At 52.1% G+C, this 68278-nt stretch overlaps 5 protein-coding genes across 5 annotated transcripts; all 5 read right to left on the minus strand.

Annotated features, from left to right (window-relative positions):
* Positions 1 to 7272: 7272 nt before the first annotated feature.
* On the minus strand, positions 7273 to 9696 carry LOC147525815 (acrosin-like). The gene is made up of 5 exons (XM_086630964.1): positions 9626 to 9696; positions 9118 to 9315; positions 8513 to 8778; positions 8088 to 8233; positions 7273 to 7620 (listed from the first exon to the last, which is right to left on the minus strand). The coding sequence occupies exons 1-5, from the start codon at positions 9694 to 9696 to the stop codon at positions 7273 to 7275; spliced, it is 1029 nt and encodes a 342-aa protein (XP_086487090.1).
* Positions 9697 to 12617: 2921 nt separating this feature from the next.
* Positions 12618 to 15171, minus strand: LOC147525816 (acrosin-like). Its single transcript, XM_086630962.1, has 5 exons — positions 15101 to 15171; positions 14593 to 14790; positions 13988 to 14253; positions 13563 to 13708; positions 12618 to 13094 (listed from the first exon to the last, which is right to left on the minus strand). The coding sequence occupies exons 1-5, from the start codon at positions 15169 to 15171 to the stop codon at positions 12618 to 12620; spliced, it is 1158 nt and encodes a 385-aa protein (XP_086487088.1).
* A 3048-nt stretch (positions 15172 to 18219) lies between these two features.
* Positions 18220 to 20642, minus strand: LOC147525817 (acrosin-like). Its single transcript, XM_086630966.1, has 6 exons — positions 20572 to 20642; positions 20064 to 20261; positions 19459 to 19724; positions 19034 to 19179; positions 18351 to 18566; positions 18220 to 18306 (listed from the first exon to the last, which is right to left on the minus strand). The coding sequence occupies exons 1-6, from the start codon at positions 20640 to 20642 to the stop codon at positions 18220 to 18222; spliced, it is 984 nt and encodes a 327-aa protein (XP_086487092.1).
* Positions 20643 to 23691: 3049 nt separating this feature from the next.
* Positions 23692 to 26115, minus strand: LOC147525818 (acrosin-like). The gene is made up of 5 exons (XM_086630960.1): positions 26045 to 26115; positions 25537 to 25734; positions 24932 to 25197; positions 24507 to 24652; positions 23692 to 24039 (listed from the first exon to the last, which is right to left on the minus strand). The coding sequence occupies exons 1-5, from the start codon at positions 26113 to 26115 to the stop codon at positions 23692 to 23694; spliced, it is 1029 nt and encodes a 342-aa protein (XP_086487086.1).
* Positions 26116 to 26489: 374 nt separating this feature from the next.
* On the minus strand, positions 26490 to 31590 carry LOC147525819 (acrosin-like). Its single transcript, XM_086630963.1, has 6 exons — positions 31520 to 31590; positions 31012 to 31209; positions 30407 to 30672; positions 29982 to 30127; positions 29130 to 29514; positions 26490 to 26629 (listed from the first exon to the last, which is right to left on the minus strand). The coding sequence occupies exons 1-6, from the start codon at positions 31588 to 31590 to the stop codon at positions 26490 to 26492; spliced, it is 1206 nt and encodes a 401-aa protein (XP_086487089.1).
* Positions 31591 to 68278: the final 36688 nt, after the last annotated feature.

Genomic DNA, 68278 nt, shown 5'->3' on the forward strand with positions numbered 1-68278 from the left:
GCTAGTGAGAACCAGCCAAGAATTCTCTCCAGACACCTTTGCTTTGGGAAAAATCACTAGTCGTTTGGGAAGACAGAGCTTGGCCTTTGCACTAATAAGAAGGTTACAAGTATGCTTTTGTTTCTTCGGAAAGTGCAGAGGCCAGAGCCCCTGTTCTCTTGGTGCATTCACTAGAGAGAAAAGGGCTAGTGAGAACCAAGCAAGGTTTCCCTCCTGGCATCTTTAGTGTTGGAGAAATCACTGGATGTTTAGGAATCAAGAGCTTGGCCTTTGCGCTAAAGTTAAAAGAATGTTACAAGCATTGTTTTGGTGGCCAAAGAAAGTGCATAGGCCAGAGCCTCAGTTCTCTTTGTCCATTCACTAGATGGGAAGTGGAGTGGAACCAGGCAAGGTTTTCCCCCAGCAACTTTGGTTTGGAGCACATCTTTTGCGTGACTGAGGAAGGGAAGTGTGCATTTGGTGACTAAGGAAAGTGCAGAGGCCAGAGCCTCTGTTCTCTTCGTGCATTCACTAGAGAGCAAAGGGCTAGTGAGAACCAAGCAAGGTTTTCCCTCCTGGCACCCTATGGTTTGGGAGGAATCACTGGATGTTTAAGAATTTGGAGGTGGTCTTTTGCACGAATGAGAAAGAAAATGGTACTTTAGGTGACATAAGATAGAACAGATGCCAGACCCCCTGTTCTCTTGGTGCACTCAGAAGAGGGCAAAGTGCTAATGAAGATCCAGACAATATTGCTCTCCTGGCACCTCTGGTTTGGGAAAAATCACTGGCCGTATAAGATTCAGAGCTGGGCTTTTCTGCAAAAGAGAAACTGAAAAGTTGTCTTTCAGAGACGAAGGACACTTTGGAGGCCAGAGCCCCAGTTCTCTTGGTGCATTCACTACAGGGCAAAGGGCGAGTGAGAACCAGCCAAGGTTTTCCCTTGTCACGAACTGAAGGTATCCTGTTGCACGATTCGCAACAAAGGGTCGTTGCTATCGCAATGTATCTCAATCAGAAGGCTTTTGGATATCTCAAGAGAGCCTCAGGTCACTGCTCTCCAGAGGCTCACACCTCTCCAACATCCAGGAGGAAAAAGCCCCACTTCTGGGAGGAAACGCCTCACTTTTAATCATCCACAAGTCACATGGCTTCCGGCTTCCCAGAGTAACTCACAGCACCTGTTTTAACGAGCCACAGGTGCTTCTCATTTAACTTGCACAGCAGCCAGAGAACTTCTCCATACTTACCCACTTTTTTTGAAAAAAAACTAATAGCCTTAGGGGTTACTCCATTCCGACTCCATGTTCAATCGCCGTTTGTCGAATACCTTAGAGACAGAATCATGGGGGAGTCTTTCTTATTTCTGATTGTACCACGTCGGCAGTGGATATATCCATTCCTCTGGTGGCGATGGATACATCCACCCCGGTCGTTCTGGCTGCTTTTCTTGATGATTTATTGCCGGACTAGTCTGCGGCTGCGGCAATGCTCCCACAAAGGGTTTGTCGGGACTGTAAGACATGCGTCTCCTCATTCTTCTTTTGCCATTTCCTGACATTGGCCAACCATTAGTACAACACTTTCACCTGCATTGTTTAGCAAAGTGGCCTATCTTTCCACATCTGTAACACCTTTTCTTCTTAATACGTGAGGTAGTCAGGGTGGTGGCCAGTGCAGTCATTTCATGTTCTACAGACTCGACTTTAGCACACGCAATGACCGTTTCTTCTAAAGAGGAAACCCCCAGCAATGTTTCAATAATTCTCTGGCAATCAAGGTTGGCACTATCTCTCACCAACTGCTTTGTTAACAGGCCCCGCAATCGGCAGTCAAGTACTTGTTTTTCTATGGCCCCTTGTAATCTTTCCACAAATCGCAGGAAAGGTTCTCTGACCCCTTGTTTAATTGCAGAGTACTTTGCGTTGGGCTCCGCCATTTCTGCTATGCACATCAATGCCTGCATCCCTATTTGCTTAACCTGCTCAAGAATTTGGGGATGCCATTGCGCTTGAATTGCCGGGTTATTAAATACCTGACCTTGTTACCGAAAATCCGGAATAAGAAACTTATCAACACCAATGGGATGTAGGTAAGCAGACACTTCTTTATTGCGGCGCTGGGTGCACAGGGGATATCTCCTCCTAGCGTGCGCACCTTGCACTGAAATCAAACTTCTTATATAGAGCTTACATACGCAAATCCATTAGGTAATCATACATAAACATATAATTTCCCGAAAATCATTAGCATATTCTCCTCCCATTTCTGATTCTGCGCAATAAAAGTTAGAATCAGCGAGCAATGAGTCTGGGGTGTGATATGGGTAGGTGGTCTGTGAGTCGGTGGTCGAAGTCTCCCCCTGCCGGAATTACCTTTTGCTTAAGTTCACAGTGCCTGGCAGGTACCAATAGACCATTACGAAACCGTTACGGTAGGTTTTCTTCATCTCCATTAATCTAAACCTTGATAGCTACATGCATTCTTCTAATTCTATGTAGGTATCATAAATCGGTTTACAAATCAACTTGTGCTTTGTACTACACGTTCCTACTAAATGATTCTGACCTATCGCTTTGGTCCTGGCACAGTGCTATACAGGAGTTCTATAGCAGCATCTGGTTATTGTACGAACCTATTTTTCATTAAAATATTTCTTAAAACTCTATATTATTAAAATCAACTCCTAACTATTAATTACAAGCTATTGATTAAATTTTAATTACCAAAAATTCTAAGTATCAGCAACGACTTGTCCCCATTAATACATCTGTACCTATGGCATAGCATGGGTCGCCTTGGGGCAATTGCATGTCCTGCAGTGCCTGATGATCAGCCAACTGCCTCCAGATGTTCATAAAGACGGAGCGTTGCACTGGCTGGAACATAACCTGAGCCAGATGTTGAAAGTCATATGGTACCAGCACTTCTAAATTCAATAATCGTTAACAGTAGTGTTACTGCTGGGGAATTTGGTCCATAACGAGCCACCGCTTTCTGCATATCTTGTATTACTTTCCATGACCAGCCCAAATGTTGATTGGGCTGGTTAGAGCCCAGGAGGGCCAGTTCTACGGGGAATGCACTCAGCCCTCCCCCCATTTCTGTTACAGATGAATTTTTATTGACCGGTGTCCCCAGTGCCTAAGTTAAGTTCCAGTCCCTGGCCTCCATTGCCTTCATCCTAACCTCATCCCAGAAACAAACTGCATCAAGCGGTTGAACTGTATACGGCAGCCCCCCCTGTTTTCTCACCCCCTTAGAAACAGAGGGTGTCTCAGCAAAATCTGATTTTTTTCGCCACTTTTAACCATGCTGCGGGGGACGCATACGCTCTCAGGGAGTCCGGCTCTACTAAGCAACAGATTTCAGTAGCCTTTTTCCTGGCTTAGGCACAGACGGTAACTTTCCAGCTAAACTGTCATTCACTTTAGAAGTCTTTCCCACAACCTCTCTTACTGCAGAGGGGGTTATAGCCTGCTGCAACATTTGCATTACTACTGCCAGTTGCTGGGACACTCCTTGCAGAATTGTCATCAACCTGTTGTACCATTATTGGCTGCGCTATCTGTACCTGTACAGGATAACCGGACACTGCAGGATACGAAGTTGCCGGGAATATTTGCTCGAGTGGCAGAGCCGTAGGCGAGAAGGAGGAAGGGGGAGGGGGGGGCTGTTGGGGCAGAGGGTGGGGGACGCTCCAACACTTCCTGCAGGGAGGGACAGAGTCCCTGCACAGTCCCCACAACTTTCTCAATCTCTAAGCACAGCAAGGATACGACAGATACACTGTCCACACTATCTGGGGTCAGTCCTCCTTCAGATAGCTCACTATCTCCTTCATAGCCTTCACCCACAGATACATAGTCTGATAATTCATTTTCTTCTGCCACCCCTTTTTGTATTATATCATCCAGGGCCCCCCATGTACACAGCAGGTCAGTGAAGTCCTTATGCTCAAATACAGCCTCAAGAAGTAACTGGTCCCCTAGCTTTTTCCAGGTCTCAAGGCAATACGAAGATCAGCTAGGCCTTCATGCTCTGCCATCCAGTTCAGTAATTTATAGAGGGCCTCATCACTTATATTGGCTCCCGCAGCCATTATTACAGACTTCAGGGTGGCATAGGTCTGGCTTTCTTTTACAAGGTTTTGTCCCATTATTCCTGTTCCCAGCAGCTGACCTGTTCCAGGTGCCAAAGGCCTAAGTTGATCTGTTCACAGCTTCCCCGCCACTCTCAGCTACACGGGCTTCATTTCTATCGCACCTCACCCTGCGGTCCAGAAGTTCGTGTCCCAGTGAATCACATTGGGGTCACCAGATGTCACAAACTGAAGGTATCGAGTCGCAACAAAGGGTTGTTGCTATCTCAATAAGAAGGCTTTTGGATATCTCCAGAGAGCCTCAGATCACCACTCTCCAGAGGCTCACACCTCCCCAAAATCCAGGACAAAAAAAAAAGCCCCACTTCTGGGAGGAAACACCTCACTTTTAATCATCCACAAGTCACGTGGCTTCCGGATTCCAAGAGTAACCCACAGCACCTGTTTTAACAAGCCGCAGCTGCTTCTCATTTAACTTGCATAGCAGCCACAGAAATTCTCCATATTCCCTCATGGCATTTTTGGTTTTGGGGGAATCACTGGATGTTTTCAATCCTGACCTGGGCCTTTGCACAATTGAAAAGGGAAAAGTTTTCTTTCGGTGACTACGGAAAATGCAGAGGCCAGAGACCCTGTTCTCTTGGTGCATTCACAAGAGGTTAAATGGCTATTGAGAAGCAACCAAGGTTTTCCCTCCTGGCACCTTTAGTGCGGGAGAAATCACTGGATGTTTAGGAATCCAGAGCTTGGCCTTTGCGCTAAAGTTAAAAGAAGGTTACAAGCATTGTTTTGGTGACTAAGGAATGTGCATAGCCCAGAGGCCCAGTTCTCTTTGTCCGTTCACTAGATGGGAAGTGAAGTGGAACCAGGCAAGGTTTTCCCTCCTGGCACCTTTGGTTTGGAGCAGGTCTTTCACGTGACTGAGGAAGGGAAGTGTGCATTAAGCGACTAAGGAAAGTACAGAGGCCAGAGCCTCTGTTCTCTTCGTGCATTCACTAGAGAGCAAAGGGCTAGTGAGAACCAGCCAAGAATTCTCTCCAGGCACCTTTGCTTTGGGAAAAATCACTAGTCGTTTGGGAAGCAAGAGTTTGGCTTTTGCACTAATAACAAGATTACAAGTATTCTCTTGTTTCTTCGGGAAGTGCAGAGGCCAGAGCCCCAGTTCTCATGGTGCATTCACTAGAGAGGAAAGGGCTAGTGAGAACAAGCCAAGGTTTTTCCCCTCCTGGCACCCAATGATTTGGGAGTAATCCCTGGACGTTTAAGATCTTGGAGGTGGTCTTCCGCGTGAATGAGAAAGAAAATGGTACTTTAGGTAACATAAGATAGAACAGATGCCAGACCTCCTGTTCTCTTGGTGCACTCAGAAGAGGGCAAAGTGCTAACGAAGCTTCAGAAGATATTGCTCTCCTCGCACCTCTGGTTTGGGAAAAATCACTGGCTGTATAAGATTTCAGAGCTGGGCTTTTCTAAGTAGTTCATCATAACCTTCTATGATGAGGTTACGGCATTGATGGATAGGGGAAGAGCAACTGACATTGTCTCCCTGGACTTATCCAAAGCATTTGATACTGTCTCACACGACATCCTTACCTCTAAACTGGAAAGACGTGGTTTTGATGGATGGATAAGGAATTGGCTGGATGGTCGCACTCAAAGGGTTGTGGTCAACGGTTCAATGTCCACGTGGAGGCCGGTGCCAAGTGGTGTTCCTCAGGGGTCGGTACTGGGACCAGTGCTATTTAACATCTTTGCTGGAGGCATGGACAGTGGGATTGAGTGCACCCTCAGCAAGTTTGCAGGTGACACCAAGTCGTGTGGTGTTGTGGACATGCTGGAAGGAAGGGATGCCATCCAGAGGGACCTGGACAGGCTGGAGAGATGGGCCTGTGAGAACCTCATGAAGTTCAACAAGGCCAAGTGCAAGGTCCTGCACGTGGGTCAGGGCAATCCCATGCACAAGTACAGGCTGGGCGGAGAATGGATTGGGAGCAGCCCTGAGGAAAAGGACTTGGGAGTGCTGGTGGATGAGAAGCTCAACAGGAGCCGGCAATGTGCGCTGGCAGCCCAGAAAGCCAACCGTGTCCTGGGCTGTATCAAAAGGAGCGTGGCCAGCAGGTTGAGGGAAGTGATTCTGCCCCTCTACTCAGCTCTTGTGAGACCCCACCTGGAATACTGTGTTCAGCTCTGGAGTCCCCAACACAAGAAGGACATGGACCTACTGGAACGAGTCCAGAGGAGGCCACGAAGATGATCAGAGGGCTGGAGCACCTCTGCTATGAAGACAGGCTGAGAGAGTTGGGGCTGTTCAGCCTGGAGAAGAGAGGGCTCCGGGGTGATCTTATAGCAGCTTTCCAGTACCTAAAGGGGTCCTACAGGAAAGCTGGAGAGGGACTTTTTACAAGGGCGTGTAGTGATAGGACAAGGGGCAATGGATTTAAACTGAAAGAGGGCAGATTTCGGTTAGATATAAGAAAGAAATTTTTCCCTCAGAGGGTGGTGAGGCACTGGAACGGGTTGCCCAGAGAAGTTGTGGCTGCCCCATCCCTGGAAGCGTTCAAGGCCAGGTTGGATGAGGCTTTGGGCAACCTGGTGTAGTGGAGGGTTTCCCTGCCCATGGCAGGGGGCTTGGAACTAGATGATCTTTAAGGTCCCTTCCAACCCTAACCATTCATGGTTCTATGGTTCTAGTCGTGCTCGGGAGTTTCGCACAGTCTGTTCCGTGAGCTCAGCCGTACGCCCGGCCCTCATCATCAGCTCATCTGCCTTAGTGCGTACCCCCATGTCCGCATGTCACATCGTTTTTCCCATCCTCGTCCTAGCCTCCACGTGCCAGTCTGCCCCATCCCATGGTGGCTCTGAGCACCGTCCTCTCTGACCAGGCGCTTTCAGCCCTTTGGAGTGACTCTTCCCCTTTGTGCCCACCTGCAGCCTCATCCTGCAGGTGCCGGCCGTGGCAGTCCCTGCCTCGCCCAGGAGACTGAACTGGACGGAAGGGTGGTTTGCTGTGAAAAGTGGCAACTTTATTTCAAGAACAAAGTCCCCTTCAGCATTTGTGTGCCCTGAGAGGAGAGAGGGCAGCACAGAGCAGGGCTTTGCCACCAAGGCTGCCTTTGGATCAGCAGGCATTGCCCAGAACCAAGTGGTCGTGGTACCCTGCAGCCCGCGGTGGATCCTCTTCATCCTGCTGCTCAAGCCTTTTTTCCCCTTAGGAACTGCAGGAGCTCCTGCAGCAGGTTAAAGAATTGCAGCAGCTTCTGGCGTGGGAACGGACAGGGCCTAAACCCGCCCGATTGTGTTGGAATTGGCTGCGGCCTCTGCACGGGGGTGGAGCTGAAGACTGGCTGTGGCGTTGGAGCAGCCGTTACTGCCGGGCGCAGCCCCATCTGTGCCAGGATCCAGTCGTAAAAGTGCTGGGTGGAGGTGTAGACTCCGGGCCGTCTGGCTCTCGCACAGCCCTTCCCCCAGCTGGTCACGCCAACGAGCCAGAAGTAGTCGGCACTGCTGTCTTTGCAGACGAGAGGACCACCGCTGTCACCCTGCAGCGGAGGAGAGAGGAGTGAGGTGGTGTTGGTGGCCACCGTCAGCACTAGGGTTGGCCGTCTTCTCTCCACAGCACCTGCCAGCGCTGCGTTCAGTGTCCAGAAAGGCTCTGCTCGGGCGCTGGAGCCTACGGAACCTTGTCTGGGAGGGGGTGGTGGGTCTGTAAGGTAGGGCTCTCTCCCCTCTCTGCAGGGCGATCCGGGATGTGTGGAAGAGGGATGTTCCAGGCTTGGGATCTGGAGCCGTGGACTGCCCCGAGCAGCAGCTGGGCTTTCTGGGCCTCTGGGACAAGGGGGGCACTGGGCAAGGACCTGCAGCTGGGGAAGGGGAGGTGAGCCGCAGAGCCATGGGGACCCCGCGGTGGGAGGGTGACTTGCTGGGCAGAGCACGTGCCGGGGTACGTGTGGGCTGGGACAGGGCTGCCGGTGCTGCTGCTGGGGCTGGGCTTGTGGCACGCTCCTACCTGGCAGGTGTCGATGCCGCCCTGCGCGTAGCCAGCGCACAGGTTGTGGCTGTGGACGGCCCCTCTGTACCACTGGCTGCTGTTACAGAGCCTGGCGTCGATGAGGCCGACCTTGGCCTCCTGCAGGACATCAGGTGATCCTCCAGCTGTGAGCACAGAAAGCAATTAGCACCCAGCAGCTCCTTGCCACTTCTCCTCCCCGGTCTGGGCGAACCCCTTCCCCAGGGCTTGGCTTTGCATCCTGAAGGCACTGTCCCGGGGTTTCCCTTCCGTCTGGCTTTGGGGAATGGCTCAGGCCCATCTCTCCAGAGGCGTACGTCCCCCCCAGCCTGACTCTGGCTTTCACCTCCATGGTCAGGAAGCCCAACCCGTCTGCCCAGCGTGCCAAGCTGGTGCTCAGGACATGGCGCTTTTGGGGAACTCACATCTCGCGGTCGTGGCACCCCAACCACTGACGTAGCAGGTGCCCAGCTGGGACAGTCTCAGCGAGGCGTCGGGCACACAGGCGAGCTGGACGTAGTAGCCGCACTGCACGGGCTGGTCCAGCTCCAGCAGCGCGATGTCGTTGACCTCCGTGATGTTGCTGTAGTGTTCGTGCACCAGCAGCCGCTTGATGTGGCGCACTTGGGTCTCGGGGCCCGGCTGAGTCAAGCGGGTGGCCCCAACCACCACGCGCCAAGTCGCGATGTGGCTGGAAGGCGGATGGAGAGAGGGGTCAGAGGGAGCGGGGCCACGTGCTGCAGCAGCCCAGCAGTTCCCTGCCTTCTGCTTCCCGCGGGAGAGAGGAAAGCAGCGCACGGAGGCTGCGACTGCCCTCGCACGCCTGAGGCACAAGGGCTGCGGAGCTGGAGGCATCTAGGAAGCAGTGGCAAGAGCCCAGCCTTCTCCTGAGCCGTCTCTCAGGCGGGCTCAGGAGTGCCCAGGCACCGGGTGGACCGCAAGGAACAGGGATGAGAGGAGCACATGGTGCTGCGGACAGGGCACCTACTCTACTGTGGTGGGGCTATGCCCGTTCCCTGGTCCTCCTTACCTGGCCTTGACGAAGCAGTGGGCTGCCGTGAGGACCCACTGTGAGCTGATGAGGGACCCTCCACATACGTGCGCCATGCCTATTTTCGAAGGGACCTGGATGCTGACGATCCAGGGCCAAGCCCCCGGCTGGGCATCTCTGCCACCCACCACGCGCGACGTCCCATAGTAATAGTCCATGGGTCGGAGCCCGCAGGTCCTTCTGTAACAGAAGCTCGTTACTGCCCTGCTCCACGGCTTGCTGCTGCTCAGGCTGAAGGTCGGCCATCTCCCTCCCCACCAGGTGTTGCAGGGACAGCAGGAACCCCGTGGGACGTGCGTCCGTCCGCCCCTGTTCCTGCTTTAGCCCCACAGAGGAGCTGTGCCAGCAGCCTGAGTGCCGGCAAGGAGCCGAGGCTCCCAGGCGGGGCTCGGCAAGCCGTGGCGTGGCCACGGGGGACACGCGGGCCCCCTCCAGTGAGCCCCAGAAGGGTTGCCCAAGCTCCCTGCCAGAGCCTCGGGTCACTTACCCGCAGGTTTCCCACGCGCCGTGCGTGGGCCAGCACAGGGCCAGCAGGACGAGGACAAGGAGCACTTTCATGCTGCCAGCACCACGTGTCAGCTGCAAGAACTGAGGGCAAGTCACCGCCAGTGCTGCCGTGCTCCCCTTGCCCAGGGTGCCCTTGGCCCTGGGGCTGTGATGTCACAGAGCCGCTGGTTCCGGCGTCAGAACCAGCACGGTGGGCTCCTGGGGGGAGGGGCAGGAGGGCAACACGGGGGTTCCAAGCAGGATGGGAAGCAGAATCCGGATCAGACACCCCATGAACGTGCTGTGCTCGCGGCTCTCGGCAGTGACGTGTGTGTGTGTACGTTTCACTCCTGAACATCAGTCCCCATCAGCTGGAGAGGAAGACACGGACCGAGTGGTGCTTTCTGCGTGCAGTGGGTGCTGGTGACGGTGCTGCTCCACCTGCGTTATTCTGGTTTGCCATTCGTGCCAGCCAAGGCCGTGCGCACGTTCGGGAAGGTGATCGGCTCTTTGGAAAACAGACTGAGCCTCTTGTACCTGTCCGTGGGAACGGCCATCACATCCGTTGGACTGAGACGGGAGAAACCTGGAAGTGACAGTTCTCCCAGTTCAGCTCCAGCTCTTCTGCACGGAGACATTCTCTGGGAGGAACAGGGGCTGGATCGAGCGTGCTCAGAGCCGCGCACATGCACATGCACATGCACACACGCGTGCACAGAGGACACGCACAAACACGCTGTGCACGCGCACACGGCGTTCACACACGGGGTGCACGTGCACACACACTCACGCAGTGGAGACACATGTGGGGTACAAAGAGAAGGTGCGATGCACACCCAGAGTGCGGGCACAGCCCTGCTCCAAAACACACGTCTGGAACACGGAGCGCAACGCCCAGCGTTCACATACACACGGAGCGCACATGTATGATCAGGGGATGGAGCACCTCTGCTACGGAGACAGGCTGAGAAAGTTGGGGCTGCTCAGCCTGGAGAAGAGAAGGCTCCGGGGAGACCTTCCAGTACTTCAAGGGGGCCTAGGAGCAAGCTGGGGAGGGATTTTAGACAAGGGCATGTGGTGATAGGACAAGGGGTAATGGCTTGAAAGTGAAAGAGGGGAGATTTTGATGAGATTAGCTGGAAGGAAGAAATTCTTCTCTTGGAGGGCGCGGAGGCAGTGGAAGAGGCTGCCCAGAGAAGTTGTGGATGCCCCATCTCTGGAAGTGTTCAAGGGCAGGCTTTATGGGTCTTGGTGCTACCTGGCCTGGTGGAAGGCGTCCCCGTCGACAGCAGGGGGGCTGTAACTTAGATAATTTCATAGATTTCATAGATTTCTAGGTTGGAAAAGACCTTAGAGATCATCCAGTCCAACCGTCCCTAATCCCCCATTAAGCCATATCCCTAAGTAGTTCATCATAACCTTCTATGATGAGGTTACGGCATTGATGGATAGGGGAAGAGCAACTGACATTGTCTCCCTGGACTTATCCAAAGCATTTGATACTGTCTCACACGACATCCTTACCTCTAAACTGGAAAGACGTGGTTTTGATGGATGGATAAGGAATTGGCTGGATGGTCGCACTCAAAGGGTTGTGGTCAACGGTTCAATGTCCATGTGGAGGCCGGTGCCAAGTGGTGTTCCTCAGGGGTCGGTACTGGGACCAGTGCTATTTAACATCTTTGCTGGAGGCATGGACAGTGGGATTGAGTGCACCCTCAGCAAGTTTGCAGGTGACACCAAGTCGTGTGGTGTTGTGGACATGCTGGAGGGAAGGGATGCCATCCAGAGGGACCTGGACAGGCTGGAGAGATGGGCCTGTGAGAACCTCATGAAGTTCAACAAGGCCAAGTGCAAGGTCCTGCACGTGGGTCAGGGCAATCCCATGCACAAGTACAGGCTGGGCGGAGAATGGATTGGGAGCAGCCCTGAGGAAAAGGACTTGGGAGTGCTGGTGGATGAGAAGCTCAACAGGAGCCGGCAATGTGCGCTGGCAGCCCAGAAAGCCAACCGTGTCCTGGGCTGTATCAAAAGGAGCGTGGCCAGCAGGTTGAGGGAAGTGATTCTGCCCCTCTACTCAGCTCTTGTGAGACCCCACCTGGAATACTGTGTTCAGCTCTGGAGTCCCCAACACAAGAAGGACATGGACCTACTGGAACGAGTCCAGAGGAGGCCACGAAGATGATCAGGGGATGGAGCACCTCTGCTATGGAGACAGGCTGAGAGAGTTGGGGCTGCTCAGCCTGGAGAAGAGAGGGCTCCGGGGTGATCTTATAGCAGCTTTCCAGTACCTAAAGGGGTCCTACAGGAAAGCTGGAGAGGGACTTTTTACAAGGGCGTGTAGTGATAGGACAAGGGGCAATGGATTTAAAGTGAAAGAGGGCAGATTTAGGTTAGATATAAGAAAGAAATTTTTCCCTCTGAGGGTGGTGAGGCACTGGAACGGGTTGCCCAGAGAAGTTGTGGCTGCCCCATCCCTGGAAGTGTTCAAGGCCAGGCTGGATGAGGCTTTGGGCAACCTGGTGTAGTGGAGGGTTTCCCTGCCCATGGCAGGGGGGTTGGAACTAGATGATCTTTAAGGTCCCTTCCAACCCTAACCATTCATGGTCCTATGGTTCTAGTCGTGCTCGGGAGTTTCGCACAGTCTGTTCCGTGAGCTCAGCCGTACGCCCGGCCCTCATCATCAGCTCATCTGCCTTAGTGCGTACCCCCATGTCCGCATGTCACATCGTTTTTCCCATCCTCGTCCTAGCCTCCACGTGCCAGTCTGCCCCATCCCATGGTGGCTCTGAGCACCGTCCTCTCTGACCAGGCGCTTTCAGCCCTTTGGAGTGACTCTTCCCCTTTGTGCCCACCTGCAGCCTCATCCTGCAGGTGCCGGCCGTGGCAGTCCTTGCCTCGCCCAGGAGACTGAACTGGACGGAAGTGTGGTTTGCTGTGAAAAGTGGCAACTTTATTTCAAGAACAAAGTCCCCTTCAGCATTTGTGTGCCCTCAGAGGAGAGAGGGCAGCACAGAGCAGGGCTTTGCCACCAAGGCTGCCTTTGGATCAGCAGGCATTGCCCAGAACCAAGTGGTCGTGGTACCCTGCAGCCCGCGGCGGATCCTCTTCATCCTGCTGCTCAAGCCTTTTTTTCCCCTTAGGAACTGCAGGAGCTCCTGCAGCAGGTTAAAGAATTGCAGCAGCTTCTGGCGTGGGAACGGGCAGGGCCTAAACCTGCCCGATTGTGTTGGAATTGGCTGCGGCCTCTGCACGGGGGTGGAGCTGAAGACTGGCTGTGGCGTTGGAGCAGCCGTTACTGCCGGGCGCAGCCCCATCTGTGCCAGGATCCAGTCGTAAAAGTGCTGGGTGGAGGTGTAGACTCCGGGCCGTCTGGCTCTCGCACAGCCCTTCCCCCAGCTGGTCACGCCAACGAGCCAGAAGTAGTCGGCACTGCTGTCTTTGCAGACGAGAGGACCACCGCTGTCACCCTGCAGCGAAGGAGAGAGGAGTGAGGTGGTGTTGGTGGCCACCGTCAGCACTAGGGTTGGCCGTCTTCTCTCCACAGCACCTGCCAGCGCTGCATTCAGTGTCCAGAAAGGCTCTGCTCGGGCGCTGGAGCCTACGGAACCTTGTCTGGGAGGGGGGGGGTGGGTCTGTAAGGTAGGGCTCTCTCCCCTCTCTGCACAGCGATTCGGGATGTGTGGAAGAGGGATGTTCCAGGATTGGGATCTGGAGCCGTGGACTGCCCCGAGCAGCAGCTGGGCTTTCTGGGCCTCTGGGACAAGGCGGGCACTGGGCAAGGACCTGCAGCTGGGGAAGGGGAGGTGAGCCGCAGAGCCATGGGGACCCCGCGGTGGGAGGGTGACTTGCTGGGCAGAGCACGTGCCGGGGTACGTGTGGGCTGGGACAGGGCTGCCGGTGCTGCTGCTGGGGCTGGGCTTGTGGCACGCTCCTACCTGGCAGGTGTCGATGCCGCCCTGCGCGTAGCCAGCGCACAGGTTGTGGCTGTGGACGGCCCCTCTGTACCACTGGCTGCTGTTACAGAGCCTGGCGTCGATGAGGCCGACCTTGGCCTCCTGCAGGACATCAGCTGATCCTCCAGCTGTGAGCACAGAAAGCAATTAGCACCCAGCAGCTCCTTGCCACTTCTCCTCCCCGGTCTGGGCGAACCCCTTCCCCAGGGCTTGGCTTTGCATCCTGAAGGCACTGTCCCGGGGTTTCCCTTCCGTCTGGCTTTGGGGAATGGCTCAGGCCCATCTCTCCAGAGGCGTACGTCCCCCCCAGCCTGACTCTGGCTTTCACCTCCATGGTCAGGAAGCCCAACCCGTCTGCCCAGCGTGCCAAGCTTGTGCTCAGGACACGGCGCTTTTGGGGAACTCACATCTCGCGGTCATGGCACCCCAACCACTGACGTAGCAGGTGCCCAGCTGGGACAGTCTCAGCGAGGCGTCGGGCACACAGGCGAGCTGGACGTAGTAGCCGCACTGCACGGGCTGGTCCAGCTCCAGCAGCGCGATGTCGTTGACCTCCGTGATGTTGCTGTAGTGTTCGTGCACCAGCAGCCGCCTGATGTGGCGCACTTGGGTCTCGGGGCCCGGCTGAGTCAAGCGGGTGGCCCCAACCACCACGCGCCAAGTCGCGATGTGGCTGGAAGGCGGATGGAGAGAGGGGTCAGAGGGAGCGGGGCCACGTGCTGCAGCAGCCCAGCAGTTCCCTGCCTTCTGCTTCCCGCGGGAGAGAGGAAAGCAGCGCGCGGAGGCTGCGACTGCCCTCGCACGCCTGAGGCACAAGGGCTGCGGAGCTGGAGGCATCTAGGAAGCAGTGGCAAGAGCCCAGCCTTCTCCTGAGCCGTCTCTCAGGCGGGCTCAGGAGTGCCCAGGCACCGGGTGGACCGCAAGGAACAGGGATGAGAGGAGCACATGGTGCTGCGGACAGGGCACCTACTCTACTGTGGTGGGGCTATGCCCGTTCCCTGGTCCTCCTTACCTGGCCTTGACGAAGCAGTGGGCTGCCGTGAGGACCCACTGTGAGCTGATGAGGGACCCTCCACATACGTGCGCCATGCCTATTTTCGAAGGGACCTGGATGCTGACGATCCAGGGCCAAGCCCCCGGCTGGGCATCTCTGCCACCCACCACGCGCGACGTCCCATAGTAATAGTCCATGGGTCGGAGCCCGCAGGTCCTTCTGTAACAGAAGCTCGTTACTGCCCTGCTCCACGGCTTGCTGCTGCTCAGGCTGAAGGTCGGCCATCTCCCTCCCCACCAGGTGTTGCAGGGACAGCAGGAACCCCGTGGGACGTGCGTCCGTCCGCCCCTGTTCCTGCTTTAGCCCCACAGAGGAGCTGTGCCAGCAGCCTGAGTGCCGGCAAGGAGCCGAGGCTCCCAGGCGGGGCTCGGCAAGCCGTGGCGTGGCCACGGGGGACACGCGGGCCCCCTCCAGTGAGCCCCAGAAGGGTTGCCCAAGCTCCCTGCCAGAGCCTCGGGTCACTTACCCGCAGGTTTCCCACGCGCCGTGCGTGGGCCAGCACAGGGCCAGCAGGACGAGGACAAGGAGCACTTTCATGCTGCCAGCACCACGTGTCAGCTGCAAGAACTGAGGGCAAGTCACCGCCAGTGCTGCCGTGCTCCCCTTGCCCAGGGTGCCCTTGGCCCTGGGGCTGTGATGTCACAGAGCCGCTGGTTCCGGCGTCAGAACCAGCACGGTGGGCTCCTGGGGGGAGGGGCAGGAGGGCAACACGGGGGTTCCAAGCAGGATGGGAAGCAGAATCTGGATCAGACACCCCATGAACGTGCTGTGCTCGCGGCTCTCGGCAGTGACGTGTGTGTGTGTACGTTTCACTCCTGAACAGCAGTCCCCATCAGCTGGAGAGGAAGACACGGACCGAGTGGTGCTTTCTGCGTGCAGTGGGTGCTGGTGACGGTGCTGCTCCACCTGCGTTATTCTGGTTTGCCATTCGTGCCAGCCAAGGCCGTGCGCACGTTCGGGAAGGTGATCGGCTCTTTGGAAAACAGACTGAGCCTCTTGTACCTGTACATGGGAACGGCCATCACATCCGTTGGACTGAGACGGGAGAAACCTGGAAGTGACAGTTCTCCCAGTTCAGCTCCAGCTCTTCTGCACGGAGACATTCTCTGGGAGGAACAGGGGCTGGATCGAGCGTGCTCAGAGCCGCGCACATGCACATGCACATGCACACACGCGTGCACAGAGGACACGCACAAACACGCTGTGCACGCGCACACGGCGTTCACACACGGGGTGCACGTGCACACACACTCACGCAGTGGAGACACATGTGGGGTACAAAGAGAAGGTGCGATGCACACCCAGAGTGCGGGCACAGCCCTGCTCCAAAACACACGTCTGGAACACGGAGCGCAACGCCCAGCGTTCACATACACACGGAGCGCACATGTATGATCAGGGGATGGAGCACCTCTGCTACGGAGACAGGCTGAGAAAGTTGGGGCTGCTCAGCCTGGAGAAGAGAAGGCTCCGGGGAGACCTTCCAGTACTTCAAGGGGGCCTAGGAGCAAGCTGGGGAGGGATTTTAGACAAGGGCATGTGGTGATAGGACAAGGGGTAATGGCTTGAAAGTGAAAGAGGGGAGATTTTGATGAGATTAGCTGGAAGGAAGAAATTCTTCTCTTGGAGGGCGCGGAGGCAGTGGAAGAGGCTGCCCAGAGAAGTTGTGGATGCCCCATCTCTGGAAGTGTTCAAGGGCAGGCTTTATGGGTCTTGGTGCTACCTGGCCTGGTGGAAGGCGTCCCCGTCGACAGCAGGGGGGCTGTAACTTAGATAATTTCATAGATTTCATAGATTTCTAGGTTGGAAAAGACCTTAGAGATCATCCAGTCCAACCGTCCCTAATCCCCCATTAAGCCATATCCCTAAGTAGTTCATCATAACCTTCTATGATGAGGTTACGGCATTGATGGATAGGGGAAGAGCAACTGACATTGTCTCCCTGGACTTATCCAAAGCATTTGATACTGTCTCACACGACATCCTTACCTCTAAACTGGAAAGACGTGGTTTTGATGGATGGATAAGGAATTGGCTGGATGGTCGCACTCAAAGGGTTGTGGTCAACGGTTCAATGTCCACGTGGAGGCCGGTGCCAAGTGGTGTTCCTCAGGGGTCGGTACTGGGACCAGTGCTATTTAACATCTTTGCTGGAGGCATGGACAGTGGGATTGAGTGCACCCTCAGCAAGTTTGCAGGTGACACCAAGTCGTGTGGTGTTGTGGACATGCTGGAGGGAAGGGATGCCATCCAGAGGGACCTGGACAGGCTGGAGAGATGGGCCTGTGAGAACCTCATGAAGTTCAACAAGGCCAAGTGCAAGGTCCTGCACGTGGGTCAGGGCAATCCCATGCACAAGTACAGGCTGGGCGGAGAATGGATTGGGAGCAGCCCTGAGGAAAAGGACTTGGGAGTGCTGGTGGATGAGAAGCTCAACAGGAGCCGGCAATGTGCGCTGGCAGCCCAGAAAGCCAACCGTGTCCTGGGCTGTATCAAAAGGAGCGTGGCCAGCAGGTTGAGGGAAGTGATTCTGCCCCTCTACTCAGCTCTTGTGAGACCCCACCTGGAATACTGTGTTCAGCTCTGGAGTCCCCAACACAAGAAGGACATGGACCTACTGGAACGAGTCCAGAGGAGGCCACGAAGATGATCAGAGGGCTGGAGCACCTCTGCTATGAAGACAGGCTGAGAGAGTTGGGGCTGTTCAGCCTGGAGAAGAGAGGGCTCCGGGGTGATCTTATAGCAGCTTTCCAGTACCTAAAGGGGTCCTACAGGAAAGCTGGAGAGGGACTTTTTACAAGGGCGTGTAGTGATAGGACAAGGGGCAATGGATTTAAAGTGAAAGAGGGCAGATTTAGGTTAGATATAAGAAAGAAATTTTTCCCTCTGAGGGTGGTGAGGCACTGGAACGGGTTGCCCAGAGAAGTTGTGGCTGCCCCATCCCTGGAAGTGTTCAAGGCCAGGCTGGATGAGGCTTTGGGCAACCTGGTGTAGTGGAGGGTTTCCCTGCCCATGGCAGGGGGGTTGGAACTAGATGATCTTTAAGGTCCCTTCCAACCCTAACCATTCATGGTCCTATGGTTCTAGTCGTGCTCGGGAGTTTCCCAGAGTCTGTTCCGTGAGCTCAGCGGCACGCCCGGCCCTCATCATCAGCTCATCTGCCTTAGTGCGTACCCCCATGTCTGCATGTCACATCGTTTTTCCCATCCTCGTCCTAGCCTCCACGTGCCAGTCTGCCCCATCCCATGGTGGCTCTGAGCACCGTCCTCTCTGACCAGGCGCTTTCAGCCCTTTGGAGTGACTCTTCCCCTTTGTGCCCACCTGCAGCCTCATCCTGCAGGTGCCGGCCGTGGCAGTCCTTGCCTCGCCCAGGAGACTGAACTGGACGGAAGTGTGGTTTGCTGTGAAAAGTGGCAACTTTATTTCAAGAACAAAGTCCCTTCAGCATTTGTGTGCCCTCAGAGGAGAGAGGGCAGCACAGAGCAGGCTTTGCCACCAAGGCTGCCTTTGGATCAGCAGGCATTGCCCAGAACCAAGTGGTCGTGGTACCCTGCAGCCCGCGGCGGATCCTCTTCATCCTGCTGCTCAAGCCTTTTTTCCCCTTAGGAACTGCAGGAGCTCCTGCAGCAGGTTAAAGAATTGCAGCAGCTTCTGGCGTGGGAACGGCAGGGCCTAAACCTGCCCGATTGTGTTGGAATTGGCTGCGGCCTCTGCACGGGGGTGGAGCTGAAGACTGGCTGTGGCGTTGGAGCAGCCGTTACTGCCGGGCGCAGCCCCATCTGTGCCAGGATCCAGTCGTAAAAGTGCTGGGTGGAGGTGTAGACTCCGGGCCGTCTGGCTCTCGCACAGCCCTTCCCCCAGCTGGTCACGCCAACGAGCCAGAAGTAGTCGGCACTGCTGTCTTTGCAGACGAGAGGACCACCGCTGTCACCCTGCAGCGGAGGAGAGAGGAGTGAGGTGGTGTTGGTGGCCACCGTCAGCACTAGGGTTGGCCGTCTTCTCTCCACAGCACCTGCCAGCGCTGCATTCAGTGTCCAGAAAGGCTCTGCTCGGGCGCTGGAGCCTACGGAACCTTGTCTGGGAGGGGGGGGTGGGTCTGTAAGGTAGGGCTCTCTCCCCTCTCTGCACGGCGATTCGGGATGTGTGGAAGAGGGATGTTCCAGGATTGGGATCTGGAGGCGTGGACTGCCCCGAGCAGCAGCTGGGCTTTCTGGGCCTCTGGGACAAGGGGGGCACTGGGCAAGGACCTGCAGCTGGGGAAGGGGAGGTGAGCCGCAGAGCCATGGGGACCCCGCGGTGGGAGGGTGACTTGCTGGGCAGAGCACGTGCCGGGGTACGTGTGGGCTGGGACAGGGCTGCCGGTGCTGCTGCTGGGGCTGGGCTTGTGGCACGCTCCTACCTGGCAGGTGTCGATGCCGCCCTGCGCGTAGCCAGCGCACAGGTTGTGGCTGTGGACGGCCCCTCTGTACCACTGGCTGCTGTTACAGAGCCTGGCGTCGATGAGGCCGACCTTGGCCTCCTGCAGGACATCAGCTGATCCTCCAGCTGTGAGCACAGAAAGCAATTAGCACCCAGCAGCTCCTTGCCACTTCTCCTCCCCGGTCTGGGCGAACCCCTTCCCCAGGGCTTGGCTTTGCATCCTGAAGGCACTGTCCCGGGGTTTCCCTTCCGTCTGGCTTTGGGGAATGGCTCAGGCCCATCTCTCCAGAGGCGTACGTCCCCCCCAGCCTGACTCTGGCTTTCACCTCCATGGTCAGGAAGCCCAACCCGTCTGCCCAGCGTGCCAAGCTTGTGCTCAGGACACGGCGCTTTTGGGGAACTCACATCTCGCGGTCATGGCACCCCAACCACTGACGTAGCAGGTGCCCAGCTGGGACAGTCTCAGCGAGGCGTCGGGCACACAGGCGAGCTGGACGTAGTAGCCGCACTGCACGGGCTGGTCCAGCTCCAGCAGCGCGATGTCGTTGACCTCCGTGATGTTGCTGTAGTCTTCGTGCACCAGCAGCCGCCTGATGTGGCGCACTTGGGTCTCGGGGCCCGGCTGAGTCAAGCGGGTGGCCCCGACCACCACGCGCCAAGTCGTGATGTGGCTGGAAGGCGGATGGAGAGAGGGGTCAGAGGGAGCGGGGCCACGTGCTGCAGCAGCCCAGCAGTTCCCTGCCTTCTGCTTCCCGCGGGAGAGAGGAAAGCAGCGCGCGGAGGCTGCGACTGCCCTCGCACGCCTGAGGCACAAGGGCTGCGGAGCTGGAGGCATCTAGGAAGCAGTGGCAAGAGCCCAGCCTTCTCCTGAGCCGTCTCTCAGGCGGGCTCAGGAGTGCCCAGGCACCGGGTGGACCGCAAGGAACAGGGATGAGAGGAGCACATGGTGCTGCGGACAGGGCACCTACTCTACTGTGGTGGGGCTATGCCCGTTCCCTGGTCCTCCTTACCTGGCCTTGACGAAGCAGTGGGCTGCCGTGAGGACCCACTGTGAGCTGATGAGGGACCCTCCACATACGTGCGCCATGCCTATTTTCGAAGGGACCTGGATGCTGACGATCCAGGGCCAAGCCCCCGGCTGGGCATCTCTGCCACCCACCACGCGCGACGTCCCATAGTAATAGTCCATGGGTCGGAGCCCGCAGGTCCTTCTGTAACAGAAGCTCGTTACTGCCCTGCTCCACGGCTTGCTGCTGCTCAGGCTGAAGGTCGGCCATCTCCCTCCCCACCAGGTGTTGCAGGGACAGCAGGAACCCCGTGGGACGTGCGTCCGTCCGCCCCTGTTCCTGCTTTAGCCCCACAGAGGAGCTGTGCCAGCAGCCTGAGTGCCGGCAAGGAGCCGAGGCTCCCAGGCGGGGCTCGGCAAGCCGTGGCGTGGCCACGGGGGACACGCGGGCCCCCTCCAGTGAGCCCCAGAAGGGTTGCCCAAGCTCCCTGCCAGAGCCTCGGGTCACTTACCCGCAGGTTTCCCACGCGCCGTGCGTGGGCCAGCACAGGGCCAGCAGGACGAGGACAAGGAGCACTTTCATGCTGCCAGCACCACGTGTCAGCTGCAAGAACTGAGGGCAAGTCACCGCCAGTGCTGCCGTGCTCCCCTTGCCCAGGGTGCCCTTGGCCCTGGGGCTGTGATGTCACAGAGCCGCTGGTTCCGGCGTCAGAACCAGCACGGTGGGCTCCTGGGGGGAGGGGCAGGAGGGCAACACGGGGGTTCCAAGCAGGATGGGAAGCAGAATCTGGATCAGACACCCCATGAACGTGCTGTGCTCGCGGCTCTCGGCAGTGACGTGTGTGTGTGTACGTTTCACTCCTGAACAGCAGTCCCCATCAGCTGGAGAGGAAGACACGGACCGAGTGGTGCTTTCTGCGTGCAGTGGGTGCTGGTGACGGTGCTGCTCCACCTGCGTTATTCTGGTTTGCCATTCGTGCCAGCCAAGGCCGTGCGCACGTTCGGGAAGGTGATCGGCTCTTTGGAAAACAGACTGAGCCTCTTGTACCTGTCCGTGGGAACGGCCATCACATCCGTTGGACTGAGACGGGAGAAACCTGGAAGTGACAGTTCTCCCAGTTCAGCTCCAGCTCTTCTGCACGGAGACATTCTCTGGGAGGAACAGGGGCTGGATCGAGCGTGCTCAGAGCCGCGCACATGCACATGCACATGCACACACGCGTGCACAGAGGACACGCACAAACACGCTGTGCACGCGCACACGGCGTTCACACACGGGGTGCACGTGCACACACACTCACGCAGTGGAGACACATGTGGGGTACAAAGAGAAGGTGCGATGCACACCCAGAGTGCGGGCACAGCCCTGCTCCAAAACACACGTCTGGAACACGGAGCGCAACGCCCAGCGTTCACATACACACGGAGCGCACATGTATGATCAGGGGATGGAGCACCTCTGCTACGGAGACAGGCTGAGAAAGTTGGGGCTGCTCAGCCTGGAGAAGAGAAGGCTCCGGGGAGACCTTCCAGTACTTCAAGGGGGCCTAGGAGCAAGCTGGGGAGGGATTTTAGACAAGGGCATGTGGTGATAGGACAAGGGGTAATGGCTTGAAAGTGAAAGAGGGGAGATTTTGATGAGATTAGCTGGAAGGAAGAAATTCTTCTCTTGGAGGGCGCGGAGGCAGTGGAAGAGGCTGCCCAGAGAAGTTGTGGATGCCCCATCTCTGGAAGTGTTCAAGGGCAGGCTTTATGGGTCTTGGTGCTACCTGGCCTGGTGGAAGGCGTCCCCGTCGACAGCAGGGGGGCTGTAACTTAGATAATTTCATAGATTTCATAGATTTCTAGGTTGGAAAAGACCTTAGAGATCATCCAGTCCAACCGTCCCTAATCCCCCATTAAGCCATATCCCTAAGTAGTTCATCATAACCTTCTATGATGAGGTTACGGCATTGATGGATAGGGGAAGAGCAACTGACATTGTCTCCCTGGACTTATCCAAAGCATTTGATACTGTCTCACACGACATCCTTACCTCTAAACTGGAAAGACGTGGTTTTGATGGATGGATAAGGAATTGGCTGGATGGTCGCACTCAAAGGGTTGTGGTCAACGGTTCAATGTCCACGTGGAGGCCGGTGCCAAGTGGTGTTCCTCAGGGGTCGGTACTGGGACCAGTGCTATTTAACATCTTTGCTGGAGGCATGGACAGTGGGATTGAGTGCACCCTCAGCAAGTTTGCAGGTGACACCAAGTCGTGTGGTGTTGTGGACATGCTGGAGGGAAGGGATGCCATCCAGAGGGACCTGGACAGGCTGGAGAGATGGGCCTGTGAGAACCTCATGAAGTTCAACAAGGCCAAGTGCAAGGTCCTGCACGTGGGTCAGGGCAATCCCATGCACAAGTACAGGCTGGGCGGAGAATGGATTGGGAGCAGCCCTGAGGAAAAGGACTTGGGAGTGCTGGTGGATGAGAAGCTCAACAGGAGCCGGCAATGTGCGCTGGCAGCCCAGAAAGCCAACCGTGTCCTGGGCTGTATCAAAAGGAGCGTGGCCAGCAGGTTGAGGGAAGTGATTCTGCCCCTCTACTCAGCTCTTGTGAGACCCCACCTGGAATACTGTGTTCAGCTCTGGAGTCCCCAACACAAGAAGGACATGGACCTACTGGAACGAGTCCAGAGGAGGCCACGAAGATGATCAGAGGGCTGGAGCACCTCTGCTATGAAGACAGGCTGAGAGAGTTGGGGCTGTTCAGCCTGGAGAAGAGAGGGCTCCGGGGTGATCTTATAGCAGCTTTCCAGTACCTAAAGGGGTCCTACAGGAAAGCTGGAGAGGGACTTTTTACAAGGGCGTGTAGTGATAGGACAAGGGGCAATGGATTTAAAGTGAAAGAGGGCAGATTTAGGTTAGATATAAGAAAGAAATTTTTCCCTCTGAGGGTGGTGAGGCACTGGAACGGGTTGCCCAGAGAAGTTGTGGCTGCCCCATCCCTGGAAGCGTTCAAGGCCAGGTTGGATGAGGCTTTGGGCAACCTGGTGTAGTGGAGGGTTCCCTGCCCATGGCAGGGGGCTTGGAACTAGATGATCTTTAAGGTCCCTTCCAACCCTAACCATTCATGGTTCTATGGTTCTAGTCGTGCTCGGGAGTTTCGCACAGTCTGTTCCGTGAGCTCAGCCGTACGCCCGGCCCTCATCATCAGCTCATCTGCCTTAGTGCGTACCCCCATGTCTGCATGTCACATCGTTTTTCCCATCCTCGTCCTAGCCTCCACGTGCCAGTCTGCCCCATCCCATGGTGGCTCTGAGCACCGTCCTCTCTGACCAGGCGCTTTCAGCCCTTTGGAGTGACTCTTCCCCTTTGTGCCCACCTGCAGCCTCATCCTGCAGGTGCCGGCCGTGGCAGTCCTTGCCTCGCCCAGGAGACTGAACTGGACGGAAGTGTGGTTTGCTGTGAAAAGTGGCAACTTTATTTCAAGAACAAAGTCCCCTTCAGCATTTGTGTGCCCTCAGAGGAGAGAGGGCAGCACAGAGCAGGGCTTTGCCACCAAGGCTGCCTTTGGATCAGCAGGCATTGCCCAGAACCAAGTGGTCGTGGTACCCTGCAGCCCGCGGCGGATCCTCTTCATCCTGCTGCTCAAGCCTTTTTTCCCCTTAGGAACTGCAGGAGCTCCTGCAGCAGGTTAAAGAATTGCAGCAGCTTCTGGCGTGGGAACGGGCAGGGCCTAAACCTGCCCGATTGTGTTGGAATTGGCTGCGGCCTCTGCACGGGGGTGGAGCTGAAGACTGGCTGTGGCGTTGGAGCAGCCGTTACTGCCGGGCGCAGCCCCATCTGTGCCAGGATCCAGTCGTAAAAGTGCTGGGTGGAGGTGTAGACTCCGGGCCGTCTGGCTCTCGCACAGCCCTTCCCCCAGCTGGTCACGCCAACGAGCCAGAAGTAGTCGGCACTGCTGTCTTTGCAGACGAGAGGACCACCGCTGTCACCCTGCAGCGGAGGAGAGAGGAGTGAGGTGGTGTTGGTGGCCACCGTCAGCACTAGGGTTGGCCGTCTTCTCTCCACAGCACCTGCCAGCGCTGCATTCAGTGTCCAGAAAGGCTCTGCTCGGGCGCTGGAGCCTACGGAACCTTGTCTGGGAGGGGGGGGTGGGTCTGTAAGGTAGGGCTCTCTCCCCTCTCTGCACGGCGATTCGGGATGTGTGGAAGAGGGATGTTCCAGGATTGGGATCTGGAGGCGTGGACTGCCCCGAGCAGCAGCTGGGCTTTCTGGGCCTCTGGGACAAGGCGGGCACTGGGCAAGGACCTGCAGCTGGGGAAGGGGAGGTGAGCCGCAGAGCCATGGGGACCCCGCGGTGGGAGGGTGACTTGCTGGGCAGAGCACGTGCCGGGGTACGTGTGGGCTGGGACAGGGCTGCCGGTGCTGCTGCTGGGGCTGGGCTTGTGGCACGCTCCTACCTGGCAGGTGTCGATGCCGCCCTGCGCGTAGCCAGCGCACAGGTTGTGGCTGTGGACGGCCCCTCTGTACCACTGGCTGCTGTTACAGAGCCTGGCGTCGATGAGGCCGACCTTGGCCTCCTGCAGGACATCAGCTGATCCTCCAGCTGTGAGCACAGAAAGCAATTAGCACCCAGCAGCTCCTTGCCACTTCTCCTCCCCGGTCTGGGCGAACCCCTTCCCCAGGGCTTGGCTTTGCATCCTGAAGGCACTGTCCCGGGGTTTCCCTTCCGTCTGGCTTTGGGGAATGGCTCAGGCCCATCTCTCCAGAGGCGTACGTCCCCCCCAGCCTGACTCTGGCTTTCACCTCCGTGGTCAGGAAGCCCAACCCGTCTGCCCAGCGTGCCAAGCTTGTGCTCAGGACACGGCGCTTTTGGGGAACTCACATCTCGCGGTCGTGGCACCCCAACCACTGACGTAGCAGGTGCCCAGCTGGGACAGTCTCAGCGAGGCGTCGGGCACACAGGCGAGCTGGACGTAGTAGCCGCACTGCACGGGCTGGTCCAGCTCCAGCAGCGCGATGTCGTTGACCTCCGTGATGTTGCTGTAGTGTTCGTGCACCAGCAGCCGCTTGATGTGGCGCACTTGGGTCTCGGGGCCCGGCTGAGTCAAGCGGGTGGCCCCAACCACCACGCGCCAAGTCGCGATGTGGCTGGAAGGCGGATGGAGAGAGGGGTCAGAGGGAGCGGGGCCACGTGCTGCAGCAGCCCAGCAGTTCCCTGCCTTCTGCTTCCCGCGGGAGAGAGGAAAGCAGCGCACGGAGGCTGCGACTGCCCTCGCACGCCTGAGGCACAAGGGCTGCGGAGCTGGAGGCGTCTAGGAAGCAGTGGCAAGAGCCCAGCCTTCTCCTGAGCCGTCTCTCAGCCGGGCTCAGGAGTGCCCAGGCACCGGGTGGACCGCAAGGAACAGGGATGGGAGGAGCACATGGTGCTGCGGACAGGGCACCTACTCTACTGTGGTGGGGCTATGCCCGTTCCCTGGTCCTCCTTACCTGGCCTTGACGAAGCAGTGGGCTGCCGTGAGGACCCACTGTGAGCTGATGAGGGACCCTCCACATACGTGCGCCATGCCTATTTTCGAAGGGACCTGGATGCTGACGATCCAGGGCCAAGCCCCCGGCTGGGCATCTCTGCCACCCACCACGCGCGACGTCCCATAGTAATAGTCCATGGGTCGGAGCCCGCAGGTCCTTCTGTAACAGAAGCTCGTTACTGCCCTGCTCCACGGCTTGCTGCTGCTCAGGCTGAAGGTCGGCCATCTCCCTCCCCACCAGGTGTTGCAGGGACAGCAGGAACCCCGTGGGACGTGCGTCCGTCCGCCCCTGTTCCTGCTTTAGCCCCACAGAGGAGCTGTGCCAGCAGCCTGAGTGCCGGCAAGGAGCCGAGGCTCCCAGGCGGGGCTCGGCAAGCCGTGGCGTGGCCACGGGGGACACGCGGGCCCCCTCCAGTGAGCCCCAGAAGGGTTGCCCAAGCTCCCTGCCAGAGCCTCGGGTCACTTACCCGCAGGTTTCCCACGCGCCGTGCGTGGGCCAGCACAGGGCCAGCAGGACGAGGACAAGGAGCACTTTCATGCTGCCAGCACCACGTGTCAGCTGCAAGAACTGAGGGCAAGTCACCGCCAGTGCTGCCGTGCTCCCCTTGCCCAGGGTGCCCTTGGCCCTGGGGCTGTGATGTCACAGAGCCGCTGGTTCCGGCGTCAGAACCAGCACGGTGGGCTCCTGGGGGGAGGGGCAGGAGGGCAACACGGGGGTTCCAAGCAGGATGGGAAGCAGAATCTGGATCAGACACCCCATGAACGTGCTGTGCTCGCGGCTCTCGGCAGTGACGTGTGTGTGTGTACGTTTCACTCCTGAACAGCAGTCCCCATCAGCTGGAGAGGAAGACACGGACCGAGTGGTGCTTTCTGCGTGCAGTGGGTGCTGGTGACGGTGCTGCTCCACCTGCGTTATTCTGGTTTGCCATTCGTGCCAGCCAAGGCCGTGCGCACGTTCGGGAAGGTGATCGGCTCTTTGGAAAACAGACTGAGCCTCTTGTACCTGTCCGTGGGAACGGCCATCACATCCGTTGGACTGAGACGGGAGAAACCTGGAAGTGACAGTTCTCCCAGTTCAGCTCCAGCTCTTCTGCACGGAGACATTCTCTGGGAGGAACAGGGGCTGGATCGAGCGTGCTCAGAGCCGCGCACATGCACATGCACATGCACACACGCGTGCACAGAGGACACGCACAAACACGCTGTGCACGCGCACACGGCGTTCACACACGGGGTGCACGTGCACACACACTCACGCAGTGGAGACACATGTGGGGTACAAAGAGAAGGTGCGATGCACACCCAGAGTGCGGGCACAGCCCTGCTCCAAAACACACGTCTGGAACACGGAGCGCAACGCCCAGCGTTCACATACACACGGAGCGCACATGTATGATCAGGGGATGGAGCACCTCTGCTACGGAGACAGGCTGAGAAAGTTGGGGCTGCTCAGCCTGGAGAAGAGAAGGCTCCGGGGAGACCTTCCAGTACTTCAAGGGGGCCTAGGAGCAAGCTGGGGAGGGATTTTAGACAAGGGCATGTGGTGATAGGACAAGGGGTAATGGCTTGAAAGTGAAAGAGGGGAGATTTTGATGAGATTAGCTGGAAGGAAGAAATTCTTCTCTTGGAGGGCGCGGAGGCAGTGGAAGAGGCTGCCCAGAGAAGTTGTGGATGCCCCATCTCTGGAAGTGTTCAAGGGCAGGCTTTATGGGTCTTGGTGCTACCTGGCCTGGTGGAAGGCGTCCCCGTCGACAGCAGGGGGGCTGTAACTTAGATAATTTCATAGATTTCATAGATTTCTAGGTTGGAAAAGACCTTAGAGATCATCCAGTCCAACCGTCCCTAATCCCCCATTAAGCCATATCCCTAAGTAGTTCATCATAACCTTCTATGATGAGGTTACGGCATTGATGGATAGGGGAAGAGCAACTGACATTGTCTCCCTGGACTTATCCAAAGCATTTGATACTGTCTCACACGACATCCTTATCTCTAAACTGGAAAGACGTGGTTTTGATGGATGGATAAGGAATTGGCTGGATGGTCGCACTCAAAGGGTTGTGGTCAACGGTTCAATGTCCACGTGGAGGCCGGTGCCAAGTGGTGTTCCTCAGGGGTCGGTACTGGGACCAGTGCTATTTAACATCTTTGCTGGAGGCATGGACAGTGGGATTGAGTGCACCCTCAGCAAGTTTGCAGGTGACACCAAGTCGTGTGGTGTTGTGGACATGCTGGAGGGAAGGGATGCCATCCAGAGGGACCTGGACAGGCTGGAGAGATGGGCCTGTGAGAACCTCATGAAGTTCAACAAGGCCAAGTGCAAGGTCCTGCACGTGGGTCAGGGCAATCCCATGCACAAGTACAGGCTGGGCGGAGAATGGATTGGGAGCAGCCCTGAGGAAAAGGACTTGGGAGTGCTGGTGGATGAGAAGCTCAACAGGAGCCGGCAATGTGCGCTGGCAGCCCAGAAAGCCAACCGTGTCCTGGGCTGTATCAAAAGGAGCGTGGCCAGCAGGTTGAGGGAAGTGATTCTGCCCCTCTACTCAGCTCTTGTGAGACCCCACCTGGAATACTGTGTTCAGCTCTGGAGTCCCCAACACAAGAAGGACATGGACCTACTGGAACGAGTCCAGAGGAGGCCACGAAGATGATCAGAGGGCTGGAGCACCTCTGCTATGAAGACAGGCTGAGAGAGTTGGGGCTGTTCAGCCTGGAGAAGAGAGGGCTCCGGGGTGATCTTATAGCAGCTTTCCAGTACCTAAAGGGGTCCTACAGGAAAGCTGGAGAGGGACTTTTTACAAGGGCGTGTAGTGATAGGACAAGGGGCAATGGATTTAAAGTGAAAGAGGGCAGATTTAGGTTAGATATAAGAAAGAAATTTTTCCCTCTGAGGGTGGTGAGGCACTGGAACGGGTTGCCCAGAGAAGTTGTGGCTGCCCCATCCCTGGAAGTGTTCAAGGCCAGGCTGGATGAGGCTTTGGGCAACCTGGTGTAGTGGAGGGTTTCCCTGCCCATGGCAGGGGGGTTGGAACTAGATGATCTTTAAGGTCCCTTCCAACCCTAACCATTCATGGTCCTATGGTTCTAGTCGTGCTCGGGAGTTTCCCAGAGTCTGTTCCGTGAGCTCAGCGGCACGCCCGGCCCTCATCATCAGCTCATCTGCCTTAGTGCGTACCCCCATGTCTGCATGTCACATCGTTTTTCCCATCCTCGTCCTAGCCTCCACGTGCCAGTCTGCCCCATCCCATGGTGGCTCTGAGCACCGTCCTCTCTGACCAGGCGCTTTCAGCCCTTTGGAGTGACTCTTCCCCTTTGTGCCCACCTGCAGCCTCATCCTGCAGGTGCCGGCCGTGGCAGTCCCTGCCTCGCCCAGGAGACTGAACTGGACGGAAGGGTGGTTTGCTGTGAAAAGTGGCAACTTTATTTCAAGAACAAAGTCCCCTTCAGCATTTGTGTGCCCTGAGAGGAGAGAGGGCAGCACAGAGCAGGGCTTTGCCACCAAGGCTGCCTTTGGATCAGCAGGCATTGCCCAGAACCAAGTGGTCGTGGTACCCTGCAGCCCGCGGCGGATCCTCTTCATCCTGCTGCTCAAGCCTTTTTTTCCCCTTAGGAACTGCAGGAGCTCCTGCAGCAGGTTAAAGAATTGCAGCAGCTTCTGGCGTGGGAACGGGCAGGGCCTAAACCTGCCCGATTGTGTTGGAATTGGCTGCGGCCTCTGCACGGGGGTGGAGCTGAAGACTGGCTGTGGCGTTGGAGCAGCCGTTACTGCCGGGCGCAGCCCCATCTGTGCCAGGATCCAGTCGTAAAAGTGCTGGGTGGAGGTGTAGACTCCGGGCCGTCTGGCTCTCGCACAGCCCTTCCCCCAGCTGGTCACGCCAACGAGCCAGAAGTAGTCGGCACTGCTGTCTTTGCAGACGAGAGGACCACCGCTGTCACCCTGCAGCGGAGGAGAGAGGAGTGAGGTGGTGTTGGTGGCCACCGTCAGCACTAGGGTTGGCCGTCTTCTCTCCACAGCACCTGCCAGCGCTGCATTCAGTGTCCAGAAAGGCTCTGCTCGGGCGCTGGAGCCTACGGAACCTTGTCTGGGAGGGGGGGGTGGGTCTGTAAGGTAGGGCTCTCTCCCCTCTCTGCACGGCGATTCGGGATGTGTGGAAGAGGGATGTTCCAGGCTTGGGATCTGGAGCCGTGGACTGCCCCGAGCAGCAGCTGGGCTTTCTGGGCCTCTGGGACAAGGGGGGCACTGGGCAAGGACCTGCAGCTGGGGAAGGGGAGGTGAGCCGCAGAGCCATGGGGACCCCGCGGTGGGAGGGTGACTTGCTGGGCAGAGCACGTGCCGGGGTACGTGTGGGCTGGGACAGGGCTGCCGGTGCTGCTGCTGGGGCTGGGCTTGTGGCACGCTCCTACCTGGCAGGTGTCGATGCCGCCCTGCGCGTAGCCAGCGCACAGGTTGTGGCTGTGGACGGCCCCTCTGTACCACTGGCTGCTGTTACAGAGCCTGGCGTCGATGAGGCCGACCTTGGCCTCCTGCAGGACATCAGCTGATCCTCCAGCTGTGAGCACAGAAAGCAATTAGCACCCAGCAGCTCCTTGCCACTTCTCCTCCCCGGTCTGGGCGAACCCCTTCCCCAGGGCTTGGCTTTGCATCCTGAAGGCACTGTCCCGGGGTTTCCCTTCCGTCTGGCTTTGGGGAATGGCTCAGGCCCATCTCTCCAGAGGCGTACGTCCCCCCCAGCCTGACTCTGGCTTTCACCTCCATGGTCAGGAAGCCCAACCCGTCTGCCCAGCGTGCCAAGCTTGTGCTCAGGACACGGCGCTTTTGGGGAACTCACATCTCGCGGTCATGGCACCCCAACCACTGACGTAGCAGGTGCCCAGCTGGGACAGTCTCAGCGAGGCGTCGGGCACACAGGCGAGCTGGACGTAGTAGCCGCACTGCACGGGCTGGTCCAGCTCCAGCAGCGCGATGTCGTTGACCTCCGTGATGTTGCTGTAGTCTTCGTGCACCAGCAGCCGCCTGATGTGGCGCACTTGGGTCTCGGGGCCCGGCTGAGTCAAGCGGGTGGCCCCGACCACCACGCGCCAAGTCGTGATGTGGCTGGAAGGCGGATGGAGAGAGGGGTCAGAGGGAGCGGGGCCACGTGCTGCAGCAGCCCAGCAGTTCCCTGCCTTCTGCTTCCCGCGGGAGAGAGGAAAGCAGCGCGCGGAGGCTGCGACTGCCCTCGCACGCCTGAGGCACAAGGGCTGCGGAGCTGGAGGCATCTAGGAAGCAGTGGCAAGAGCCCAGCCTTCTCCTGAGCCGTCTCTCAGGCGGGCTCAGGAGTGCCCAGGCACCGGGTGGACCGCAAGGAACAGGGATGGGAGGAGCACATGGTGCTGCGGACAGGGCACCTACTCTACTGTGGTGGGGCTATGCCCGTTCCCTGGTCCTCCTTACCTGGCCTTGACGAAGCAGTGGGCTGCCGTGAGGACCCACTGTGAGCTGATGAGGGACCCTCCACATACGTGCGCCATGCCTATTTTCGAAGGGACCTGGATGCTGACGATCCAGGGCCAAGCCCCCGGCTGGGCATCTCTGCCACCCACCACGCGCGACGTCCCATAGTAATAGTCCATGGGTCGGAGCCCGCAGGTCCTTCTGTAACAGAAGCTCGTTACTGCCCTGCTCCACGGCTTGCTGCTGCTCAGGCTGAAGGTCGGCCATCTCCCTCCCCACCAGGTGTTGCAGGGACAGCAGGAACCCCGTGGGACGTGCGTCCGTCCGCCCCTGTTCCTGCTTTAGCCCCACAGAGGAGCTGTGCCAGCAGCCTGAGTGCCGGCAAGGAGCCGAGGCTCCCAGGCGGGGCTCGGCAAGCCGTGGCGTGGCCACGGGGGACACGCGGGCCCCCTCCAGTGAGCCCCAGAAGGGTTGCCCAAGCTCCCTGCCAGAGCCTCGGGTCACTTACCCGCAGGTTTCCCACGCGCCGTGCGTGGGCCAGCACAGGGCCAGCAGGACGAGGACAAGGAGCACTTTCATGCTGCCAGCACCACGTGTCAGCTGCAAGAACTGAGGGCAAGTCACCGCCAGTGCTGCCGTGCTCCCCTTGCCCAGGGTGCCCTTGGCCCTGGGGCTGTGATGTCACAGAGCCGCTGGTTCCGGCGTCAGAACCAGCACGGTGGGCTCCTGGGGGGAGGGGCAGGAGGGCAACACGGGGGTTCCAAGCAGGATGGGAAGCAGAATCTGGATCAGACACCCCATGAACGTGCTGTGCTCGCGGCTCTCGGCAGTGACGTGTGTGTGTGTACGTTTCACTCCTGAACAGCAGTCCCCATCAGCTGGAGAGGAAGACACGGACCGAGTGGTGCTTTCTGCGTGCAGTGGGTGCTGGTGACGGTGCTGCTCCACCTGCGTTATTCTGGTTTGCCATTCGTGCCAGCCAAGGCCGTGCGCACGTTCGGGAAGGTGATCGGCTCTTTGGAAAACAGACTGAGCCTCTTGTACCTGTACATGGGAATGACCATCATGGAATGGAACCATTCTATGATTCCTTGATCCACCGTTTTCTTAAGCACATTCAGGGATAGGGACTCAACCACCTCCCTGGGCAGCCTATTCCAGTGGCTGACAACCCTTTCAGAGAAGAAATTCTTTCTAACATCTAATCTGAATCTCCCCTGACTAAGCTTATACCCATTTCCTCTTGTTCTATCAGCCATCGCTAATGTAAAGAGCCCTTCCCCCACATCCCCACCATCCCTTCTCAAGTATTTGTAGGCTGTAATCAGGTCTCCCCTCAGCCTCCTCTTCTCCAGGCTAAACAGCCCCAACTCTGTAAGTTTAATTTTCCAGCCCTTTGACCAGTTTAATCTTGAAGGTCCCTTCCAACTCAAAGCATTCGAGGATTTGATGGTTCTGAGATTCTATCATTGGCAGGGAAGTGGAGAGGGTCTGGGATATAGAAGTGGGCTGGGGCATGGATATGGGCTTGGGTATGGAGATGATCTGGGACATGGAGATAGGCTTGGTTATGGAGATGATCTGGGACATAGAGATGGGCTGGGGCATGGAGATGGGCTGGGACATAGGGATGGGCTGGGGACATGGAGACGGAACTCAGACCCAGCACAGGATCAGGCAGCTGGAGCATCGCCATCCCTGGAGATGTGTGCTGCTCCGGGACATGCGCACCCAAGGGACACTCCTTTCCCAGGAGAGACGGACACCCATGCACGGGACGCGACAGCAGGGGACACACAGTTGAGAGCACAGGGACACCAGGGACACAACCACCAGCCGTGTGATCATTCCAGCTTTTATTTAGAGACAGGGCCGTGGTGGCGGTGGTGGCCGGGGGAGTCAGGGACACTGGCTCCCCAGGACACCCATCCCTGGGACTAGCTCAGCGGCAGTGGCTGCGTGTCGCACGCTGCCGGCCGCGTGCGCCATAGGGGCGGCTGCGTGCCCCGGGCCGGCGTCGCCTCCTCACGTGCCGGCGGCGAGGGCTGCTTCGGGAGCGGCCTCGGCCGCTGTGGTGATGGTGACGCCGGCTCCTACCACGGCTCCTGCTGTGACAGGCCCGCGCCATGCTGGGACGGGCCAAACGGGGTGGCTGGGCAGCCCCACCCCACCTTTATAGGGGTGCCGGGGCAGGGCCCTTTGTGACACAGCAGCATTCCGTGGGCAGCCTCGCCAGGGACATCACAACGTCCCCGCGGGAGCAGCTGCCCACACACTCACAAAAACAGGTTTTGAAGCCCCTGAGGGCTGCCAAGTGACAGAAGCACTTCTCAGAAAAATAATCCCCCATCACCCGACATCACCGCAGCCCTGCAGTGGCGCAAAGAACGGACCTGGACATCCGTCGAGGGGAGCTCGTGAGAAGCAGCCCAAGAAAGAAAGAACTTCTGGAATCAAAGAGCAAGAAATGGCGGCTCGAACCAACAGCCTCGTTTGAACCGACACGGAGCTCGGCTGCGCTGTTCTCATTAGCCAGAAATGTGTTAACGAACCCCGGGACGGCGGCACACACGGCACATCCCCGCACCCGCGGCGGCTGGAACAGCTCTCCCCGGGCCGCTCCCGGAGCGCGGGGGGCTGCCGGGGCGGGACACGGCCCGGCCGTGGCGGGGAGAGGCCGAGCACAGCCCGGCGGCGCTGGGGGATTTCAGGCGCAGGAACAGGATGTTTTTTCCCCACCGATCTCTAATTTTTCACCAATTTCCGTTTCTTTCCAACACCTCAGCGCCAACAGCGGGACAGCCCGGCAGCCCCTGCGCCCCGCCTGCCCCCCGCCCCCAACACCCCCCGGCTCCGACCGGCGGGCCCGGCGCGGGTTTCCCTCCGCCGGGAGAGTCCCGGGCCGGGCGTCCCGTTCCCGGGCCGGGCCCCGGCGCTCACCGGCGTTTGGTGTCGGTTCTGGGGGCGGGCGGGGGCGGGGGGGTGTCGAGCTTGTGGGCGGTGTCTGTCTCGGTGGGTTTTTCTTTTCCTCAGCGCCGGTGGGTTCCACCCCCCGCCCCCGCCCCTCCGGCCCCGGAGCGGGGGGGGGGGGGGCGGTGTCCGTCAGCCGCGCGCACTGCGCAGGCGCGCGCCCCCCGCCGCCACCGCCAGAGCCCCTCCCGCGGGGAGCGGGCGGCGGGTCCCGCGGCGGCGGCGGGGCAGGGTGGGCGGCCCGGGGGCGGGCGGCGCGGAGCGGCCGGTGCTGGGCACCGGGTCGGGCAGCGCGCGGCGCCGGGACCGCCCGCTCCGGCCCGGCAGCAGCCGGCAGAGCGCCGCCGGGTCCTAAAGCCGCTCCCGCCGTCCGTCCCGGGGCGGCACAGCTGCGGGGGGGGCGGGGGGCGGGCTCGCTGAGAGCGGGTGTCCGGCGGGGGAGGGGGAGCGCGGCGGGGGCGCTGCGAGTGCGGGCGCCGGTGGGCGCACGCCGGGGCGGGCGGGGGGTTCAGGCCGGGGGCCTGAAAAGTCGGTGCGATTGAAACGGAACTTCCCAAGACTCGTTCTGGAGTTCTCTGCCCCTTTGTTTTGGGTCTGGGGTATGTTCAGGGCAGGTGGTCCATGAGTTGGTGGTCGCCGTCTCCCTCGGCCGGAATTCCCTTTTCCCAAGTCGCTGCTGTGCATGTTCACAGCTCAGAAACACCTGAGAACAAAGTTCTCTGGGATGTTCCCTCCAAAGGCAGACAGCTCCGGATAAAGCATCTCCCTCCTAATCACTCTGGGCAGCTTCAGGGATGCTTATCTTTAGGTCTGTGTAAATCACCTACTAAACCCTTCCTGACTCTTGGAGTGCTAGTGCTCTCTTGCTCATCCAGGATCACAGTGCCAGGACTTACCTGTTTTGGAATCATTTGCTGGGATGCGACAGGCCAGGCGCTGGTCACCGAGTGGTGAGCAGTTACGCTGTGCGTCACTGGTTTGCATATCTTATTGTCATTATACATCTCTGTATCTATTCCTACAGTATTATTATCGTTATTCCTTGTAATTTGATATTATTTTAATTATTATGTAATTGCTCTTTTCTCAACCCAGGAGTCTCCTTCCCTTTTCCCCTTTAATTCTATTCCCCATTCCCCGGGGTGAGGGAGGCTGAGCGAGCGGCTGTGTGACGCTGAGTTGGTGTTTGGGCCAAACCACCGCCCGAGGCTTCCCCGAACGTTTTCTGGTCTTGCCACTTCAAAGCCCTTCTTTTTTCTGGAAGTTTGGAAGATGGCATTCCTCGTTCTGGGTTCCGACTGGTGTTGGGCTCATGTTGACCAGCTGCTCGCAGGGGTTTTGTCAGACGCGAGAGAGAGCTCTGCTCTTCTGCTGTGGTTTTGCACCGCGCTCTGACCGTCGGTGAGCGAGCGGCAGAGCGGTTGGGAGAGCCCGTTCCTGGAGAGCAGCGCATTCCTGCACGTGCCCGTCTGCGTACGGGGAAGGGTTCCTCCCTGCGGGATGGTTTTGCTGGGCCGTGAGGCTGCACTGGAGCAGCAGAGGTGAGAAGCGTCATCTTTAAAGGGAAGGAAGCTGTAGCAAAACAAGCAGGAAAAGCTGGTTTCTCCCTGGAACGATGCCTGGCAGAAATAATAACAAGTAAACGCGCTTGCAGTTGGCTTTTTGATGCAGTCTTCATACAGAGCTTTGGATACTGGTTGGTTTCTGGGAAGCAAGACAGCGGTGAGGAAAGAAAAGTGGGGCTTGTTGGAACGGCAAATAATTCCTCCGAACATGTCCGTCTAAGGCTTAAATTACAAAGCTGTTCTTTGTGATACCTATGTGTATTCCTGAGATTGCCAGGAATTTGTATACATATTTAAGATATTTCCCGTAACTTCCATGTTTTCATGCATGCTCCCCATCTCCTTAATTGAGTCAGAGGGATGCTTTTGCATTTCCCTGTGTCCTTTGGTTTTCATCCAAGGTCGTTTGTCCATACTTGGCTCTTTCTTAGCTTATCTTGGGGAAGGTACCGGTCTTAGTTGGTACATCCCACTTGTCAACATTCCCCAGTAGCCGTCGCCCGCTCTGCCTTAAGTCACTCCGTTCTGCCGGGTGGGGAGAGGCAGGGAGTCCTCCGTATTTGGCGTCCTGTCTGCCTGACAGGCCTGTCCTGGGGAAGGTGGGGTCAAACCACTTGGAAGTGGGAGTGAAGGCTCACCGAGGGCTGGGAGGAGGGCCAGGGGAGATGCAGCTGATCAATTCCCAGCACTTCGCCTGGCGCCTGTGGGGACATGGAGCATCGGGAGGTGATGGTGAATGGCGATGGCTCCAAACTCTTTCGCAGCATCTGGCACAAGCCTCGGGCCGTCATCGCAGATACTGAACTGCGTAGGTAAGAAAGACCCCCCTCAATGTTTGGTCCCTAACATTACTAGTGCAGTGCAGCAAGGGGATGCAAAGAGTGACCTACTGGTTCTTCTACCAACGTCGAGAGACTTGCAAGAAGAAAAATTGTTTTGAGCGAGCACAGCGTGATAGCAAACTCTCTGATGCTGAGTGCCAGGTACTTTGGGAACGTCGTTATTCTTTCCAGACCAAGAAATAACGCTTCCTGGGCTCGAGCAGGCACTCTGAGTCAAGACAGGTTGCCACGTTTTTTCTGGACCTCTGACTTGTCCTATCGCTAAAAAAAAAAGTCCTAAATGTCCAGCATGACACGCTCTTCAAATAGGTTTCAAGTATCCTTTCCTGCCCTGGGAGAGATCATGTTGGGTGTGTTTCCAAACTTTTTTGGGTAAATAAACTCGGGAGTCATTTTTAGAAATGAAGCCGTTCAGAAGTCGCTTGATTTCCATTTGTTTTGCATTTTAGTTGTTATTGCAGCCACGTGAGGAAAAAGCCTCTTCTCAGGCTTGCTTTTGAAGTGTTTATTTCACTCCTGTCCGTGGCAGAAGGAAAAACCTGTATTAAAATGACAATCGTAGTTTCATGAGGGAAGAAAATGCCACTGGGGCGATGTGCGCATGTGTCTTTGGGCCTTTTTCCTGACATTCGTAAGGGACTAAGAATTGCTCTACTGATTTTTTGGGAAGTAATGATGTGGAGATGCTGTAGGGAGGTGCTGAGCTCGTAGAGGAGTCCCTTCTGACAGGCAAACACCGATCTCCTTGCAAAAGGTGGTGGGGACGCAGGTTACGACTTGAGCAAGCCCTGAATTTTCCATCTGCCACCAGTCAGGGCCAGAAACTTTTTACGATGAGGGTGGTGAGGCACTGGCACAGGTTGCCCAGAGAAACTGTGGCTGCCCCATCCCTGGAAGTGTTCAAGGCCAGGTTGGATGGGGCTTTGGGCAACCTGGTGTAGTGGAGAGTGTCCCTGCCCATGGCAGGGGGGTTGGAACTGGGTCATCTCTGAGGTCCCTTCCAACCCAAACCATTCCATGATTCCATGCCTCTGCTGCTGCTGACCTTGGGGCGAGAGCCACGAAACCTCAGGGCAGAGCAATCCTCTACTGAGCAAATGCCCCCGGAGCCCCGAGCCCGCGTCTGCACGCACGACTCTGCCCGCTGCGAAAGCCCAGTGCAAACAGCATGGCGTGCCCAGGCTGACTGAGATAAATATAAGTGCTATTTTTAAACAACAAAAAAATTAAAATAAGCTTTTTTTTTTTTTTTCCCTGGCGTTGAGCAGATAGGTGTAGTGCTTCAGGGGTCGGCAAAGGCGCTGCCTGCCCGTCCTGCCACCTGCCACTCACCTCCTTCAGCCCGGACTTGGACTGCGGTGGTTTGCCAGCTAGAGAACTGAGAGGTGGAAAAGAAATATTTGGATTTTTCACCGTGGATATGTTTTTAAGTACTACTGTAAAACTGTTCCTTGTGTGTCATGCCTCTGGGCTGGTTCTTACCCTGTAAAACTATCCACAGCTGTCAGTATATAAGGATTTTTTGTACTTAGTGGTAAACTTACAAGTCTCATGAATTGCATTCATTTAGTTTGTTTGAAACTCAGGACCTAATGTGGCACAAAGATTGAACAGATGTGCAGTTTATATGTATTCATGGAAATAAAACGAGATTTCTTGTAGTGTTAGTCCTTCCCATTATCCTGTATCCTCCTTACCCTACAGCTGTCCTTTCTTTCCCACCTCATTGCTGATAGCTGAGGGGTTTTCCAGGTTTGCAGGCACTTCAGGAGAATGCAAGCTGATACCAGTAGTATCAAGAAACTGGTGTTTGAAAAGGGGGTTGTATTGTGAGATGTTCTTTATATGGATTAAAATCAACCACTGAAAATAAAATTTAAGATCTATATTTAAAAAAAAAAATAGCACAACGACTTTAGATTTGCTTGCAGGATAAGTTGGCCATGATAACATAGAGGTTGATCTTAGTTTTAAGCCATTATTGGCCATATTTTTTGCTGACTCTTTGCTAGAAGGTGCAGAGATTGCAGATAGGTGTTGGGGTTTTTTTTTAATTATTATTTTTTCCAACCAAGAATGTCCAGAATTGTTTCTCCCCTCAGTTTGCTGGGATTACAAGGGAGTTGGCTCTGCGACTGTGTGTATGCGGCGTGTACTATTTATTCTTACAGAATCAGAAACTTGTCCCTTTTAATGTCAGGAGTTACCATTTGTAATGCACATAAATTTATAAAAGAAAAAAATACCAACTGTGATTCCTCTTTTTGCAGGGTGCAGAAATTTGTACAGTTTGAAAATAGAGACAATATTGTGAAGAAATATCTAACTGTGTCAAGTCGATAAATGTGTTACAAAAAATTACTTACCCTTATGACTGCAAATTTGTATCCAATCCATATTGATAAAATAAATATGCAAAGCTGACATGTAGAACTTGAGAGTTTGGTAAGCTGAGCTTGATAACGGATTGTGGTGGGAAAGGAGGAAATATGTCCAATTTGTAAGTCTGTCTCCTAACGCCAAACATTACCCTAACCGAATCACTTTTTTGTTTTCTTTTTATAAAATAACTTCAAGATCTTTGAGACTTTTTTAACCTCCTTTACAACTACTTTAGATTTTTCTTCTAATTAGCTATTATTTTCCTTAGTAACACTAGTTAGCTACATCTATCATCTTTTAAATGATGACAGAAATACTGATGTTTCTTACTGGGAGATCTAGACTGCTCAGTTTTCTTCCCTGAATGGTTGCCACTTTTTCCTTGGAAGCACATCTTAAATACATTTCTGACAGTCATGGGTATTTGAGGAGTCCCTCAGAAATAATGTACTTTAAAAATCAGATGTTCGGTCCTCAAAGTAGGCCAGTAAGAAGGATACAGGCGAAGGATACAAAGCGTCGTAATAAATATATGTTCCAAAATAGAATTAATCTGCAAACATTGTGAGTTATTTCTAATTTAAAGCTGGGCTCTAGACTTCCTTGGCCAAGGAAGCAATAGGTGTAAAATCAATTATTGATGTAGTGTAACCGTAGATGGTGCTGTTGGAGTGTGTTCAATCACCGGAGGAGTTGAACTGCAGGCTGAGGCACATGGAATCAGAGCTGTTGGGGTTCCTGGGACGCAGCCAGCAGCTCCATGTTCCGAGATGTGCTGTGCTGAGCAGATGCTTGGGCCGTAATTAGCCTGGGCAACTTCTCGTGGTTGCTGCTAATTTATATTCATTCTTGCTGCAGTGCACAAAACTTGAGGGAAAACTTGCCGTTGGCCTGTGCTGCCATCCTGGTGCTTGAGAAGTGTGTGAATTGCGTGTGGGCAAAGAAAATCACTAAGAGTGCTTGCAAGATACGGTGTGTGACTATTTCTTCAAAGGGTGTATAAAGTAAGCTGAGAATAGTGGCCAAGTCTGTAAGGAAATGAGATTTGCAAGGATGTTTTTGTTGCACAGAGATTTTCATGCAATATTTTTTTATTTTTTCAAAAAAGCAAGAGTGAGTTTCTTTTGTGTTTGGTGATCAAGATCTTTTTGTCCTCTTTGTCCTTTTCCCAGCAGCTTTCCAGCTTATCTCATTTGAAGTGAGTCTGGTGGGTACCTGAAGATATGACAGATTATTCCTGTGAGTTTTGTGAGGAGGACTGGGCGAAGAAGACACCTGCCAAGTGCTGTATCCGTCAGAAGGGCTCCAGCATGGCCTCGAGCCTCCTGGTGCCAGGGAAACTACCTGGGAAGGAACGGGACTAAAGATGCCACAGCTACCGAGTCTCCAGGTGGAACTGGGAAATACTTGGCCACAAAACCCCATCCATCACAAGCCGTAACTGCAGAAAGCCAGGCTGACTGCGTTCCAGTGAGCTAGGTGGCAGCGGAAAAGCTGCTGAACCTTTCCATGGCATTGCTGTGCCGCTCCTGGTCTCACTCGAGTTCCTTTACCTCTGGGGTTTTGATGGAAGACACCTCAGTTGTTTAGTGTCGGTGCATTCCTAATTCAGGAATGCAGCTGAGATGGAAGTATCCGAGATGTGTGGGGCATAACAGAATTTCTCCTGGGAATTGCTTTTTCTTTGGAGAGAATGCAGTCCAGTTTCTTCTTGATGCCTCGGTGGGCTTTAAATCTGTGAAAGGCAAGGTGTTACAGGATTTACTGCTTCCACAGTGCATGTTAAAACTGAACGCCACGTTTTCGTGCTGGTGTGTCGCGTTTGCCTCCTTGCATTCAGCTTTTAACCTGCTTTGTTCTCATCATGCAGACTTTGCAATACATTTTCGGATACTGAACATTGAATCTCGTGCATATTACAGAGAGCAGTTTTTATTCCCTAGAACTGTCACATGTCCCATCAATGCAGGGGGCCACTAAGTTTCTCTCCAAAGTGCATAGTGTGCGTTCCTTAGTCAGCAGGCAGATTTCAGAGACACTATTTCTCTGTTGAAAGCTGTCATTCCTTAAGCTACAGTTACCTCAGTTGTTCTTCCCGATTCTCGTACCTCAGAGGCACTTTGCTCTGGGGAGCAGTGGTCAGCAGAGCAGGAGCTGCTTTGGAGAGGAGAGCCACAGGAGTAAGCTGGAGGAGTCTTTTTGCAGTCTTGACACTAAGTCCTGTGAACCAGATCTCTGTCAGGTTAGGGCAGGTGCCTTAATTGTTGAAGGAAAAATCGCTTTTAAACTTCCACTCCCTGATGCAGCTGCTCTTCCCCGAAAGGGAAGGAGAAATGCACGTTGTTCCATGCATCTTTCTCACCTGTGGTGAGAAGAAGGCGGTGAAGGTTTCAACAGCTGGAAGAGTTGTGGTAAAGAGCTCAGTGGTTTTGCAGGCTGCTTTTTTACTTTTTACAAAGTATGCTGTTTGCTCAAAGGAACAAACCAAATTCCCGCTCCCCAAAGGAGTGCTTTTTCCCTTTTTCTCTGTATCAATGGTGCTTTACCTTCAAGGCCAGGTAGGTGTTGATACCTCACCCTCCTTGTCCTTCCCCCGTCATGCACAGTTTCATGTGGATTTAAATCTCAAACTTGGCCTGAAACTGTTAATTAGTGAGGTAGGGAACCACTAACTTCCATCTTAAATTAGGTCTGGTCGGATGCGGAAGCTCTCTGCCCGCATGCAGCCAGCACCTGTGCTGACACTGGATCTGTGGGCTTCACTGGGGTTTCTCTGGTGTCTGCCTTAGTCTTGCTGTGACTGTGTAGACCCACCAGGATGAAGCATTTGCAAGCCTGATGTCAGACTATTGTCACTTTTAAGTTAAGCTGTTTCTGGTTTCCATGAAGGGAGAAATGTTGCTGTGTTGCTCCAGAGCACGGCTCTGGTCTGTGAGCCCACGTGGGCAGTATTTAGTAAAGAAAGGAAAGATGCTGGAAGCATAAGAAAACTCCTGACCTTATGTCTGCTGCAAAGGAAGATCACACCTTATTGTACCGAGGAAGACTAGTTTGGGGAGTCGGTCTTAGATGATGATGGGACTCATTTCCTCCTGGGCTTCTTGGTGGTGATAAACACCTAGCATGACCATGGCAATGATGGCTTGCTCCACTACGGCGAGTTCTTCTTTTTAAATCGTGTAAACTGAGCACGAATGGTCCTGCTGATATTTTTTCATCCTTAGTGATGTCCAGTAACACGGATGCTGAAGTAGAACTTCAGCTCCTCTGAAGTACATGGGGAAGTTTGCAGCCCTTAGCACTTAGGCTTCCTGCAGAAATAATTTCGGTCAACAAATTAACTCAATCTCAGAAGCTTTCTGTGACGGACTGGAGATGAAAAAGCTGGTACCTGGGGTCTGGAGAACAAGTGCCAGCAGAGGGAGCCGGAGGGGAAGAGGCAGGGATCTTTGTTAGCAGGTCAACCCAATCCCAGTGGTGAGCTTGAGTGTGTTGGTTTTGGTTAGTGAAGTACTGCTAATTTGAGATGCCAGTGGCAATGTTTTTCCAAAAATGCCAGCCTGACTAGTTGTCAAAATATGATGGTCCATGTGAGTCATCGACCAGAGTTTATCCAGATTTGATCATGTGCTGTCTTCCAAAGAGCCAGGGCCTGGTCTACTGAGAAATGAAGGTCTGAGAGCAGGTGAAGGCAACTTGTCAGAGAAGTCTCCTCACTCTAGTAACACGCTGAAAAAACCTGTGGAGCTTGCACCTGCAAACATTCCCTGCTGGACAATGTTTTTTGTCCTGCGAGATTTAATTTGCAGGTGGGATTAAAGGATAGCTGCAACCCTCAGTCGTGCTGCTGATCCACAGGACCCACAGGGTGAACATGTGTTCAGCTGGTGGCTTAAATTGGGGAGAAAGGGTAAATTACATTTTTCTGTAACGTCACATGTTGCTTTTTTGTTTCTAAAAAGGCCGGAAAACAGTACAGTTAGTGTTGACATTGGGTAGTCTCTCAGTAAGACCTGGCGTACAAACCCTCATTTGGAAAATGTGCCACTAAAACATTGCTCTTTGAGATTTGCATATGTGCATATTTCTGCTATACACAAATATATTCTGTGCATTTCTAGGCAATGTATGAAATACATAAGTAAGAACATGAGAAATAATTACAAAGGATGCTGAAAGCATCTTGGTTTCGTGCGCTAGAATGTATAAACGTTTCCTTGCTCATGTCTCTCCTTGTTTCTGAGATACGTGTGAGGCTGGAGCCACACCAAAGATTTGCCCTGGTTTTTTATTAACAAAATAGAAACAAATTTGCCTTTCCACACCCAGTAGCGAGGATGGCTTTGATATTGTCCTTTTCAGAAAACTGTCCTTCCTCGCCCCTTTCACTTACCGAAGGGTTAGTTGTCACGTATGCCTCTCGCGGTGGGGAGGGATGAGCTGCAGTGTTGGTTCATCTTTGTTCATCAGAGTGGGCACCAGTGCATCCTGCAGCTCAAGGAACGGGCCTTGGCTGGGTGGAGAGAGCCCGAGGAAATGCAGGGGTGACCCTCCTTTCAGGAATACATCGCTGCCTCGTTAGGAGGGAGCGAGGGGGAGCAGCAGGCTGGCGAGCTGGGCTGGCAGTGGTGGACATAGGTGTGTGCGTGGCATCTGCTCCAGCCGCAGCCCTCGGCACGGGGACCCTCTTCGACATGGTCCGGCAGCGCTGTAAAAGGAGGTGGAAGAAGCGATGGGAGCGGAAAGGTCATGTTCTGATTGCTGTGCAGGGGAAACAAAGTACTGGGGGGGTCATAAATGTAGAATTTTCAGGTGAAGTTTGAGCCTTCATTGCTAAGTGCAGCTTCAGTGTTTTCTGTTTGAATTTAAGAGTCAAAGAAATATTTTGAACAGAATCCTTCAACATCTCCCAACATTTTATTTCACTTAGCTTTCAAAGTTTGGGAGGAGAGTACTTTTTAACAAATACGAAACTTCTCTAAAGCTGCAGCTTTCCGACTTCTAGTCCCTTCTAATAATAGTTTTGTTTCATCTGTCAGGTTATGGGTTTTTGCATATGTGCCATTCTCTGCTAACATAAAACATGGGGTAGCTGCCACATTTTTCTTTCAGAGTATATCTAGTTTTTCCTCACTGATGAGGATAAACCAAGATAGCTGTTAAAAGGGTTCTTCACGTTTTTGTGTGTGTGTGCAGTGAATACACAGAGTATTCAAACCAAAGAAAGCAAATGGTGTTGTGCTGGTTAATGTATTATTTTGAAGTGCTTCTGGTGTTTGTGCAGCCAAGGAGCAGGCTTTCTCCACAGGCCTGTTCCACATATACAATGCTGTGTGTGCGCTGACCCAAATCAGGTAACTAACATTTATGTCAATTATTGTTGAAAGCTCTGTAAATCTCTGAGCAGCAATTAAGCTTTCTCCTTTATTCTTACCTTTTTTTTCTCCAAACGTAAAGTTTTTCCAGTGGTCTCAAAGAGTTTTACTCCAGTTGTCGCTTATCGCAGAGCAGGTTTTTAGGATTAAAACTTGAGAGTTTACTCAGACCTGCTGTCCAAGGCCAGTGCACGGCTTTAGCGGAGTACTGTTGGAAGCTGTCCTTGCTGAGATGCTGCCGATGATTACCGAACCTCGAGGCTGAAGCAGTGCAGAGACTTTGCGCCCGTAGGACCCGAGAGGTTTCTCCATGTCTGTTGCTGAATGGATTACAGGCAGTGAATGAATTTATTATTGCAGTTTTGCTGCATTATGAAACCTGCTGGAATTAAAGTTTGGAAGGTCAAAGCAGTCAGCAACGCCGTTCCTTCTTCAAAGTGAAATAATAACTGAATTACTAGTGATTTCAGAAGTAATCAAGCATGCCCGGGCAAGAGAGGAAGATCTTTTCTGTAGTGAGCAGCCTGGGTTCAGAGTCCTTTTCTGAAAAAAACTACCCCCAAGTTCAGAAAACAGACATGGGCTCTATTTTGTATGGAAGGACTTTTAAAAATCTATTTTTTTATTACCTAATCCTGTATGTCTGGAAGCCAAGTGAAAAAAAAAAAAAAAGAAAAAATAATCCATGGACTACAGTGGGAGCAAGTTTAGAAGATTAGTCTCCCAATTAATATGTCTACAGAAGGTGCTAAGAAATTCATTCTCTCTGCCCCGGCTAAATGCTGTCTCCTACTTGTTACATGTACTGTTTAAATGTTATTGCCTAGGAAAAGTAGATGTTACTGGCCTTCATTAATAAGTACATCTAATTCCTTCTCTTCAAAGTATTTCTGACTTTAAGAAGGTGATTGTTACAAGTTAGTTGTCATGGAAATCAGTGGTGTGTTACTCCTATAAAATGCGTGTAGTCTTCTTACTGTAGTGATGGGCCTGGGACAGGAGAGTCAGAAAGAAAAATGCACAGCTTCCCACTCGCGGTGCTCTGAAAGAGACTCCAAGTGTACTTTACTCCGTGCTTTAGGCATCAGAGTAAAATCCTAGCCCTGGTAGGACAGGTTTAGAGCAGGGTCAAGTAGGATCAGTCTAGATCTGCTGAGCAGTTGTTTGCCCAGCAAAGGGAGGAGTCTGTGGATGCTTGTGGAGTCTGTGAAGCTGTATCTGTTAGTGTTCTAAAATATTATATATGTGTTAGTAGTTCTTGTTCTAGCTCTCCCCTGCCTGGAAAGATGGTGTGGGCATGGCTTTGTACGCTGTGGGAATGTGTGTTGCTGCATTGAAATGTAGTGATAGGGTCACACAGGTGGCACAATCTAACCCGATACACTTTCCCAAACCCTTTTCACTCCGTGCAGGGCAAGTTTCGGTGCCTGCAGCATGACATTTAGGGAACCAAAGCAAGGGAGAGCACAGGGCAGAGACGCAGGCTCAGCAGGCAGTCAGCCAAGCTTGGCTGGGCTTACTGGCCTGGGGTCTGTGCTAGGTGACTTCTGCAGGAGAGCAGGTCAGCGAGGAGAGCAATGCAGGAGTCATCTGCTGTTCCAGTCCTGGGTGCTGGCGGAAAGTGCTGAGCACTGCTAATTTTTCCGAAGTGTATTTTGTTGTAACAAAAAGGTTGGGGAAAAAACGTGGTCAGCCGTTATATGCCAAGAATATATTTAGCCTAACTTTTATACACACATGTGATTAAACCTTAAAAGGATGCAAATGCTTCATTAGAAAATGTGGACAGACAGCTTAGTGCCATTTGGTTGCATTATTTATTCCTCCAGTATTGCATCTCTTGTGCCTTACAGCTCTTCTGTCAACTGCCGTTCTCTCTGTCTGTTCATCTTCATTGATGCTTCCAAAAATCTGTTTAGCACACTTATTTAAATAATAAAAATATAGAGCTGTATAAATTTGATTTCTTACAAATTTCAGTATATGGCACCAACAGTCTACTTTAATTCATACGAATATTTATGCAGCTGGGGTTCCTGTTTACCTGTGCTTTTAGAAAACAGGAGCTTGCTTTTTTTAGGCTGGAGGAACAGTGTGTTCAACTGTGGGGACGTGGTGCTGAGCCCAGACCGATAACCCAGCTCCTCAGGAGGGTTCATCCCTGCTACGGCAGTGTGAGTAGTAATTCAAATTATCCAAGTCTTTTGTCCTTGAGCATACCATGATACTGCAGGAGTAACTGGAGCCAGTTTGATGTGCTAAACAAGGTGACAGTTACTTACAGGTCCTGTTGATTACAGTCACCTAATTTCCTGTTGTTACACTGGAGTTACGCTGATGCTATGGGATGCAAATGTGGCAGTAGAATAAAATGTTTCCTTAGCAGGTCTAGTACTTCAGTAAGAACATTGGTTATTGTTGTTCAGGCTTTTTTCTGGGAGGAGAAAAAAGTTTCTTTCTACTGTGCTTCAAAAATAGTCAGCAAGGCTAAAACTAATGGAAAAACTACGCCAGGTCTGAGCCTGCCTACCAAAGCACCAAGACTTGTGTTCAGAGTCAACAGCCGTATAAAAAGTTATCCCAATAAATGCCGAAGCTTTAAGCAACGTCTGAATAACAGCACAGACCCAGGCGGCTGCAAATATGAGTTTGGAAAACTGGGTTTGTGAGGACAGTGGTGACGCTCCGTCTGGGCTGCGAGGGATGAACACTGCTGGGCATGGTGCCTCTGAGGGCAATCAGTCAAAAGGAGAGCTGACTTCTCCCTGTTTTTCTTCTAATTCCGCCTTGGACCTGATGCTTGCATCAGCTCTCACTCTGCCCAGAGCTCCCTGGCCTGGCGCAGGGATAACTGCACTGGGCTCTGGTCATGGAAAAGAATTTCCCAGCTGTTGGAGTGTGGATCTTTGAAGAGACTGCACGAACAAATCCCTGTGTAAAAAAGACTGGAGCTGGGAAGTTAGGCCTCAGGGGCGGAATGCCCTTGAAGTAAAGGATAAGAAAACTATGCTGTGTGATAAGGGAGTAGTGTTTGCTTACAGCAGAGCTTCGCTAGGCGGGTGTTTTTTGAAATAGTCTGTTAAACACGACAAGCATATGTATCATCCAATAATGGTGTAGAAAAGGTGTGGTCTCAGGATGACTGACAAAACTTGTCTATATAAGCAATAAGAACTGCGCAATAAACTAGATTCCTGTAGCTAACTCATATCGAGTCATCTCTGGAGTCTTCAAATCCCGCTTCCGCACCCAGCCACCTGCTCACGCTTTTAGTCTTTATTCAGTTACGCATGGGTGGTGGTGGCGTGGGCTTCTTAAAATCGATGTGAAGCTACCTGTGGTCTTCAAGAACACATCAACTGTCAAAAGACTTTAAAGCATTTTATTGTCTTGGGAGTATTTTATTTACTGTTTCATAGGCATTGAAATAAATAATTCTGAAAATAATCTTTATTCAAAAGGAAAATTAATTTTTCAACAACTTTCTAGGTCTTTCCTCTAATAATTATTTTCAAGGAAAATTTATCCTGAACTGAAACTCACAAGCTTGGAAAACGTAACATCTTTTGGAATACAGTACTTTTAGAAGCATCTCACCTTTTTTCAAACCTATTTGAAAGGCCTGCTTTTTAAACAATAAATATGCTTTGGTTTCAATTAAAAGTTAAAAAAAATATTATTTATCACTTTGTTTTTTGTTGTCTTTGTTAATCAGTTCAAAGGAAAGTGTGTTAAGTCATCACACTTGCTTCCGTTGCATGATTTAAAACCCCGGATGTGGTGAGTTAGTACATACGGTTTACGTGATGTACTGCGCACCCACGTACAGTATCCAGTACTGGCAGGGGTGGTTTGAAGACAAGCAAGGATCCCTTCCCTGTGCTCAGCACGGCATGCAACAGGCTGGTAACACTACGGAGATGTTGGAGTTGAATTCTGATTCCAAAGTGTCTCATTGGTCCGTGCCTGGTTGTTGTGAAATACACATCGTCATGACAAAATAAAATACCGGTGCTGTCATGATAATGCATAAACATTTTTTTTGTAGCCCACAAAAAGTATCCTCTTAAGACACCATCGTGCCTCTCTTCTTCCCAGCCACAGCGCCCAAGTATTTTTACTGGTACCAGTAGCAGTGTACTGGTGGTGACAGTCAGTTCCCTCATCGGATCTGGTGTAGGTGACCACAGGCTTGTGCTGGATCAGATGTCACTTGTTCTGCTGCGGCCTCAGTATCCTGAAATGCTCACCCGAAAGTGTCTGTGCAAGGGTTAACTTTTAAGATATGTACAGTGTAAGGGAAATATCCACAGATAATTAGAATTGAGACTGTCTGTGGTAAAAGACTGAAACTCTGCTGGGAGATAATTGTAGTATTGGAAATCACAAAACAAGATGGAAGTTTTGCCCTGTGCTTTTCATGGACTATTCAAAATAGCTTTGGAATAGGATGAAAAGATGCATATAAAAGTAGGACTTCAGTCTTCATTTATTCTGATTGTCAGCAAAAGGAATCAAAAGTTTACAGACGTTACATGAGACTAGATTATCACAGAATGATTTCGTGTTTGTACTGGACTTTACTCTCTTCAGGTACTTTCCAAGCATTTAATTCACAATTAGATGAGAGATTAGCAGATTAGATTAATAGAGAGCAGAAAATGAGTGTGGTATATTAAAAAAAGAAATATTGCAATGCAGAAAAGAAAAAAGAAAGCCCAGCACTTAGTTGTTAATGTGTCAGAAAAGCTGAGAGGCAGATGCACAGAATTCAACAGATTGGCAAGTACAAGACAAATTTCAACCGTTTGATCCACTCCAGTGTAAGAATGTGAAGCCTGTTAATGCTCCACTACTTTTTCCTCACTGTAATCATAGAATCATAGAATGGCATAGGCTAGAAGGGACCTTAGAGATCATCTAATCCAACCTCCCTGTCATGGGCAGGGACTCCTCTTGACTAGACCAGGCTACTCAAGGCTCTGTCCAACCTGGCCTTGAACACCTCTGGGGAGGGGGCATCCACAACTTCTCTGGGCAATTTATTCCAAAGTCTTACCACCCTCGTACTGCAGACTTTCTTCCTAAGATCTCATCTAAATCTGTTCTCCTTCAACTTAAACCCATTTCCCCTTGTCCTATCAGTGGACACTCCTGTAAAACGTCCCTCCTCAGCCTTCCTGTAGGTTCCCTTCAGGTATTGTAAGGCAGCTATTAGGTCCCCCCAAAGTCTTCTCTTTTCAAGGCTGAACAATCCCAGCTCCCGCAACCTGTCCTCATAGCAGAGGTGCTCCAGCCCCTGGATCATCTTTGTGGCCCTCCTCTGAACATGCTCCAACAAATCTATGTCTCTCTTATGGTGGGGACACCAGAACTGGACACAGTATTCGAGGTGGGGGTCTCACAAGAGCAGAGTAAACGGGGAGAATTACCTCTCTGGGCCTGCTGACCACGCTTCTCATGATACTTCCCAGGATGCAGTTGGCCTTCTGGGCCGCATGAGCGCACTGCCGGCTCATGTTGAGCTTCTCATCTATAAACACCCCCAAATCCTTCTCTTCAGGGCTACTCTCAACCTACTCTTTGCCCACTTTGTATTTGTGCCTAGGATTGGCCCCACCCAGGTGAAGGACCTTGCATTTTGACTTGTTGAAGCTCATGCAGTTGGCACTGGCCCGATTCTCAAGCCTATCAAGGTCCTTCTGGATGGCATCTCTTCCCTCAAGTGAGTCCACGGCACCACACAACTTGGTGTCATCGGCAAACTTACTGAGGGTGCACTCAATGCCATCATCCATGTCGCTGACAAAGATGTTGAACAACACTGGACCCAGAACAGACCCCTGAGGGACACCGCTTGACACTGGTCTCCATGTAGACATCGCACCATTGACCACAACTCTTTGAGTGCGACCATCCAGCCAGTTCTTTATCCACTGAGCGGTCCATCTGTCAAATCCGTGTCTCTCAAGGATGTCATGTGGGACAGTGTCAAACGCCTTGCATAAGTCCAGGACAATGATATCCGTTGCTTTACCCACATCAACCAGCGCTGTTGCTTTGTCGTAGAAGGCCACTAAATTAGTCAGGCACGACTTGCCCCTAGTGAAGCCATGTTGGCTGTCACCAACCACTTGGTTATTTTTTATGTGCCTTAGTACAGCTACCAGGAGAATCTTTTCCATAATTTTACCTGGCACAGAGGTAAGGCTGACTGATCTGTAGTTTCCTGGGTTTTCCTTGGTCCCTTTTTTAAAGATGGGGGTTACGTTTGCCCTTTTCCAATCTGTAGGAACCTCACCAGACTGCCAGGACCTCTCAAATATGATGGCTAGTGGCCTAGCAACTTCAGCCGCCAGTTCCTTCGGGACCTGTGGATGTATCTCATCAGGTCCCATGAACTTGTGCACCTTCAGATTCTCTAGATGTTCATGGACCTGATCTACTCCTACCCTGGGTGGTTCTTCACTCTCCCAGACCCAGCCAGCATCCTCTGTGATTTGGGTGGTGTGATTTGGGTGGTGTGGTTCGAGTGGTTGCCAGTGAAGATTGAGGCAAAAATGTTGTTGAAAATTTCAGCCTTCTCCATGTCCTCAGCAACCAGGTCACCCATATCTTTCCGGAGGGGCCCCACATTCTCTCTCATTTTTCTTTTTTCTCTCACATACCTATAAAATCCTTTTCTGTTATTTCTAATATCGTTGGCCAGATTTGACTCTGTCAGGGCCTTCACTTTTCTAACCTGGTCTCTGAGTACACGAGCAATTTCCTTGTACTCATCCCAGGTTACCAGTCCCTGCTTCCATGCTTTGTGTATTCCCCTTTTGTATTTGACTTTAGCCAGGAGTTCTTTGTTTATCCATATAGGTCTCCTGGTGTTTTTGCCTGATTTCTTCCTTTTAGGGATGCAATGCTGTCTCGGTTTGAAAAAGAAAACGGAGGTCTGCTAAGGAAGGCAGGAGCCTCCCTCAAAATGGAAACTGTAAACCCCCTCCCTCCGAATTACTAAAATTTTAAAATTAAGGGGCTCTCAGGCAAAGATATGGGAGTAGAAATAACAGTTCTTTACTGGCAAGATTAAAGAGAAGGGAAAAACAACAACAACCCAAATGCAATAGTACACAAAAAAAGAAAAAAAACCCACTGACAGAGTCAGAATATGACCTGACATCCTGCTGGTCAGGGTGCTGGCAGCAGTCCGATCAAATTGGTGGCTGCAGCCCTCCTGCAATGGCAGATGTGGCTCCGCAGAAGCAGCGATCCTGCCGAAGGGCACGGGCCCCTCTGAAGGGCCGGCGGTGCTGTAGATGGCCCTGTCTTCCTTCTGGAACCTGTCGGAGAAGAAGAAAAAAACTGCTCCTCTGGGGTGTCAACGCCGGCCGGCCCAGGCCTCCCAGGTCTGGGAGGAAGGCACGCAGCGAACCTTGAGTGGCTGCTCTGTCCCAACTAGTCCAGCAGCAGCAAGAAGTGCCCGCCTGTCTCCCTCGGTGACTGCAAGAGACTGCCCGACCGCCGCCGCCACTTTTTCCCGCGTGCGGGTGCAGTCGCGAGGCGCCCCTCCCCTCCCGGCTGGAGCATCTCACATGGGGCCGATGTTGTTCTGGGAGTCTGGCTGCAGATCCTTGATTGCCCATCAAACAGAGATGGCTCCTGGAGGGAGTGATCCACGAGTCATGGGCGAGGCATTGATGGCCCATTAACAGAAGACAATCTGGGAGGAGGAGGCAAGGGAAACATTGCCCCACCTGGTCTCAACAGCTCATGAAGATGGTGATAAAATACATACTTTTGGGCACATCTTGCATCATAACCTAGGACAAATGCCTTTGAACTTGGAGGAGATGATCCTTGAAAGTCAACCAGCAATCTCGGGCTCCCAGTCCTTTCAGGGCTTTATCCCATGGCATGGTAATAATGGATCTTTTGTGAAAAGACCCTGCATGCTTTTGGGGTTCAGCGCTCCCTGTTAGAGCACTCATGGCGTTACGAGATTGGAACAGCTACCTGGAAAGCAACAGATATTGTACTTAATTAGTTTTCAGGAAAAAACAAACTGCAATAAGAAAAAACAGAACTAAATCATAAAACCCATCACCCTTATGTTAGTGCTTTCGATGTAGGTAAAAGTGTTGCCTTCTTTCAAACCAAATGCCAGGTAGATTACATGTTGTGCATGGCAGATGCTTACATCCACCTTCAGATCAGTCTCTCTTGATGAAATGAAAGTCCTTGTGCTTAATAAAACCCACTTCCCCAGAACCAGATAACCCATAAGTAATATTGTCCAAATGTTTCAGTTAATAAGAAAATCCATATGGAAGGGAGAGGGTCACATTAACCCAGTCTGGCCTTCGCCTGACATGGGGCTACAGCTTTTGGTTGTTGATGGCCATATCAGTTTTAGGAGAGATCTTGGGTCATATTTTAACCAAACCAAACAGATATTCATCAGTTTGGCGCTGGGTAAGAAACTGAGTCTTCAGTGCTTTGGCTGCTACTTCAATTCCTGTGCAGGTCGAGATGAGGTCTCATGAGAAAATGACATTTTCAGTGCTACAAATGACTGCCCTCCTTCAGAGAGCACAAATGGAGAAGCAGTCCTTCATTTTTGCCCCGGGAACTGCACAGAACTTGAATGTGCCAACTGAAAGGCACTTAGTAAGAGAGTTCTTAATGTGATCGAAGTCAATGTCGTTGTAAGATGTAAAAGCAAGAAAGTAATCTGTCACAGTAGAGCTTAACTGTTCAAAAAAAACCCACAACAATGACAAAAACACTGTATAAAAATGAGGGTGCAAATTAAAAGCAGTAGTTATTTAAAAGTGGTACAAAAAATATTAAATTTGCCATAGTGGATTTGTTTTAAAATGATCTCCTCTTCCCAAAGCAAGCCTTGGCAGGCAGCGAAGTAAAGAGACTGCTTAGACATGAACAGATCTCCTTCAAAAAAATGCACATTGTGTCTAGAGAAGGAAAACAGAAAAGAACATTCCGTTCTGGCAAGTTCCTGTCAAGCCACAAGAGACTCCACAAGAAGCAATAAGCTAAAAGGGGCAAAGCTGACCAAAAAAACCCATCAGCAGGTTGTGTGTAAGGCCACCTGTAGAAACTGGTAGCAAAAAAAAGTTCCAACAAAGAGAGACCCCAGCAGGAAAATCAAATTAGTTCTTTGAAGTAAGTATTGAATTAGCATTTCTTATGAAAGCGGAGCTGTTTTTAACATGGAAACTTCTGGAATTGAACTGTCTGTAGAAAGCATAGGGAAAAAAATCAATAAACAGTATCAAAGCACATGCATCAGTAAGTGTTCAGCTAAAACTCTAGTGAATCTCAAAACGGGATATTACTATGTGATTAACTGTGATGTGGAAATTGTCTTTAAACTAAGTCCTAATACTAGAGGAATGGGAAGTAGTAAAAGTGACACTAATATTTGCTAACAGGTTCCATGACAAATCCATGGAAATACAGACCTGCACTGGTCAGGGGAGGTTCAGACTTGATTTAAGGAAACATTGCTTTACCAAGAGGGTGGTCAAACCCTGGAAGAGGCTTCCTGAAGAGGTGGTCAATGCCCCATGCCCATCAGTGTTCAAGAGGCATTTGGACAATGGTCTTAACAACATGGTTTAACTTTGGTCAACCCTGGAATGGTCAGGCAGGGGGACTACATGATTGTGGTAGGTCCCTTTCAGCTGAGCTATTCTATTCTACTCTATTCTATTCTTCTGCCTCCTCCTTTCCCTAACAGCACTTGCTGTGGAAATCTCCGATGACATTTCTTCCCAGCCCTGCACTAGCAGAAGGCAGTGAATACCCATAACCACATCCCAGCCCAAGCATTGGCTCTGTCACATTGTGGGGAGGAGATGTATCCTTTCTGATGGGGGTGAGAGCTGTGGATCGTCTCGAGATCATTTGACATCTGGACAAATTTGCAAAAAGCAGACGTGAAGTGCAGTTTCTGGAAGTCTTCTGTGTTCATCCAGTTTTGCTGGTTTCCAGAGGATGACAAAACCCCCCGTCTCCGACACTAATGAGGCTCAACAATCAAGCCCTCAGTCTAAAGCAGGACATGCTCCTAACTAAATGATTGCAAATCTTTTGGAAGTGAGCAATCCCTGTTCATTACCCGTGGATATATTTCTACTCTTTGTACTCATTTCTAGAAATGCCTGAGCCGTTTCCCTTGGAAAATTATGCTAAACCAAAGGAATCTGAGAACTGTACTGCACCAGAGTGAAGATCCATCCAGCCCAGTACTTGGTGTCCCAAGTGGCCGACCATAAGTGTCTAAACTGAGCACATGAGCAGGGCTCGTCTGCTTCTGTCGGGGTCCTGGGGGTGCTCGTGGGCCTCGGTGGCTGGGACCGGGCTCCCCTGGGACCCCCATCGACGCCTGCCGAGGGCCCAGGGGACATGTCTCAGCTCAGCCTGAGCCATGTGTAGGTGTGTCTGTCTGCGCCCCTGTCCCCGGGCTGGGCCTGGGGCTGCACTGCAGGAGCTGCTCTCCTGGATGGAGCCCCCTGGTCCAGGTCAGAGCTCGTCAGGCAGAGCTCTGGGTGGAACAGCAGAACTGTTCTGTCCCGTCCTGTTTTGTCCCTGCGTTTCCCAGGAGCCAAGTTCCCTGACACGCCGGGGTCTGTCAGGTCCAGAGACACTTTCAAGAACACAAACCACAAAGGTCACAAGTGGAAACAGATGATTCTTTTTATTTTGATTTTTCTGACTCTGTTTCATAGCCGATGCTCACAAGCATTGACACAATGCCCGTGTTAGCCAGGAGCAGGCTGATGCCTTCTTCAGCTGAGCTGGAAAAGACATGCCTTGAGCGTGGCAATGGCACGGCACAAAGATACGGAAAGGAGCAGGAACAGAGCCAAGCAGTCCCTGTTTGCTGAAGAGGGAGAATGTGAAGAATGAGGATCAGGACTGACCACACACAAAAGAAAAAGAGGTGTGTGGTACCCTGTGGTGTTTTCCAAATCAAGACAAACAGTGATGACAAGCACAGTTTTGGCCTTCCTGAACTTGCTCCACTGCTGTGCTCCTTGGCCAGGGCTGCAGGACAAGTGCTTTGGTGGCTCAACAGTGCCTTGGAGAGAAGGGCAGAGCAGCAGCAAGAAGCGGCCCAGAGGAGCCCCGGCACGGGGCCGTGCTCGATGCTGCAGAGGCAGCAGGAATGCCTGGTGGGACACCAGTGGCTGAAGCAGCCTTAGCAATGGATGAAAAGGTACACGCCATCCTCCACAAACTCGGTCCTTTTCAAATTTTTAACTTCCCAGTTCACAAAGATTCAGAACAATCCCTCCATTTCTTAACTCAGGATACATTTCCTCTGCTGGCTGAGCCCTGCTCAGATGGACCAAGCCCTTGACTCACTCCAGCGTGCTGCAAGCAGCTAGTGGAGCAGCAAACAGCTTGCAGCTTCATGGGAAGGCTCCTTTGGATTTGACGCCAAACAGTTGGTCTGTTGCTGTATGTCGCTGTTGAGATGGACACGACATACACAGGTTCAAGCAGTATTGATTTATTATATAATTAATTATTACCCCTTGCAAGTTCCAGCACGCCTTTATACTAATTCTAGCAGTGCACGCGACATAAGCAATTAGGTGGTTGGTTAACTACAGCTGTTCACGCGCCTTAGCCTAATACATGATTGGTGATCACGCACTCTACATAACTTAAGCCAAATTCATTACATCACACAATTAGTGCAAAAACACAGTCCAGTCTCTTATCATACAGTTCCTCTTTATCTTACGGCTCCCTGGCCCTCCCAGGCACCTGCAAGTTGTTTTCTGTGGAAGAATGGTTAACTGAGAGAGGTCACGCAGACATCGGCCACCTAGCTAGACAAGACCTTGGGAAACAAAGCACTCAGCTAGTTTAATTGCCGATGTGATAAGAACATCCTGTTTTCCAGATGCCTACAAACAAACAGGATGCTTGCGGACAGATAAGGCACAGCAGAAGGGAGGAAGAAGGTAACCACAGATAGGAGCCAGGGGAGAGATTGATTTTAAATATATCAACCAATCATGAGCTTTCCTTTTGCAATATGCATGAGCTAATTAAAGCGATTATAAAGGTAGTATTGTTTGGCAATAAAGACGAAGCCTGTCGATCACTCATATTGAGCGTCCTGGTCTTCCCTCCGTCGCAACAAATGGCGCCCGAACAGGGACCCTAGAACGGCAATCACAGAACAGGAACACTAAAACGAGACTTTGACTACGAGCCACGGTACGACGGAGTCCGGGAACCGGTCCTGCTACAGCAGCTCAGGAGGCGAAAGAGGCGACAACGAAAGCCCCGCGCCCGGGAGGAACTAAAGAGGGTCCCGCCGGCCACGCACCGCCGAGGTCTTGCAAAGGCTGCAACAGCGCTGACGTCAGGTATGGATAGACAAGCGGTGTACGATTTGCTTAAATGCTTTTTAGAAAAGCGAAGCACACAGGGTATAGATTATAAGAAGGAATTGCCAAGTCTATTAGCATATGGAGTCGCGAGAGGCTATTTCTTAAATCCAGATACAGTTTTCGACCAATTAGAGTGGCGCAATTTCGGTGATAAATTGTTTGAGGAAGTTATAAAAGATAACAAAACAGCGAAAAAACTTATGAAACCTTGGCACGCAGTTTTTAAGGCTCTCTTACAACATCGGGCAGAGCAAAAAGCTGCCGCAGCAGCTTCGGCGAGGCTGAATGATCCCACTGGGTCTGGTTCTGCCCTTGCTTCCCCAGGAGAAAATATTAGTAATCAGGCGAGTGAATGCCCTTTACCCCCCTCAGTGCGGTCGTTAGTAATCCCCAAGGGTTCCACGGAGACATGGAGTCAACCTCCACCGTCTCTTGACTTTGATCCATCAGCCCCCCCATCGGGGGAGGAAGGGAAGTCTGAGGAGGGACAGGACAAGCACCCGCCAAGCAAAGACAGCGCCAACCCCTCTCCGGATGGAGAGAAAATAGCTAATGAACGGCAGCAACTGTGGCAGCAGATCGCAGAGAATGCCCTTCTTGACGGCGAGCGAGAAGTTGCCACAGGCATTGTTCAAGAAGCCTTTCCCGCGCTGTATTCACCACCGGATGCCCAGGGCAACATTAACGTAACTCTCACTAATCTAGATTGGAAATTATTGACTCAATTGCGGGCCACGGTGAATGAATCAGGCATAAAAGGGGAACCCACTCGACAAATGTTAGATTATATTTGGGGAACCAATGTTTTACTCCCAAGCGATATTCGTAGCATAATGAAACTGATTCTGACTCAACACCAGCAACTCCTGTTTAATGCCCATTGGCAGGCTGCCTGTCAGGAGTCAGTGGCAGTAGTTAGACAACCAGGAGACCCGTTACATGGAGTTACTCTCCACGAACTGCTGGGTCTGGGACCTTATTTCTGAGCCGAAGCACAGGCACTGCTGGGGCCAGATAAAGCAAAAGAATCAATGCGACTGGCCAGGCTCGCTCTTGATCGTATTAGGGAGCCAGGAGGAATTCCCTCTTATATGGGTATTAAACAAGGAAGGGAAGAACCTTTCGGAACCTTTATCGATCGTGTCGCAAATGCGATACAAGCAGCAGGAGTGCCCGATTATCTTAAGGGTACTATATTGAAACAGTGTGCCATACAGAATTGTAATCCAACCACACGTAACATCTTAGCCACATTACCAGGGACATGGACCATTGAAGAGGGATTAGAAAGAATGGCTCAGGTACCAGTAGGGCCACAAGCTATGTTAGCTGAGGCAATTAAAGAGCTCGGAGTCAGCTTACGCGAACAAGCGAAGGCTACTCAGAGCCAAGTTCTTGCAGCCCTTGCTCCTTTGCAAACCTCAGCGCAGCGATTAAACAACCGCGCCCCCTCCCGTCTTCGATGCTTCCGTTGCGGAGTTGCCGGACACATGAGGAAAGATTGCGGAATTAACCCTGTATGGTGCAGGAATTGTCGATCGGATACTCACAATGATGCTGCTTGTCGTCGCTCCAACTCGGGAAACGGACGATCCAGCGGGAGGAACCGCCCCGCGACGACACAAAAAGCGGCCGCCTATCCAGCAACCTGCAATCCTTTTCTCTCCGACCCGCAACCAGCGGCAGCCTCGGACTGGACCTTGCAACAGCAATAGACTGTACATTGATGGACTCTAAACCGGTCAAGATTGCTACCGGCACCCAGGGACCTATCTATATCCACGGACAACCCACCGGAGCGTTACTTATAGGGCGATCTTCTGCCACCATGAAGGGACTTAATGTATTAGTGGGACTTATTGACAAAGACTTTCATGGAGAAATTCAAATCATGGCTCAAACTCTGTTTCCACCGCTCTATGTCCCGAAAGGCTCAAGAGTGGCGCAGTTAATTCCTTTACCACAACTTGCTGAGACTCTGACACCGCTGCAAGAACAACCCCGAGGACAAGGTGGGTTCGGATCAACGGGCCAAGCAGCCCTGCTGACTGTGGATCTGCAACAGCGACCACGGCAATCAGTTACAGTGCACTATGACAATCGGACCCTGTCACTCATGGCACTGTTAGACACCGGCGCTGACGTCTCAATCATCAACTCCTGCAAATGGCCATCTGAATGGCCCACCTATGCCTCTGATACCACAGTGGCGGGTGTCGGGGGTTTGACTCTCGCTCGTAGATCACCCCTCCTACAATGGAAAATAGGGGACAAAATCATCGCCTGCTGCGTCTCAATTATACCCCTCCCAGAGGGAGTCCACACACTAGTGGGCCGGGACATTCTGGCACAAATGGGGATGGTCCTGACCTCGGATTTTTAGGAGTGGCCATTGTTTGGACTTTCCCGATCCCACTCCGATGGAAAACAGGAGAACCAGTGTGGATAGAACAATGGCCACTGAAAAGGGAAAGTCTAGAGCAAGCCCACAAATTGGTGCAAGAACAATTTGATCAAGGACACCTTCGGCTGTCAACAAGTCCTTGGAACACCCCCATATTTGTTATAAAAAAGAAGTCTGGAAAGTATCGGCTGCTCCATGACCTACGAGCAGTTAACAAACAAATGCATGACATGGGAGCGCTACAACCAGGCCTACCTAATCCTGCAATGATACCTGAAAAATGGCACCTGCTCATTGTGGACTTAAAGGACTGCTTCTTCACCATTGCCCTTCATGAGGACGACAGACAGAGATTTGCTTTCACCTTACCAACAATTAATCGCGAAGGGCCAGATCAACGTTTTGAATGGACAGTCCTTCCTCAAGGAATGCGTAACTCACCCACGCTTTGCCAGCTCTACGTGGATGCAGCTCTCCAACCTTTGCGAAAGTCATGATCTCAAACGTTGATCTATCATTATATGGACGACATATTGTTAGCTCAATCAACTCCTTTTCTACCCCAACAGAAACAAGAGCTGACCGAACAACTTGGGAAGATGGGCTTAATAATAGCTCCAGAAAAAGTGCAAGAAAGCAGCCCATGGAAGTACTTAGGCTGGGAAATCACTGATACTACGATTCAACCGCAGAAGCTGTCAATACACATGGACATTCAAACACTTAATGATGCCCAACGGTTACTGGGCGACCTGCAATGGCTAAGACCAGTAGTTGGTATTCCTAATAGTTGCTAAACCAGCTACGTCCACTGTTAAAAGGAACTGATCCTGCGACACCTGTTCAACTCACTGCACAGCAAAAAATGGTCCTACAACAGATAGCAACTCTGATTACCACCCGCGCTACCCACCGACGCCTTGAAGACCTGCCTATTGATCTAACCATTCTCTGTGGGGACCAATATTTAATGGCAGCCTTAACCCAGCAAAAAATAAAAATGGGGGAGAAAGGAGGGACCACCGTGGTGTTGGAGTGGGTCGCTCCTCCGTTGCAGCCAAGGCGTACGATACAAGAGAAGGTAGCTACGCTAGCGGAATTAATCAAAAGAGGCCGGCGCCGTATCTTGCAAGTGGAAGGCGCCCCACCAAAAACGATCTGGGTACCCATAAAGCAGACAGACTTAGAGTGGTATCTGCAGAACTCTGAAGATCTTCAAACAGCCCTACTTTGTGACGGAGCTGAAATAGTGACAAAACCACTGCCGTCACCCATCCTCTCATGGATGGAAAATGTGGGTTGGATAACTAAGCCGAAACGGTCTAAACATCCTATTGCCAATGCCCTCACAGCCTTCACTGACGCTGGTCGTCGGTCTCGGACAGCTGCGATCACTTGGAAAGAAAATCAAGAATGGAAACATCAAATTTTGCAAGCTCAACCAGAGGACTCTTTACAAACCTTGGAGCTTTTCGCAGTGGTATGGGCATTTATCAGTTGGAGGGACACACCATTGAATATCGTCTCAGACTCTCTTTATGTCGTTGGCGTAGCCCTCCGCATAGAAGATGCCACGCTGCGAGAATCGAAAAATCGACGCCTAACGGAACTGCTAGTCAGCATGCAGCTAGCGATCGCACACAGAACTGCTCCTTATGCCGTTATACATATACGGAGTCACCAGTGGGAAGAGGGCCTCGGGGAAGGCAACACTAGAGCAGATCGCCTCGTAACAAACGTTATTGAGGCTCCTCTGTCCCCGCATTCTCGGGCTCGAGAAGCACACTCTATTTTCCACCAAAATGCAAAGGGCCTAGCCCGAGCCTATAAATTATCTATAGAAGCAGCTCGAGCCATTATTAAAGCTTGTCCTACCTGTAGCTATCACAATTCCGGCCTAGGACTCGGATGCGGAGTCAACCCCAAAGGTTTGAAATCTAATGAAATTTGGCAGATGGATGTTACCCATGTTTCTGAATTAGGCCGGCTAAAGTATTTGCACGTGACAGTAGACACATACAGTCACATGATTTGGGCTACTCCGCAGCCAGGGGAAAAAGTACGGGATGTCAAGCGATACCTAACCAGCTGCTTTGCAGTGTTGGGGGTACCAAAAGTAGTTAAGACGGATAATGGTCCCGCGTATAGCAGTAAGTCTTTGAAAGACTTTATGCAAATGTGGAACATTACCCACACTACCGGCATCCCCCACTCCCCTACAGGGCAAGCAATTGTAGAAAAAGCAAATGGGACGATCAAGCGGTATCTGACAAAGTTCAAGGATGTTGCAGATGTTAGAGAACGGGTACAGAAGGCACTCTTTGTCTTAAATCATTTATGCATATTTGGGGAAAGTAATGACCCCCCTGTGGTCAAACACTATTCTGAAGACAAACCACCCAAACCGTTAGACATGAAGGTCTTTTATAAAGACGCACTCACAGGTCAATGGTTAGGCCCCGTAAAAGTGATATATCTAGGACGTGGTTATGTATGTGTTTCTACCACTACAGGTAACATCTGGGTTCCGAGTCGCTGGGTAAAGCCTGCGGTGGGAGCTGCTGGAAGCCTCGGAAGTCAACAGTCTGGGACCCCCGTAGATGACCTTACCCCTTGAGACGCCAAAGGCACAAATCAAATGCCACGTCTGTGCCACCTGTGACCCTTGGGTTCTGTGCGTATGCTACACCTGTGAACGGAAGTGGTGGTGTCGGCTGTTTCGAGCCCAACGTTGGTGTGAACAGTGTTTAGTAGAGGAAGAAAGAGCAAGTAGAATTTTGTTGGTTACAGGACACGAGTTACCAGATACCCGCAATTATTGGGTTAGTTGCCATAATTGGTACCACATAGTACGTAACCAAGCTCGGGAATTGCTACTATTGCAAAAAGAGTGTAGCAGAGAGTGCTTGGTGCCCGCCTCTTGGTCAGTTGAGAAAGAGGAGTGGGAACAGACAAAGTTAAAGTGTGCGAAACGGTTTAAGTGGAAACGAAAGAAATGGCGTCATTAGTAAGCCAATTATATCTTATTTGCCTAATAACATGCAACATTTATACGCTTCAAAATAGTATCTTTGATCCAAGAGAAAATCTCTGGGTCACCTTAGCCCGCTCACTTAATACGACTAGTTTTTGCGCAAGCTTAGCAAGCCCCTCTTCTCCTTTTGTAACTTGCCTGATAGGTGTACCACTAAATGGGAGCCTTGAGCCCTTTAACCATTCCATGTCGGAACTAAGAAAACGATATAATATAAAAAATTCCACGAAGTTTAGTTCTTTCAACCAGAATCTTAAAAGCATATTTGAAAAGTATGATGATTGGGTTTGGAGACTCCCGATAGGCCCAGAACCCCAAGAGATTGATCTGGTAGACTCGCTCAATGCTAGCTTCTGTATATATATTGGGAAAGGTGCAGATTCAAACAATAAAACTGCACCAACCATTCTGTCTCCTATTGGTAGTGAGACACAATGGCAAACCACCTGGTGCCAAACAGTGGTTCTTAACAAAACCCACCCTGCCTTTGGCACATTCTCACCCCGACGCCTTCCACAAGGGTATTTTTTAATATGTGGCAATCGCGCCTGGTCAGGCATCCCCACATACCCGCGAGGGGGACCGTGCACATTTGGGCAACTCAGTCTGGGAGCTCCACTGCGGCACCCTAACGCAACACACAGGTACCGCTATAAGAGGGACGTCACTGAAACTTTATCTTCCGACTGTTATGATGGAGTCAAATTGTGGAATGCATGGGAAACCATATTTGCCTCAATTTTTGCCCCAGGTATAGCTGCCGCCAGAGCACATAATAATATAAACAAATTGACGTGCTGGGTAATTAAGCAAGCAAATGCGACCAGCAGAGTCCTTTCACTCCTTGCTCAAGATCTCTCTGAAGTGCAGCATGCAGTGCTGCAAAACAGAGCTGCAGTAGATTTCTTATTACTAGCCCATGGGCATGGATGTCAGGACTTTGATGGTATGTGTTGCATGGATCTGAACGATCATTCTAAATCTATTCACAAAGAAATTCAAGACCTCGTACAACACTTCCAAAAAATCAAACAGGACACTGGACTTTTTGGATTAGACGCGCTAGGAAATTGGATGGGGTTAAGCGGATGGATCAAAGGCCTTTTACAAACAGGAATAATGATCCTTGTTATAATAATAATAGTACTCCTTTGTGTAAGTTGCACCCTTTCTTGTATTAAGGCTCTCTTTCTAAAAACAACCACTCGAGCGTATGTTGTGCGAAATAAAAACGGGGGAATTGTGGAAGAATGGTTAACTGAGAGAGGTCACGCAGACATCGGCCACCTAGCTAGACAAGACCTTGGGAAACAAAGCACTCAGCTAGTTTAATTGCCGATGTGATAAGAACATCCTGTTTTCCAGATGCCTACAAACAAACAGGATGCTTGCGGACAGATAAGGCACAGCAGAAGGGAGGAAGAAGGTAACCACAGATAGGAGCCAGGGGAGAGATTGATTTTAAATATATCAACCAATCATGAGCTTTCCTTTTGCAATATGCATGAGCTAATTAAAGCGATTATAAAGGTAGTATTGTTTGGCAATAAAGACGAAGCCTGTCGATCACTCATATTGAGCGTCCTGGTCTTCCCTCCGTCGCAACAGTTTTCCACTTCTGTTCAGGGAGTTTTCAGATCTGCAGGGGTACACAGCAATTTCTCCAAGGCCAGTTTCTTCATCTTCTGTCCTGGGATCCGCGGACCAGCCGTAGTTCCCACAATTCCCCCTTTTTGTATTTGTGCTAAAAGAAATTGCTCTGACAGCTTACTGCAGGGCCCTTTGCAGCAAACTGTCCAGACAGGGCAATATTAATAACACAACTACAACAACGATCAGAATCAGCAACCTTGTTTTTAGCAATGATAACAACCAGCTGGGCAATCCCCATCCTCTGAACAATTTATTCAGCCAGTCCCATACAAAACCACTTCCCTCAAAATCTTCACATCTATCTTCTTGCACTAACAATAAAAGACAAACAATTGCAGCTCTATTTTGCAGTGTAGCATGCCTAACACTATCAGCATCAGTTAATAAATCACTCAATACTATTGACGTAGCATTGGCTTGCTTACTCAGCCAACGTCCATCCTTCAACGAGATCAGCTTTCCACCACAGGCCGGACACAACGAGCAGGAACCCACCGGGGACCACCATCTGTCGAGACACAAGCATACCCTCGACCCCAAGTTATCAGATCACAGGGATCAGACCACTGACCTGTCTGTAGATCCTGAACCCTAACTTTGGCTCCTGGGGACATCCCACAGGTGGTGGTTAGTGAGCCAAAGTGACGTATTATCGGGGGTTCCTGAGAATCATCAGAGACCTGTAAAAAATTCAGGACATACATAGCTTTGTTCAGTCGAGCCTCTGGAGGCTCCCCTGCCATTCCCCCTTTTTGTTTTTGCAGAAGCCGTTTTAATGTGCCATGAGCACGTTCGACAATACCTTGTCCAGCGGGAGAATGAGGGATACCAGTAACATGAGTTACACCCCACAGCTGTAAAAATGAATTAACCTTTTGAGATACATTAGCTGGACCATTATCCGTTTTTATCTGATGCGGGACTCCAGCGGTAGAAAAAGCCCCCTGCCAATGGCGAATGACATCTTTGGCAGTTTCTCCCGCATGAGCAGTAGCAATGATGACCGAAGAAAACGTGTCAATAGATACATGGACAAATTTTAATCTGCCAAATTCAACAACATGAGTAACATCTGTTTGCCACATCTGGAGGGCCCGTAACCCTCTAGGGTTGGTCCCATAGTAGTGAGGGACATGTTGGTCTTGACAGTCAGGGCATGCAGCAACAATAGCACGAGCCTCAGCATTGGACAAGCGAAATTGTCGTCTCAGGGCTCGATAACCCTGATGAAAAAATTGATGAGAAGCAATAGCTTGTTGTTTAATGTTTGGAGTAGGTCCCATTGCTACGCCTGATACTAGTGCATCTGCTCTTGCATTTCCTTCCACCAAAAAAACAGGGAGGTTCGTATGACTCTTAATATGTAATACATAATAAGGAGAATGTCGCTTTTGAATTTCAGTCCATAATAGTTTTAAAATTCCGAAAAGTTTTTCTTGAGTAACATGGCTAAGGACAGCCTTGTCTAACCGTTGCACTAACCCAGCCACATAGGCCGAATCAGTAACAACATTAACAGGACCAGAAAATTGCTGAAATACCATAGTCATGGCTCTCAATTCAACAATCTGAGGAGAGCCTTCCTGGTGTTCCACTCTGTTCTGCCATTGATGTCCATCATACCAGGCAATAGCAGCCTTCCCTGTTTTTCCTGAACCATCAGTGAACACCGTGGGACCAGGCACAGGGTCAGATTGACTTAATTGTTTTTGTGCAAATCGAATCTGGCCACCCATTTTTATTAATGGATGTGATAACTAATTTGACCTGTATAATTTGTCATTGCTGCTTGAAGTGCTGAACTGTTGGCAAGGCACCACTCAAAATATGCGCTTTTTACCGGTATCACAATGTTCTCAGGACCTCTTGCCAACAATTCCACACAGCGAGCTCTAGTTTTCATAATAATTTGAGCTAAAAGTTCAAAAAGTCCAGGAGCAGTTTTTTTAGTTTTAAAAGGCAAAAAAGCCCATTCCAAAACATGCAAAGGATCTTGCCAATCAGAATTCCACTGTGCAAGCATTGCAAAAGGTATCAGATCATCTATCAAAACAAACACTTGCACTGATACAGTTAGATCGATTCTCCATACATGTTTCTGCATGATTGCCTGTTCTACCTCTTCAATCACCTGTTTTGCTTCTGGAGTTAGAACTCGTGGTGCAGAAATGTCCGAGTCCCCTTTTAACAGCTCCAGGAGCGGTTGTAATTTGGAAGACGTCAAGCCCAAATAAGGTCGGACCCAATTAATCATCCCTGCTAGTTTTTGTACATCATTCAGGGTTTTTACCTTTATTTGTAACTGAATTGGTTGTGGCATTACCGTTTGATCTAACACCTTTATACCCAGGTACAACCATGGCTGCTGGCGTTGCACTTTTTCTGGGGCAATCACTAATCCATGGTATTGTAATGACTTTCGTGCTTCAGCCTCCATTTCAGCCAGCATTACCTGTGAAGGTGCGGCTAGTAAGATGTCATCCGTATAGTGATAACAATACCCTGATGGAAATGCAGCTCTAATAGGGCTTAAGGCTTTTGCCACGAACCACTGACAAATAGTGGGTGAATTTTTCATACCTTGTGGTAAAACTTTCCAATGACACCTTTTGGCTGGTTCACTGTTATTCACTGAAGGCACTGTGAATGCAAATTTCTCCATGTCCTGGTTAGCAAGAGGAATAGTAAAAAACCAATCCTTTAAATCCAATATTACAATTTTCCATTGCATTGGAATCATAGTTGGTGAGGGCAACCCTGGTTGCAAGGCCCCCATTGCTGCCATCACCTCATTGATCTTTCTTAAATCATGCAATAAACGCCATTTTCCTGATTTCTTTTTTATCACTAACACAGGTGTGTTCCAGGGACTGTGAGAGACTTCTATATGTCCTGCTGCCAATTGCTCTTTAACCAGAAGGTGCAGGGCTGTGAGTTTTTCTTGATTAAGGGGCCACTGATCCACCCGAACAGGCTTTTCTGTTAACCATGTTAATGCCAGTGTGGGCTGTGTCACGCCCTGCAGCACAGTGACCCCTGCTAAAAATCCGTTGTAATTCTTATGCCCCATTGTCCAAGGCAGTCCCTCCCCCACAAATTTAAGGGTGCTGCGGTCACATATGGTCTAATAGTGGCCTTCTGTCCCTCAGGGTTACTAATAAGGACAGGCTTGGCGGCCATAAAACTGTTAGCAACCCCCCCAAGACCCACTACTCCCGCATTATTTGACACTAGAGGCCAGGTGGAAGGCCAATCACGCTGTGCAATGATAGTAACATCAGCTCCTGTGTCCAACAAACCCGTTAGTTTTGTCTGCGATGGGGTTGCATGATCCATTGTAAGTGTGCATGTCATTTGTGGTCTCTTGTCGGTGACAGTCTGGGACCAAAAAACAGATGGTTTCCCCGTAGATCCAAATCCGTTGTTGCCACGAACAGTTTGCTCTGTTTTAGGAACACAACTCACAAAGGGCACAAGTTGAGCAATTCGAGTCCCTTTTACAATAGTTACTGGTGGTGTCGCAGTAGATACCATAGCACAGATCTGTCCTATATAATCAGCATCAATCACTCCTACATGCACTATCAACCCTTGCAAGGTGCCACTTGATCGTCCTATTAACAAAGCACTAAGTCCTTTACCGATTGGTCCCCATGCATCCAAAGGCACTTTGTGAATTTGACAATTATTTATTGTTACTGTGTTGGCGATGGATACATCCATCCCGGCAGCTCCGACTGTCTTTCCTGATAGTTTGTCGCATAAGTTTGCGGATTGGTCTGTGGATGCTGCATTGCTCCCACAAAAGGGTTGCCAGGACTGTAGGGCATTTGTGTCTGCACGCGCCCCTTCGCGCTCTTTTTGCCGTTTCCCGGAATTGGCTGACCGGTAGCATAAAACTTTGATCGACATTGTTTAGCAAAATGACCTATTTTTCCACATTTATGGCAAGTAACTGGCACTGAGCCATTAACTTTTTCGATATTTATTGTCAGCCTTTGGCCTTTCAGTCTTGGGCACTCTGATTTTATATGTCCCAGGTTTCCACATCTATAACACTTCTGCTCCTTAACACGCAAGGCAGCTAGGGCGGTGGCCAGTGCAGTCATTTTATGCTCTACAGACCCGACTTTAGCACACGCAGTAATCATTTCCTCTAAGGAGGGGTCCCCCGGCAATGTCTCAATAACTCTCTGACAGTCAGGGTTGGCATTATCTCTCGCCAACTGCTTTGTTAACAGGGCTCGCAAACTGTTGTCAAATACTTGTTTTTCTATAGCCCCTTGCAATTTTTCCACAAATTGTAAGAAAGGTTCCCTGACCCCTTGTTTAATTGTTGAATACCTTGCCTTAGGCTCCGCCATTTCTGCCGTGCGCATCAAAGCTTGCATCCCTATTTGCTTAATTTGCACAAGAATTTGGGGATGCCACTGTGCTTGAATTGCCGGATTACTAAATATCTGACCCGTTCCCATCAACACATCAGTACCTACAGCGTGACAAGGGTCACCTTGGGGCAATTGCATATTTTGCAATGCCTGATGATCAGCCTGTTGTCTCCAAACATTCATAAAAAACGAGTGCTGTACTGGCTGAAACATAATTTGAGCCAAATGT

The sequence above is a fragment of the Tauraco erythrolophus genome, unplaced genomic scaffold (assembly GCF_009769465.1).
Source record: "Tauraco erythrolophus isolate bTauEry1 unplaced genomic scaffold, bTauEry1.pri scaffold_62_arrow_ctg1, whole genome shotgun sequence".
In the NCBI taxonomy this organism is placed as follows: Eukaryota; Metazoa; Chordata; class Aves; order Musophagiformes; family Musophagidae; genus Tauraco; species Tauraco erythrolophus.

What these genes read in the sequence shown, in the direction of transcription:
- LOC147525819 (XM_086630963.1), bottom strand. Translation starts at nt 31,590, where the DNA reads ATGAAAGTGCTCCTTGTCCTCGTCCTGCTGGCCCTGTGCTGGCCCACG. An exon ending in GGGTGCCATGACCGCGAGAT is followed by an intron (nt 30,128 to 30,406) that starts GTGAGTTCCCCA and finishes CTGTGCTCACAG; the next exon opens with CTGGAGGATCAGCTGATGTC. An exon ending in GATCCGCCGCGGGCTGCAGG is followed by an intron (nt 26,630 to 29,129) that starts GTACCACGACCA and finishes TGTCACTTCCAG; the next exon opens with GTTTCTCCCGTCTCAGTCCA.
- LOC147525815 (XM_086630964.1), bottom strand. Translation starts at nt 9,696, where the DNA reads ATGAAAGTGCTCCTTGTCCTCGTCCTGCTGGCCCTGTGCTGGCCCACG. An exon ending in GGCGCGTGGGAAACCTGCGG is followed by an intron (nt 9,316 to 9,625) that starts GTAAGTGACCCG and finishes CTGTTACAGAAG; the next exon opens with GACCTGCGGGCTCCGACCCA. An exon ending in GCGGCATCGACACCTGCCAG is followed by an intron (nt 7,621 to 8,087) that starts GTAGGAGCGTGC and finishes CCTCCGCTGCAG; the next exon opens with GGTGACAGCGGTGGTCCTCT.
- LOC147525816 (XM_086630962.1), bottom strand. Translation starts at nt 15,171, where the DNA reads ATGAAAGTGCTCCTTGTCCTCGTCCTGCTGGCCCTGTGCTGGCCCACG. An exon ending in GGCGCGTGGGAAACCTGCGG is followed by an intron (nt 14,791 to 15,100) that starts GTAAGTGACCCG and finishes CTGTTACAGAAG; the next exon opens with GACCTGCGGGCTCCGACCCA. An exon ending in GGGTGCCATGACCGCGAGAT is followed by an intron (nt 13,709 to 13,987) that starts GTGAGTTCCCCA and finishes CTGTGCTCACAG; the next exon opens with CTGGAGGATCAGCTGATGTC.
- LOC147525817 (XM_086630966.1), bottom strand. Translation starts at nt 20,642, where the DNA reads ATGAAAGTGCTCCTTGTCCTCGTCCTGCTGGCCCTGTGCTGGCCCACG. An exon ending in GGCGCGTGGGAAACCTGCGG is followed by an intron (nt 20,262 to 20,571) that starts GTAAGTGACCCG and finishes CTGTTACAGAAG; the next exon opens with GACCTGCGGGCTCCGACCCA. An exon ending in CAGTCTTCAGCTCCACCCCC is followed by an intron (nt 18,307 to 18,350) that starts GTGCAGAGGCCG and finishes GGGCAGGTTTAG; the next exon opens with GCCCTGCCGTTCCCACGCCA.
- LOC147525818 (XM_086630960.1), bottom strand. Translation starts at nt 26,115, where the DNA reads ATGAAAGTGCTCCTTGTCCTCGTCCTGCTGGCCCTGTGCTGGCCCACG. An exon ending in GGCGCGTGGGAAACCTGCGG is followed by an intron (nt 25,735 to 26,044) that starts GTAAGTGACCCG and finishes CTGTTACAGAAG; the next exon opens with GACCTGCGGGCTCCGACCCA. An exon ending in GCGGCATCGACACCTGCCAG is followed by an intron (nt 24,040 to 24,506) that starts GTAGGAGCGTGC and finishes CCTCCGCTGCAG; the next exon opens with GGTGACAGCGGTGGTCCTCT.